The sequence below is a fragment of the Lytechinus variegatus genome, chromosome 6 (assembly GCF_018143015.1).
Source record: "Lytechinus variegatus isolate NC3 chromosome 6, Lvar_3.0, whole genome shotgun sequence".
NCBI classification, from domain to species: Eukaryota; Metazoa; Echinodermata; class Echinoidea; order Temnopleuroida; family Toxopneustidae; genus Lytechinus; species Lytechinus variegatus.
The window spans coordinates 11,587,062-11,659,150 of NC_054745.1; the positions used below are offsets into that span (position 1 = coordinate 11,587,062).

General features: G+C 37.4%; 2 long non-coding RNA genes and 1 pseudogene across 2 annotated transcripts; all 3 read left to right on the forward strand.

Annotated features, from left to right (window-relative positions):
- Window positions 1-15,109: 15,109 nt before the first annotated feature.
- Window positions 15,110-37,064, forward strand: LOC121417002 (annotated as a pseudogene).
- LOC121417004 lies at window positions 20,916-23,735 on the forward strand. The gene is made up of 3 exons (XR_005970293.1): window positions 20,916-21,176; window positions 22,815-22,918; window positions 23,646-23,735. It is a non-coding gene; the product is annotated as an uncharacterized LOC121417004 (long non-coding RNA).
- Window positions 23,733-25,454, forward strand: LOC121417003. Its single transcript, XR_005970292.1, has 3 exons — window positions 23,733-23,777; window positions 24,661-24,782; window positions 25,296-25,454. It is a non-coding gene; the product is annotated as an uncharacterized LOC121417003 (long non-coding RNA).
- Window positions 37,065-72,089: the final 35,025 nt, after the last annotated feature.

A 72,089-nucleotide genomic window follows, 5' to 3' on the forward strand; every position in this document is an offset into this window, starting at 1 on the left:
TTCAGTTCCGAAAACTGTCCTCCCAGCGGGCCCTGCTATTATTATTACCCCGGCTTTTAGCTGGGCTGCCTAGGCGCTCAAAGCATTCAAGGAATTTCTTCCTACCGGGTAGCCATTCATCTTACCTGGGTTGAGTGCAGCACAGTGTGGATAAATTTCTTGCTGAAGGAAATTACGCCATGACTGGGATTCGAACCCACGACCCTCTGTTTCAAAGTCCGAAGACTAATCCACTGGGGCCGAGTGGTCCAGTGGTTAGAGCATTGGACTCAAAATCACAAGGTTGTGAGTTCGAATCCCAACTCTGCCATTGTTTCCACTTTAATAAAAAGGCCCGAGAGTAATATCTTTCGTCTATAACGTCAGCCATTATGACTGATTAACCTAGACGTAAAATGTTTCATAGGTAATTAGTTATATACCAGCTTGGCGTTTACCAGCAAAATGCTGTCCTGCCGAGTTCCTACGGGAGTTACCACAAACAGCAACAGTAACTGGGCCACAACGCTCCACGGAGGTCAAGGAAAAGGCGATTTGTTTCGAAATCAGATCATGGACCAGTCGAAATGTATATGTGGCGCCTTAAAACCACACGTCAACTTGGTATACACGAACGCAGAAAACGAGCTTGCCTGAAGTTACTTAAGTTCACAGCATGACCATCGCCATGTTAACATGATTGCCTCAATAACTAAGAAGTTACAGGCAATTCAAACGCACAATGTAATCGCACCTACTGAGGTCAAACCTGAAACCAATGAATGTACTCAATAGCAATCAAGCAAGTTTGTCTAATCCCATATCATTTTCATTATTCTTTCTTAATAATAATAATAATCTGCTTTTAAATAGCGCTTAATCCATCGGAACGACGTGTCTAAGCGCTTTACAGATATATTATTACCCCGGTCATCGGATTCAATCAGTCATTCCCGCACACAATGTGTGCACATCCTCCACTCCCTGGGGAGTATTCCAGTCAGTCGCCTGTGAGGCGCACACAGTACTGGACTAGCTACAATGACTTTCCCATCCTACCCGTTACCCATTTAGCACCTGGGTCGAGAGTGGCAAAGTGTGGATTAACGCCTTGCCAAAGGACGCCAGACCGCGGTTGGATTCGAACACACGACCCTCTGTTTACAAGACGAGAGTCACCCAACTACACCACGGCTCCTCTTTCTTTGGCTATTTTTTTACTTTGGATTCAGGAACCGATTGATTTGAGGGACTGCAGCCCTTTTTTTGTGATTAAACCCATCTGTTAATTATTGAGACGCGCTTCGTAATGATTATTGAAGCTCACCTCTAGCTCTGTCAAACTTTGTTCCTTTGGAATACGTCGGCCTTATGCCAAAAGGGCCTTAACTGCTTTTGGCCATTCCGAGATAATGGCGTTTATAAAGGTTTTGGCCTCTCTAATAATCAAAAGTTTGTGGTCGTTTTTTTGCTTTTGAAGCCAATTTCGATAAACGTGTTAAGTTATTAAGTTTTACATGAAATGTGTTAAATTTATTATAAAATATTCAGAACCCCTAAAATCGGGTTAAGGCCCTTTTGGCATAGTGCACTTATGACGTTTGACAAGTTTCTCTTGAAAGCCCGCAAAGCACGGTCTGCCGTGCGAGCTCTTCAGAAATTCATGTTGTTATACGAACAACATTTCTGCAATATTGGAGGAGCGCCCCCTTGCTACTGTAAGTACCTTCATCTTCATATATTTGTATTTATTGTTTTAAAAAATAGTGAGAATGAATTGATTTATTGTCCTACAATTATTTCCAAACAATTGACATAGCAAAATAAATTAAATTTTAATTTCAAATTGAAAATTCTGATAATCTTTGATTGAAATCCCATTCTACTAGTACAAAATTGAAAACCAATTAATTCATTTTTAAAATCGATTATTATATTTATAGATTAAATAGATTTTTAAAAAATAATGACAAATAGACAAGTCAGTGACTTTCAAAGTTTAGCGGGAAAAAATGTGAAAAGAGTTATATGCATGTCGTCATGAATATTCATTAGATGGACTGATGATGTCATATCAAGGATATACCTTCTTTGTCCTATCAACACTTTCATTTTCTCGTATGTTATTACAAAAAAAATGTTTTATTTTTTTCATCCATGTTTGACTGATAATTTTATTTCTTTACTCTTTCGATGTGTTGATTGGTGAGTATTAAATACAGATTAGAACATTCTTTAAAGGACAAGTCCATCCCAACAAAAACTTGATTTGAATAAACAGAGAAAAATTCAGCAAGCATAACACTGAAAATTTTATCAAAATCGGGTGTAAAATAAGAAAGTTATGGCATTTTAAATTTTCGCTTATTTTCAACAAAATAGTTACATGAACGAGCCAGTTACATCCAAATGAGAGAGTTGATGACATCACTCACTATCACTCACTATTTCTTTTGTATTTATTATATGAAATATGAAATATTGGTATTTCTCGTCATTGTCATGTGAAATGAAGTTTCATTCCTCCTTGATCACGTGGAATTCCATTATTTTAACATTTTGTGCTTCAGACAAGGAGGTCCTAATCGTCAAATTCGTAAAAATTGAAATATTGTATAACTCAAACAATAAAAAACAAGAGAAATACTGAATGAGTGACATCATCGACTCTCTCATTTGGATGTAACTGGCTCGTTCATATAACTATTTTGTTGAAAACAAGCGAAACTTTAAAATGCCATAACTTTCTTGTTTTACATCCGATTTTGATGAAATTTTTAGCATTGTGCTTGTCTGATTTTTCTTTATTGATTCAAATCAACATTTTTCTGATGTGGACTTGACCTTAAAGCTTTTATCGAGTGTTTTGTAACACCATTTTTGTTGTCTTTAAGTTCAGTGTCAGCTTGTTAGCGGTTAACTGCTTTGGATGTGGAGGTGCCGTGGCCGAGTGGTCTAAGGTGTTTGGCTATACATGGAAAGTCCGGGGTTCGATCCCTGGCCGCGGCAGCTATGCCCGTGAGCAAGCCGCATTTGATAAAATCTTTCTTCTTTAAATATCAAACGTAAAACTGCTACACAAAACAATCAATAAATTGTACGTTATCATCGGGAGTGATTTATATCAATGATTTGAAAAATAATCCCATTTATTGAAATCGTAATTTGAACCACGATGTAAATCAACGTGATTTAAATAATCCAGCCCTGATCATTCCGCTCATTAAGATTGCGTTAATTGGTCAAATCATCACTTCGTCTATGACAATTTCGTCTCATAACCAGTTGTTCTCCATCTTAATTTCATTCATTTCGCCCAATTAACACTTATTCCAATATAAAAAATGGTATGTGGACTGAATGGATATTGGATCAACTGCTTGCTAGACTAAATGGTCAGTGGATGAAATGACAATAAGCCTGTTTACGGTTGTAAACTGCGCACGAGCAGAAAAAAGTCATTTGAGATAAACCATGAAGGTGGCTTTCAAATTCACTGAAATAGGCATTTGTGATTCGATGAATATTCATATTCCTTTCAAAATATTCATTTTATCACAGAGTGATGAATAGAGCCTTCATAATCATTGGCATTTCACAGTAGCATAAACAATAGACAAATGTGCCAAAGGCAGACAATAAAACAGACTTCTAAACTTTATCCCTGATGTACTAGTCGCCTGGTCTATACAATGCCTTTTGTCCTTAGAATTTGAATACTCTACCGGTAAAGCTTACGCAACATCTACATTTTCAAATGGTAGTGCTTATCCTAATGAAAAATCACAAAGGTCATTTGAGAAAAGTTGAAAAGCTTCCGTGAACGGGCCTATTATACCATGTGGATAGTGGACGAATTTATGGTAGACCAAATGATAGTAGACGGGGAGTCGGGTAGACGAATTGGCAATTGAAGAACTGAAATGAAAAGATCCTTCACCCTTCATCATTATCATCCCATTAGGCTCAATAAACACGAAATGCACGTTCGATCAGCATTCATACTCTTCAAAAACTTGTTGATTAATGATCAAATTTTTCACGCTACAATTTGAGAGTACTTTATTATATTGATATAATCTGCAAGTCTTAAATAAGACAGTTAAAAAAAATAAATATAAAAATTTTAAATAATAGTGAAATAAAAACTTCATCTTTGAAAGATATTATGTTTTTAAATGTTATAAATTCTATCTTTTTAAAGTTGAAAATTTGAAAGAACTACCGGTTTTTAGGTCTGTATCATTTTTTTAGAAAGCAGTGCCTCTTTCGAATATTAGTCGATTACTACACACAATGTAATCGATTATTCATTTTTAATTTATTAAATCTTTGTTTTTCTCTCTTGTTATTTAGATCATGGGCCTATTCAATATGTTTTGGAGACAAGATGCAATGCTCCAGATAATCATTATTTTTTTATTTTCTTTTATTTTAATATTTTTTTTCATTCTCAATGACCTTTTTACAATTGTATAAATTCGGTGATACTAATAGTGATTGTACAATTTGCTTGTAAGATTTATATATTTATTGTATATTAAATATGAGAGAAGAGAATAAAAACATGTTATAAACAAAAAAAATTGATCATTAAACCGTGTGTGTTGGCTCAGTTGGTAGAGCGTCCGTCTCACAACCGGGAGGTCGGGGTTCAAACCCCGGCCACGTCAGACCAAAAGACGTTAAAAGATGGGATTTGCTGCTACCCTGTTTGGCCATGTTGGCGTTCAACAATTAAAGGGATAGAGCCTCGTCGATCTGGCGCTACACAGCGACTGCCGGACCCACGATCAATTGGGCGAAACAAATTTTCGGAGAATATCATTTCTGGTGTCTATTTCGATCAATAAAATATGGAGTTATTTAAGATATTTAAGAAATGTCTCTTTTATATGGAACTATTATGTTAACAAATGAGTGATAAGTAGATTAAAGCTAAATGAAAGCAGTCGCATTAAATCGTTATTTCATGAGACCGTCTGCACTACCCCAGTTATATCGGGAGGAGAGACCGGCGGGTCATAGTCACGCCTCCCAGGTAGGGGACGCCAAACAATTAATGATAATAATAATAATAATAACGATAACAATTATGATGATAATAATAACAACAATAATAATAATAACAGTAATAATAATAATAATCATATAACCAAGGTTGATTGTGTCCATATCATCCTAGAAATGCCAGATCTTGGGAGCGTTTCATGAAATGACTTGTCGGACGTTTTATCAGACAAGTCCCATTTTAACCGACAGTTACTATGGTAACAGTGCCTCTAAATCAATCAGATTCAAGGAAAGTTGTCAGATCTGACAGCTCCTCAGACAAAAATATTGATGATATGCTTCCCTGGTGTCGTAACATAAATCGCTAATTTCGATGGACCAATCAAGATGAATGTTTCATGTGCATTTGGTTCAAAGTGCCGACAAGGAACCAATCAGAAGTGTTCTTTCATATTTGCTACTCATCGCTTAGCATTGTGTTATGGGCCTACAAATATAAACTGAACTTTGTGAAATCCTGAAATATAAGCTGAGATCGCCAACACAGATCAGCACATGTGGGACAGTTTATCATTATTGCTTTGGAAGAAAGACCTGACAATTTGTTAAATGTCATGTTTATTTTTGTTATTCCTCATCAATTACGTAGTTTCTTTCACTGAATCCTCCGGAACAAATTCTGTTCACAAAGACACTTGGTTGGTCATTTTATTGGATTCTGTTTGATCTCATTTTGAAATCGTTACCACAACTGGGGCCCGTTGCAGAAAGACAGAGTTATCAATAGACAGAGTGGCGACACGCGCACTGAAAACATGATACGCGCGGTCAAAGGTCAGCCATGGGGGGCTGATTAGTTCCCCCTGCGCACATGCAATTATTTGGCAATCATCACTATTTTTATTCCCGTTTTTATTATTCCTTTAATTGGTTTTCGGCAAACTAGCCTAGGTCCGGAAGAAATAATAATCGAGTCTAAAAGTAATTTCTCCTCTTTGATTTAGAGCTTGATGATGGATCCCCTTTAACATTTTGGTTTAATTGTCTGGCAATATTTATTAAAGCTCAATTCCGTTTTTTTTATCGAAAATTAATTTGAAGAATTATACAAGTTTGATCCACTCAATTTATAAATAAAAAAATGGACAACAAAAAATAGGCAACAATATGGGAATACAACAAATTAACAAGGTGATGCCGAAGACATAATGGAGTGGAAAACTTGAGGGAGGGGGGCAGGGCAGTTTTCTACTTCTGAAACACTACACTGAAATTTGTAATCACAACGCCGGTATCGTACCGGGATAATAAACAAGAAGCAAAATATAAGTAATCACACAAAATATATAGGAAAAACATATATTTTGACGATATATGTTTTTTATTTAAAGTTAGAATTTAATATAGTTCCCTGAAAAATGTGGGCTATATAATTATTTGCGCTGATTTAGGGGTCGGGCCCATACAGGTGGCAACTCCTAGCTACAATATTTTCACTGACTGTCAATCAATTAGAAATAGGAGCATTGTACTCATATCGAATTTCATGTCTTAAAATGAACTCGAATATTTTCAACAGTATGAATATTAGAATTTATTCAAGATGTCAAAGGCTTTGTAATCGGATCGGCCGGCAAACTTGTCCTTTTTTATGTCACTTAAAAATTAACCATTTATCTTTCTGTTACGTATAACGAAAAGGGGAGTCTTATACCTTGGTCACATTTGTTTCTACGGCGGCCGTACTGCGAGTCGAAAACAGTCGTTTTATTCATTTTTATTCAAACCACCTACTAGCTGGTACCAAAATAAAATGTTAAAACGGCTGTTTTCGACTCGCCGTACGGCCGCCGTAGAACAAATGTGACCAAGGTATGAGTGATGAATTATTTCTTAATTTATTGTTGTTTTCTTTAGTATTACCATTATTATGACTATCATCATTGCCATCGTTATATAACTATTATTATCAGGGCGGCGAACATCATACTTTCTCTTTTCTTTTTTAACTAAAATAGTTGGGGCGGTTTTTGCCACCCCCCCCCCTCCTGGCGATGCCCTTGATAAGCACATCTTTTTAATAGGGGGCAAAGGATCTAAGCGTTATATAAACTTTTTATCAAACGAAAAATAGGGGGTATAATGAGAGTGCCAATACCCATACAATCGTACAAATTCCCTTCGATTTTCTCTTCTTTGTTTGAACTATTTAAAAAAAAAATGTAGAGGGTGATCGCCTTTCAACCCGTTGCGCCTGATCATCATTGTCATAGTATCTTGTACATATGAAATGTGATTTATAGTTATTTCCATCTTAACTTTCATCAGCGGCAATGTCATTATTCTAAGTGAAATCATGTAGGCTTTTTCTGAAATGATCATCTATTTAAATGCTGATTATTTTCCTCTTATTTTCGGAACTTTTCGACCTTCTTCTTAGTAAAAACAATTTCGCTTGATTTTAAATTTGCGGATTGACAATAATTGCCATATCAAAAAAATATTTACCTCAATTTCCTCTCATTGGTTTAATCTGACAATTCTCCTGGCAAATGGTGGAAATTGTCAATAATCTTTTAGTTGTAAATATACATGTTTATCAGTACTACCCCTCATTGGCGGCGGAAGCCAATAAATTTAGGGGGTGTCCACCTGAAATTTTGGGATGGACACATGTAAAAAATAGGACAAGCGCCCCAAAAAATTTTGAGAAGCAAAAAAAAAAAAAAAAAAAAAAAAAGAAAAAAAAAAAAAAAGGTCATCAACCTAAATTTTAGGGGGGGACAACACACGTGTCAAGGGGGTCCACGTGAATTTAGGGGGGGACGCAGGAAAAAATTGACAAGCAAAAAAAAAAAAAAAAAAAAAAAAAAAAGGTTATCAAAACAAAATTTAGGGGGGGACCCCACCTAAAATTTAGGGGGGACACGTCCCCCCCGCTTCCGCCGCCTATGCTACCCCTCCCTTTATCACTCTCTTTGCCTCTCTCATCTCTGGGTCTCTCCCTCTCTCTCTCTCTTTCATTCTCCGATGTATACCTTCTAAACTTTTATAAAGACGCTTGTAATGCATGTTTAAGATGGAGAGCCTATAGCTATAGCAAGATCAAGGACAAATAGGATTATTGAAAATGAGGGAGAAAACAACTAGACTGCTTAACCCATCATAGGCGGATCTCATTGGCGGAGCAACAAAAAAGGGAGAGAAGAAAAAAAAGGAAAAGGGAAAAGAGAGGAAGGAGGGGGGAGGCGAGTGAATAAAATAATGTGAGGGGAAGAGTTGAAAAATACCCCAAAAAGTATCTTTCATATCACAATATATTGCATGTTTGATGTCTGTGATACATATCTTGTTCAATATGCTGATACGGAGCTTAAAATATCAAATTTTTAAAATTAATATAATACAAAACATATTTCAGCTCGGACATCGAGCTTTCATTATTTTCTTTGATTTAAAAATTGATTTCTGGGAAATCAATGAAAAATTGAAGTCATCTCTTTGATACTTACTCCAAAAATGTATGTAAAACAGCAACAAGAGCTTAAATCATACTGTATAGTTTAATTGATTTACATAAAATTGCATAATTGGTAGAAAAAACTTTACAAACGATTTAAAACGTTTTAAAACAATTTTTTTTATAAAAACCGTTTTTTATTACAACCCTTGATGAATTGTTAATAAGATATTTACTCATGCATCCTATTCATAATTACAAGTGCTTTAAATGTCAAGTTTTCAAGCCTTGACATCAACAAATTTCGCACTCTCATTGGGCTTATTAATTAATAAATAAAACGATAAAATTTTCGAGAATTCTTGATAATTCAATAAATTTTTTATAATGGAATATTGGCACATTTCACTTGGCGTTTAGGAAGAGGAATAGAAAGATGACCATTTTCATATGATGATAAAAATGTCCTTAGAATGTCCCAGTCCTAGGTTAAAATAATTCAAGAAATATTAGCTCTCGCTTCACTTTCGCATCATCTGTTACATGCATTCCATATCCACTTTACAATTTTCATTTTCAGTGCTTGTAATAGAGCTTCAATGAACATTTTTCAGATCAGAATATCAAAATTTTTAATGTAGGAAGATACCTAATTACCCATCTTCATGGTTTACAAAACATGAATAGAGAGTCCCGTTTTTAGGTCTACATGTAAGTCTCAATTTTTTTTCCGCTCGCATTGTTTAATTATTCTGTTCATGACTACAAAATTAGAATTTTCTTTTTTAGGTCGGAATGTCAAAAATTTTCAGCACGCGCTTCTCGCTTGCATTATTTGATTGATCTAATATGTATCGTCGTCATGGCTAACTGCAAACAGTCCTTAACAGGTCCCTTTTCAATCAGGCCAGAACGAATATTAAAAAAATTACTATTTATTCATGAATTATTTAGCTACATACGCATTTTGTTCAGGATCACAAATTACTAAAATTGTTCATTTTTCAGGAAAATCTATATGAAATTTTTGAAAATTTTAGATCGAGCTTCGTGCTCGCAATAGTTTGAATAGGGCCTTTATATATTCATGTTGTTTTGTAAGAATGAAGTGACTGTTAGGTCTAACCCTTCAAAGAAACAAACAAAATTAAACTTTGAGCAGTCGATTGGGGAAAATGTTGGTGAAAAAAATCTGCCCCACCCCCTTCCCCCACTTGGCAAAAGCTGGATCCTATCCTGATAACCTGATACTTTTTTAAAAGAGAAAACAATAATAAGATATCATAAGTGATTTCCATGTAAGAAATATATTTCTCTATGCACGATAAGATGGATTCAAACAATACTTTGTTTTTAATCTTGCGTTATGTCACTCAATCCTTCACATCCGATAAAGCTCATAAAAACTTTTAAATTGCGCATGCATATCCTACTAGTATATATACATCGAGAATGACAATAAGAATGAAATAAATCTCAATCGGAAAATCATATCTTGGTAAAAAGAATAACGGTGAACATTTTTTTTCCCATTACATTATCACATGCATTAGATTAAAAAAAAAACAGGCTGTGGAATCAATTTTAATTAAACTAGATTTTTTGATAATGAATTTCAAATTTGAATAACAGACACTTCTTCTTCCTCTGCTTTTATTGGAGATCAGCTTCAATATGCAGTATGTCGTAATCCATCCATCCATCAAGTACATTGCATTTGAAGGTTAAATTACATAATCAATTCATTGAGAACAGGAAAGAGATACGTTTCATATGAATATTATATAAAAATAGCATATATGGAAATGCATTTTGATATAAGATAAAAAAAGATGGGTATACATGGAAATATAAATGTACATCCTACATGTAACACAAGGATAATGAGGGAATTTTATTGAAAATGTAATACAATAGTCCCAATGACATGATGCATTTATAAACAAAAAAGAGGAAATACCCTAACAATACATTTATGAAAATAAAAAACCAATCATACATAAAAATTATATCAATATATGTTGTTCATTCTTTCCAAATTGCACAATTATAAGGGGGAATGAAAATATATTTTACTTTCAATCTTGCATTATTCCCTGATTGTGATAACTTTCATTCCCTGATAAATTATTTTTAAAACATTATCAGCTGAGATGTTTATTAGATTATGACTTACCAGAAACCACCTTTGAAATTAGTAAACTCTGTTCAGCTAGTTGTTTCCAAAGTTGATGCTTAAAACTTGTAGTCACTGAGGTCATTACCTTAATTGCATGATCTTTGAAAACACATGCAATTATGATAACAAAATTAGTGATCAAGTACAGTTATCAGCAGATAATCCATAATGAAGATATGAGGTGCTAAATGTGGCTTCACATTAGACCTGTGCCATTTCCATCATCAATCCACGCAAGCATTGTTGTCACAGTCATATTAAGGTCAAAGCACATGTTAACACATTTTGAATACTACACTGACATACACTAGGAGTGAATACAATTACAGTACTGTCAGGAGATCCTGAACTTGTAGCTAGATGAACGATCTCCATGAACCAAACACAGCTGGGTTAAATACAGCAATAAATATGCAGTCCCTGATAAATATATTTGTACATGTAGATCTAGCACCATCACTGCTATTGAGGACATAGACCAAAGCACTTTGTGTCATCATTCCTTCTGTTTGTATTAACTAGAATCTAGATTGATTCACCTGCTGTCTTGAGAGGTAGATCGAAGCTCTTTTATTGGATTTTAACCTCTAAATATCGAATAGTTAGAATCAATCTTGGCCTAGACTAGGTCTACATCTACTGTAGATATTCACCAACATTAGACCCTAGTCCAGATCGAGTAAGTAGACTTGAGTACTGTCTGCAGTTCAGTTGTTAGATTACAATTTTAATATAACAACTGCACTACATGCAGTGCTCAAGTCTTATTACTAACCTGACTACTTAGGCCTAACGTTAGAGACTTAGATCTATGTTTTTTATTTAAAAAATCTAATTCTAAAATTGTTAACACATTTGCCTTATAATATAAAATATAACAAAAACAGAGTCTACAGTATAATATAGGGATACTTTCCTCTCTGATGAGATATTTCCATCTATATATTAGTAGATTTAAGATTAAGACCAGCAACTTAGAACTAGACCTAGGCTAGACTAAAGTCCAAAGTTAAAAAGTGCCTCCACCCATTGGTGGCGCCATCCCTGCAATTAACCGCCTAAGGCCTATAGGGTGGGCTAAGGTTTCCGCCGCCGAAAGCTCCGGCGGCGCAGCTCCTTATCTTTGGCTAGGGTCTTATGAAGGGTAGTCCCATATGCTAAATTTTATGAACTGTTTTTGGTAGAAATTAAATGGATTTCCCCCCAAATAACATGAAATAAGTTGTTAAAAGATCATTCAACCTTGACAGTCACAGTAAAACACTATTTTCAACACGTTGAGGTAATTTGTGCAAAACATGATTACACAAAACTTGAAAAAATGCAATTTTTCTCTCTTACCAAACACTTTTTTCGACATTATTTTGGAAGCCGATTTATGCAAAATAACACCAGATGTATCTACAAAAAGGCAACTTTATATGTTAAAATACTCACATTGGCGTCTAGAAAATATATCCACGAGAAGAAAGTGTCGAGGTATTTAATCACTAAATGTGAGAAAATTTGTAGTTTATTGATATTTCCGGGGGTATGCACCCAGCAGAAGACCACAAGCGCAGAAAATATGCCAGAGGGAACTAATTGGGGCTCCATGAAATATCGGACCAATCAGAGCACACTTCCGGTTTCGCCACTCTGTCTATTGATAACTCTGCAGAAAGAGTTGCAATCAATCGCAACTCTAAAAATCACGCGCAACTTGATTTTCAACCAATCAACAGCGCGCATTTGGGACTTGCGATTGATTTTTTGACTTGCGTTTAAACACAACTCTTTCTGCAACGGGCCCCTGGCATTTGTTTTTTTATCATTCAATAAAGAAAGAAGTGTTTCACTTAATTTCTTTCAAAACACGTGTATACGTTAGTAATAATCCACTTTATTTCGGGCTTTTTGTTAGCACATTGAAAAGGACATTAAAAACACAAGCTCACAAAATATAGAAATACATAAAAAGTCACAAACATTAAGATAGGCTTTCATAATGATTTATTTTTAGGGGAATATTCATTAGTAATGCTATCATTATTGACTTCTTATATTATTTAGCCCCTTTTTTAATAATCAGAGTTATGATGTTAATCAATATTTTATGACTGTCAACATTTTAACCGTTAAAAATACATAGACAATATTTGGAGTATCGACATTGTTTGAAAAATGCAAGGATTCATGTTCAATTTCAGATTTTCATGATCTTTATTTTTTTATTTGCATTTTGTTTCCGTAGTATTGAAGTTCAAGTCCAACCAGAGAAAAATTGTTGACTTGAATAAATGGAGAAAATCTAACTAGCATAATGCTGAAAGTTCCATCAAAATCGGATGTGAAATAAGAAAGTTATGACATATTAAAATTTTTTGCTTATTTTTCACAAACCAATTATATGCACAACTCAGTGGCAGACAAATGAGACAGTCGGTGATGTCCCTCACTCACTATTTTTGTTTTTTATTGTTTGAATTTTACAATATTCCATTTTTACATATGTGACTATAAGGGCCAATTTGACTGAATCATTACTAAAATAATGGTAATTCCACATATTTAAGGATGAATTAACCTTTGTTTCACTTGACAATGAGGAGAAAAGTAGAATATTTCATATTTCATATAATGAAATATAAAAGAAATGGTGAGTGGATGAATATTCATCAGTCTCTTCATTTGCACACGACCGGATGTGCATATAACTATTTTGTGAAATTAAGCGGAACTTCATGTCATATTTTTTTAAATTTTACATTTGATTTTGATTAAACTTTCAGTATTATGCTCGTTGGATTTTTCTTTAAATAATCAATTCAGTTCGTTTCAAAATGCTATTTTATCCCAGGGGCCAGTTTTAAACCGTAGATTTAAAGTAAGAATTCGCCTCAAGACATTTTACAGCACTGCCATACAGACTTGGGATGGGGTTGAGGCCATGACCCCCCTCCCTCTCAAAAAAATTAAGATAGAGAAAAAAGGGAGAAAATGACAGAAAAGCAGTAGAAAATGGTGACATATGATTTTAGTTTCTCAATATTTTTTCAAAATAAAAAGATCATAATATATTTCGAGCGAGTGAAACTTTTCCAGATACGCCATGTCGGACACCCTCGTTTTTTTTCACTCATTACGATCCCTGCCTTCAATATATCTGTAACAAACAAATAATCACTATTTTTTCCAGGGAGACAATTATTGTAAAACAAAATATATGAAACAAATTAGACCAGTATTTCCGGCTACTTATATTTTTTTGTAATTTTCAGGGCTTCAATTATTGTTTTAAATTGCAACTACTTGAAGTGACAATGCGGGGGTCGTGGCAGATTTTTAATGAGAGTAGAGGTTAATTTCATGTATCCGACAAGACAAAACAATTATACAAATTAAGTAGACGCAGGGGAACGGGGTTTCGGATTCCGGTGACCCGGGTTCGATTCCCAAGTGGTGCGCTAGTGCCCTTTGGTAAGGCATTTATCCTCATTACCACGTCCCTCGGAGAGGACCTTAAGCCGTCGGTCCCCTGGTTGCTTGCTCACAGGCATTCGTGCTTTCTTATCAGTCAGGTAAAAAAACCTCGGTATGAAACTTTGCGAGCGAGCCCCAATCCCCCCCCCCAAAGGCACCTTTGTTATGTACTTATTTAAAACTAACCACCAATGAATGAAGGGATGGGATGGAAGCGGGCTCATTTGACCAAACCCAAAAGTGTCATTATTTGTGAAGGAACGCAGCGACCGAGAGAAAAAAAAACATCATTGGTCGATCAACTGACATACGATACCCTCTATATTTAAAGTGGGTCGACGATTGAAGGAAATGACATTTTCATTTGTGAAACAGCAAATTATACATTCACGTCATCGAACGTACGCCAACGATCGGGGTATAGGTATTGTATTTCTTTTGGGTAATTCCCACAATGCATTGCTCGTTTGTTTACAAAAAGCGGAAATGCGCGTTTGAGTATGCGCTAGAGCGCTAGAGTAAAAGGACGCGCCTTTATGACGTCATATCCAGTATTTACAAACATTGCTTTCATTGTTATGTCATAATAAATGAAAGGTGCAAGGGTGATTATATTGAATTTTTGAAGTTTTTAACTTTGTATTTTTATGAATCTTTCTTTCTATCTATCCCCTTTTCTATCTTTCTTCTTTCTTTCTTTCTTTGTTCCTTTTTTCATTATTTTCCCTTTATTAATTTCAATATTTATTTATCAATATCTATCTTTATTTTCCTTTATAATTCTTCCTTTCGTTCTTTCCTTTTTGTAGAACCGTACACTGCGATCGACAATAAAATGTATGACAATAGCTAGGGTAGAAAATGACACCCAAGCAAAAAAAAAAAAAAAAAAAAAACATAGTTGTGGAAATCAATCTTTAAACATTAATTGTGATTCAAACAAGTTAATTGAAGTGTCAGAGCTGAGTTCACCCGCGTCCCAGTTCCAAAGTTCATATTCACCCTGCTTCTCTGCTGTCAAGCCTTTAAATTGATTTAAAATAAACAGATAAACAAATCTCATGTGGATCAGTACAAGTAAACAAATACTGTCTCTTTCCGAAATTGACACGGATAACAAAACTGCGCACCGGCCTTCTCTCTTAGCAAAATTTAACTTCTTTATTGTTCTATTTCTATCGGAAGCCTATATAATCTAGCGCCAACTCTGGCCCTCTCAATTCTCCCTTATGTACGCGTTCTCCTTCGGCTGTTTACGAAGTCATGATATTTGCAAGCGGTAATAAGGGGTAATAATACCCGATTCTTGCCTATAATCTCACCTTTTTGGTAAGTAAATCTAACCTCTATGGTTTCTAAACATTTCATGTCTTACATTACTTTATTTTGATAAAATATGAATCGTTATAATGGATGATTTTTGGTAATGTATCTCGTCCAATTTGACGAGGTCGTGCTCGACGCATCGCTGTATTTTGGATGTACGGTTAACATGGGTTGTTTTTACATAGGCCGTGTGTGGAAGGGTGGGCCTTTGTTATAACGTTAATGTGACATTACGGTGCCTGGTAGCGGCATATTGAAAATACACGTTTGTTTCTCGCTTGTGGATGTGGTGTGTGCATGTACTGTGTGCGTAAAGTTTTGACTCTGAGCAGAAAAGAGTGGATGTACGTCTATGTGTATATAGACAGGAATAACTGTCGTTTCTGGGGATTTATTCAACAATTTCTGACATTTTACTATCATTCCCATTGGTGAGTGAAGCCAATGATGTAGTTCAGCGGAACAACCAAAATACAGAGACTGAAGCTTTTGGTCTAATGTGTATAGAGCTTAGCTTTTAAAAAAGTTTTTTGTGGAATGATATAGGCCCTATGACCCAATCTGAAATATAAGGAGAAATATGTTATCCATACATGCAAAAAGAAGCTAGGAATACCAGACCGGGCCCCAGACTCAGAGGCCCGTATTCTGAAGTCAGGTTTAACTTGAACTCAGGTTTAAAGTTGTGGTTTAACTATGGAAAGCCAGTTGTTACATGAATCTATAACAGTAGAGGTTCAATGTATCAGCTCATTGACTCCCAAAACATTATTAATTAATTAACTGCCTGGAAAGGATAAGTATGACAGTTGTCTTCACCATTAAAGCCTGTGTATAGCTTTGGTAAAGGGTCAATAATGTGATTGATAATCGAATATCATCTATTATCACCCGTATCAGACATCTGAGCTGGTCATTTACAAAACCGTATTGCCCTACATTTTCTGAAAAGGGAAGGGTAGGTATATTGTTTGTATTTTTCTCAGTCTCAGTGCGCGTATTTCAGAGCTACCAAGTCTCACGCATTGTGCGTGAGACTCACGCATTCAGGGTCCGTCTCACGATCTCACGCATAGCACCCATTTTTCTCACGCATCGGGACCCGACAGAAAATAAAGGAGAAAAAGTAGCATTATTCGCCAGATTATACGACTGGCTGACCGCCTTCGCGTCTAGCCAGGCACGCGAGACGAATCGAGAGTGCAGTCAGCGCACAGCTAGTACGTGATACGATGAATCGCGTGCGTGCATCGCATAGTTTTGAAGCCCATTTCTCATGTGCGCGCGCCTTTTCGCAACGTACGAGTGTAAGTACTGGCCGCGTGCGCACAGAGACGTCGAGTCATGAAAATCTCACGCATAACATTTTTTTGAACTTGGCATCTCTGGTATTTAGTTTGCATGCAGAGACGAAGCAAAATATAAAGTTGTATTTTCCCTGGTCTCACATCCGGGAATTTGTAGATGCGTATAAAGAGATACGCTTCATAAGGATCCGCCCACCAACAATATACGTCATAATAAAGACCACGCTGAATCCGAGCGCTTGCAAGTACGTCATAATGGTAAAGTGCAGAGCCTAGACCGATATTAACATGACACAACAGAACTCTATTTTTAAAAGAAATATCCCCATTATCATGATTTTTGCTCTAGATATCTGATTTGGATGATAATAAAAATATTGACTGGCTCTTCTTTCGGGGAACATCAAATATATTGCCCTTAAAAGACCCATATTGCCCTCGTCTAAAGACTCGGGCCAATATGATTCATTTGCTGGCAATATATCTGATGTTCCCCTCAAGGCCAGTCAATATTATATAAATATGACAGTCTTACTGAAGCGTAGAGACCGTTAGATATTTTTCCAACTGCACTTCTCTGAGAAAATTTCAAATCTTGGATATATAGCGCCCTCTCTCGGCGATGCTTGTTTTAAATTTTAAAAAATGGGCATTCAAGCACTTATCTTATAAATTTAGTGATTAGATATCCAAAAGTTACAGACAAAGAACATATCTTGAAAGTTTCAGCCCATTCCATGATTTGGAATAGGATTTAATTGAAAGACAAAAGCACACAGATATTTTAATTTGATCGGGTGACCCGATCAAGTTAAATTTCCATGTAAAATCGCAAAATTTATAAAACACATTTTCATTTCATATCCTCCACATCATAACTGTTATAGGGCATATCCATTCATATTAGCTAGCAATGAATTGGAATAGTGATAGGTGCATTTTGGTGGATTTACCAAAACTATACACAAGCTTTAAAGAATTAGTAAAGAGCACAGTAAACATGAGAATCATTCAATGTAAACCAAATTTTGAAACATTTGGCTTTCCATAATTTTAGCACAGAGTTTATAGACCATGGTCTAAGACTAAGTTAAACCTGACTTCAGAATATGGCGCGGCCATAGTATCAAATTTGACAGAAGAGATAGAACATGTCTTGCCCTTGGGGCGGGGGCAGAATACATTCCCCGGATACATTCTGGAATTGGAAAAATTTGAAAAAAAGTGTAGGAATATTGTAATATTTTGATTATTTGCATTGACTATATCGATAGAAGATAAAGACTTAATTTATAATTTTTTCATAACAAGCGGCTACAAGCCTATGAATTAAAATTATCACATCATTAGGTATGGAAATGAAGGACTGCAAATTTTTTGGTCTTAATAAGTTTTATAGTCCCTATACTTCTGGTAATTGACAATTATCTAGAGGGTTTGAACTTGTAGATCTTTAATCTTTACATCACTACGTGCGTTGAGAAATGGAGGCTTAAAATCTTCCTCTCCCCCCCCCCCCTGAAAACTTTTCCAACAGATCTTTATTTTCCCCAAATTAACTTGAGGTGTTCATTAAACTCCTACCCCTTCAGTTCCACAACTTTTTAACTAAATTGGTGTTTGTCCTGATTTTGCAGGAGTCTTGCACTTTTGCTATCGATTAGTGACTAATTATTGGGACTCCAATCACTCAAATGATCCAACAACTTGCTGGTTTGCGAAGCAATTAGGGCGAGCGTAGCTCCAGTAGACCTAGTCTGCTATGCAGACTCCTTGTATCAGATGTGCTGCACACACTGCAGATTTGGGTCTCCAGTTGTAGACTACCTGTCGGCTTTTTGACCAGGGGTGTGAGAATTCAGATTTTTATATGATTTCAGATTTTTTGTTTTGATTTTCAGCTTAATTTCAGCTAAATTGGCTTTCCTCTGTACAAAAAGTATGGGAGCTCTTTCTATTTCAGACTTTTCAACACTCTCCAGCTTTTTTTAGATCTTTTTATTTGTGACCACTCACACCCGTGTGTATAACTCACATTGAAAAAAAATTGACACTTCCAAATATTAACAATTTAGGGTGGAACGTTTGAAGAGATTTACCCCCAAAAATTGACACAATGTTTTTTGGTCCAACTCAATATCCAACCTGTGGGTAACAGAGCTACCAAGTCTCATGCATTATGCGTGAGACTCAAGCATTTTGGACTCTTGTTCATCCCCTCAAATCTCTGTCACACGCAACTATCAAAGCCTATCCCCATGTACATTGTTCACAATGTCTGTGATCTCAGTCAGATTCTCAGAAAATCTCACGCATAGCTGGTCTTTGAACTTGCATCTCTGGGGTAACCGCTGATCCTCGAATACTGGCTTATGAACTACAAAGAATCTAGATGAGATTAGATTTATTGAATCATTGATCATTTGACCCACTAATGCCTCTCCTGACATATTATGGTTGTTATCTCAGTTCAGGGAAGTGTTTCATCAATATTTTCATCCGACAAGTTGTCAGATCTGACATCTTTCCATGATTTTGATTGGCTGAGAGGCACTGTTCCTATGGTAATTGTCGGAAAAAATGGGACTTGTCGAATAAAACGTCTGACAAGTCCTTTCAAGAAACGCCCCCCTCTTTAGTAAATTTGAGATGCTTATTTCAACAATTTTGAAATTAATCGTCGAATGTTTTCCAAAATGATGTAAGACTGAGACTAATTGTGCCCGTGTGTAATATCCAGAGGTAGCAGAACGGTTTACAAGTGGAGGGGAGGGGGGGGGGCAGACCAAAAAGTGGGGGTGCTGACCATGCCAAAAATCCCTATCAGATGGTCATTTCTATGCAAATTGTATACACTTTTTGAAGAAAGTGGGTGGCCTGTAATCTTATTTATTTTATGCCTATTTTACCATTGCCTTTTGATATGCAAATGTGAAACAAAATGAATGGATTTGAATTATTGTAGCTTTTTATTGACGATTAATGTTTGCCCTTTTTTCTTTGCCACTAGATCTTCATTAGGCAACCATCATGGATGGCAACATGGATGTTCTTCCATTCAGTTTGTCATGTGACCACTGTGAGTTCCGTACCAAGAGTATGTCCATCATGAGGGATCACGCTCAGAGACATCCATCTGAACAGCACCACCAACGCCCAGTAGATGACATAGGTAAAAATATGGGTGTGTTCAGAAATTCGTCTGAACAGCATAACCAACGCCAAGTAGATGACCTAGCTAAAAATATGGGTGTGTTCAGAAATTCATCTGAACAGCATAACCAACGCCCAGTAGATGACAGAGGTTATGCTTTGTCTCCTCCGGGTCACGGTCCGCCAGTGATCACAAGTCATGCATTCTATCACCAATTTGCAATTCATACAAGGTCTGCTCCTAATTGCATCAACAGGTTAAAGTGATTTGCTGTAGTTAAAATTGATCTATCACTTGTAAGCTTGCACCTGAAATTTGCTATTGATTGTAATTTTTCTCTCGCAACACCCTCTTAGAGTTGTGCTTGAAATCCCAATTGCGTGCATTATAAGAAGCATCATCGCATATTGCGGCATTACTGGTTGATTAATCAATAAGACTGAGCATAACAAATCTTGTACGCATCAGTATTTCAGCATGACTGTAAATCGTACTTTATTCTTTGTGAAATACCCATCCAAGGGCCCGTTGCAGAAAGAGCTGCAATCAATCGCAACTCCAAAAATCATGCGCAACTTGATTTTCAACCAATCAACAGCACGCATTTGATTTTTTGGCTTGCGTTTAAATGCAACTCTTTCTGCAACGGGCCCCTGCTGGTCACATATCTCATTCTCATAATAAATGAAGAACAGTATAAGGGATCAACTTCAAACATGACCTTTATATATTTTAAATGGAAGTAAATGTGTCCTTATCGGCTGGGGGTTGTAAGGTCAGAGGTTGCAGAGGTCATTTTTAAAAAAATCAATATTTTATGAATATGATTGAATTGAAATCTGAAAATAGAAATACTCCAAAAAAATTTTTTGCCCAATAGATTGTGGGCCCGGCAGCCACTGTGCAGCACAAGATCAATGTAGCTCTATCCCTTGAATTGTTGAATGTCAAACAGGGTAGCAGCAGCTCCTATCTTTTAATTTCTTTCTGTTTCTGTTTCTGTTTCTGTTTATGGTAACTCCCATAGGAACTCATCAGGGCCCCGTTGCATAAAACTTTTGCCAGACTTATTTTTGCCATAGTTTTTCTATGGCAAAAACCTTAGTTTTTTGCCAGAGTTTCAAATTCGGTCAAAATTTCATGGCAAAAAAACTCTGGCAAACTTTTGCCAGAGTTTTTTAATTTGCCAGAGTTTTTTAAGACTGAATAAACTTGGACGAGGATGAACGCCGATATCAGCCGATATTGCGATCGGTATCTGCAGCTGCTGAAAAAATCTTGGAGACTCCACAAAACGTAAGCTTGATACTTTTTTTATGAAATGTGTTCATATTTGCTATTTTTATCATTATAAATCGATGAATTATTTGCAAAAATATCTGGGTATTGTTTTTAATCCGTGCTCGCACCGTGAAAGTGAGATTCACGATTTTTTTTACACGTTTGAATCGTCCCATTTTTGTGTCGCAAGCAGCTGCGGGGTCAGCGTCTCGGCCATGTATATTGCCGCCGGAGCTTAGGCATAGTGATGTGACCGCGATGGTCGCACTTGGTGCGCAAACAGCTGAAATCACCAAATGCATCGACACGTTTGGAAAGCTTATTTATCGATTTATCGTATTTCTCTTGCTATGATCACATATTCTACATTATGATTGGTATCAGTACATGAAAATTTCATGTTGTTTAAATCAATTTTTCATGTTAGAATTGAATGCAAAGTTGCCAACTTTGGACTCTGTCTCTGGAGTTTGGTCCACCGTCACTGTCGGTCGGCACTGAGTCAAACAAGTTGAATTGAAGTTGGTTAGATTCTAGGCCTAACAACAACAGTTAGATCAAAGTTTCAGATCTAACTTTAGGCCCAGAATCCACATTCTAGATCTAAATTAACTTTTTCTTAAAGAAGTTGAGACTTCAGCTTAGTCAGTAATAATATCTTGAGTTGAGGGCTCCACCGCGAAGCCCCTGAGGCTGAGTCTGAGTAACTTTAAAATTTAAAAAAGATGCATAGCCGTAAAGCTAGAGCTAGATTGATTGTTGGCGCATAGACTCTCTGTTACCAGGCGCAGATCCAGAGCCTGTGTCTTAATGCAGGGCGCGAATTGGCACTATGCACTAGGGCCTACAGCGCTACGATCCAAAAATTTTGACAACTCTGAATGGAGGTCTTAATGTCTCCCTTAAAAAAATTGAAATAAAATAGGGGGCACTTGTACCATTTGACCCTCTTCCCCTGGATCTGCTATGACCCCACTTGAATCGACACCATGATCATGAACAGTACTTAGCGTAATGTGCCAAGAATTTTGAGGGGGCCTGACACTGACAATGGCATCGGGGGCAATTTTTTTTTGGAAAAATTGAGCGATCCAAAATTTTTACCTTTGTTTTTTTTAGTAAGAAATCAAAATTTGTGTTGGATTAAAACAATATCATATTTCACTCCTTTGCCTTTCGTTTTTATCCCCTTTATTTTGTTTTTTAACATTTTTAGAGGGTCCATAGTCTAACCCATGGCCATGGGGGGCCAGTCCCTTCCCCCCCAAAAAAAAAAAAATTGTACGCCAGCAGAGAACATGAATCTGTACAGTGGCTAGAGATTAAAAATTGGTCTCAATTTAAAGCTTGTTATAATCCAACACTCTTTGCAATTTATTTAAATTAATTGAAATACATGATCATATTACCATTAAAGTAAGAATCTTGAAAATCCTTTATAAAAAAATTCTTGCAGAGAAACAAATTATATATATATATATAATGTAATTTTGGGGCCGAATGGAGACTATGGGATGTTGTATTTGTTAGTATATATTCATTTGATAATTAATACTGAAAGTAATCTCAATGCAAATATTTGTATGGCTTTATCTAGTCTTAATTTGTGACTTTCTAATAGGATTATTTATTTTCTCATTCAATATCTAACAGCTTAAATTGTTGAGGTATATACACAGGAGCAACTCACGTGCATGTGTGACCTTTTTGAGAAGAAACCACGCAAGACTGTTGGTTAGCAATCACCATGTAAAAGGGTAAGATATACAGCTTAATTTCAAATTAGTCAAAATTCTAAATGCTACCATTTAAGTATTTATAGACAGGCTTATCTTTTATGTTGATAATCTTGATGCAAAGTTTCTAAAAGTGAAGAAGGAGTCAGTACTGCCTGATAATGTCGAACATTTAAGTAGTTATAAAGTGCAATTTTTTAAACAGGTTTTGTCTTGAAAGAAAAGAAAAAAAATATTGTTTTTCAGGCATATTTGGAATGAGTAAGAATCCTCCTGTTGATTATTCAATTTATACAACCCCTCCAAAAAAAAATACGATATTGTACCTAATCTCACCTGGCTATGCTAGTGATTGTGTAGACCTGAATCAATAATAGTTAAGTTCATTTAATTACCTCTTGCTATCTTTGAAAATTATTATTTATTTATTTTTTTTTTGATATGTCCATTGAAAATGATGAAATCTTATTTTCTTACAATTACAAGTTTGGATTTTCATGGAATAAAACTGAAATAGTACAACACATCTATCTTATAAAATTCCCAAATTGAACTCTAGTTACATAAATAGATTGCAATTTTAGTTTTTTATATAACTTACAAAGTAGAAAAATAATATTAATGATGTGCCATGAAATGAGATTTTTGTCAAATAAATTTAGACATTCGTGACATTAAGTGCAGAGTGTCTTTTCAATTATTATATAGCATATTTTATGATTTGTTTGTGTTTGCATTTTAAATAAAGGTTTGCAGAAACCAGACAGAGGGCCTGGGTGGAGATGCTATTGGCTGCCTAGGTCGGACTGCCTCCAACCTGAGGTGGTCTTGGAGTGATCTAACAGAATGAATGGTTACGCTAGGAATCAGACAAAGACTGGTGTGTATTTTTATTTATAAGAGTTAAGAATGTGTTTTATATGCATCAAGAAAAAAATAAAGATCACTATCTCTTAAATTTTATTTTGTTGTAATTTTCATGCAACTAATCCAAAATATCTAGAATTTTTTACCTCCACCCATCGGAGGTGGGGCCGAGGGCAGGTTTTGGGGTGTTCTGGCCATCATTTCTTAACTTATTCTGATAAGTAAAGAACAGTTTGATTTCAAACTTTGTCCAAGTATGCATGTAGGATTGATGATACTTTGATTATTTTGAGGGTATCAAGGTCAAAGGTGACATGCCTTGTTCACTGAATATACATCGTTCCTGTGATAAATGAAGAACCCTTTGATGGTTCAACTTCAACTTGGCAAATATACATTTGGGAGTAACAATGATCAGGTTATATTTTGGGGTCACTAGGTCAAATGTAAAAAATTCACCAGAGATCTTTGGAAAATTTGTGCGTTTAATATTTTTATTTTTTGATGTGGCAATAGTGGATGCATAAATTTTGAAACTTACAAATGTACCCCCATGATTCTTAATGGGTTAAGGATGGATTGGGTGTCACTGCTAAATTCTAAATAATTAACAAAGTGTTCTTCTCCCCCCCCCCCCCTCAAACAAAATCGTTGGAAGTACCATGTATATATGCAAATCATAACCTTTTATTTTTTTGGTTGTCAACATTTTCTGGACAAAAGTGCCCCTCCTTTTGGAAATTTCTGGATCTGTGCCTGGGGTGAGGCGAGTCAAAATCACCCTTCATAGTTTATTAATGATGTTCACTCCACTTTTAAGATCCTTCTGCCTTGATCCCTGTTTGCAATTATAACATTTATAATTTTGGCATTACTGTACTTTGTTAAATCTTTAGGAGGTGAACAGTTTGGTAAAGTGAAGTCAAAATGGAAATCGTGCTGGCAGTCATGAGGAACAAGGCCAAGCATTGGGTCCATCCATGGCCAGGAGACAGAGACTGAGACATCTGAGCAACTGGTTAGTTTTACCGTAAAGATTTATTACACTGATGCATAACAAAATTTAAAATAAATATATCAAAGGATCTATTATTTATTTTCGCTTTTTTCTATATTCTTTCATTCATTTTCTTGAGAAATGAGCATAATTTTGATTGAAATTTGTATAAGATGGATCTCCCTATAAAAAATAGGTAAACTGGTTTACAATGAAAAATTCACATTATTTAAAACCCAGAATATTAATCATCTGTAACCCATAGAATTCTTTTCATTCATTTTGAATTAATTAAATCTGTTTGTCAAAGGGGACAGTTGTTTTTTTCCTCATGAAAATTTCCGCAAGGTATAAGTAGCTTCAACTACTATTTATTGCCAGCTTGAGAGATTTCGTTCGTTCAGGTAAATGATTTAAAGTTTTTAAAATGAAATAAGAAATGTTGAATCATAGTAAGTCAATTAAAAAAACCAATGCGGAATGGTTGAAGATGTCATTAAAGTTAAGTCAAAGATTCTTTTTCTTGATGTGCAGCTTTCACATAAGGCAGCCTGCTTCTGGACATGGGGAAGCCAGAGAAAGAGAAGGAGGTTGAGGGGGAGCCTCAAGCTGTTCCCGAGGCACCATTGACATCCAGGGTAGATGGGATCTACCGGTAGTTGATTGTGTAGGACACCAAGATGAAACCCAGCGTAAGAGAAGAAAGAGAAGGTGATCTTCCTGTTTTGACCAGCACACCGAGTACCAGGAGCATGGATCTGCTGCAAGTTCAACAGGAGACTCAGAATGCAGCAAGCTATGCTGCAAATATTTTAAATAAAAAATCATCAATGATGATTTTAAAATTATCCTTAATTGTTTGCAGCAGTTTGTTAATGGAAATCAGAAGTAATGTTGAATAATTCAACTTCCTTTTTTTTTGTTTGTATTTTACTACTGATGTCCATTAACATCTACAATAAATATTACCCGTGTTCTAAGTAAATCTTGCTGAATTTTAAAGAAGGCATCAAATACTTATTGGTGCATATACTCCACCTTTTTTTATGATGTTCCCTTGTTTTCCTGCTGAAAAGCTCAATGCAGCTTTAACTTAAGCAAAATATGAACAAAAATCTTTATTAATCTATATTACAGAGATTGGGCAAGATTGTTTCATTGACAGTTACTAATTAAAATAATTAATTTCATGTTATTTATGATAGTTTCTCAAACAATTTCCATTGAAAATGAAATAAATGAAATGTATGAGAAATTTTAAGAACAATATTCATCAAAAAGAATCGTTTGCTGCTGCTATTGTTTTTTTAAGAAGCAAATTTTACATTTTAAAATAAACCAGGCTATGTTGGCTTTTATGAATTCATCTTTTCTGTCAACTCTAAAAATAGTAGCTTCAATGCCACATACAATTTATATTCTTCTGGAATTAATATTTAAATTATTTTATTAGATGTTTTCATCATCTGTAGAATTTTTAGTAAAACTTGAACTGCAGAAACACTTCAAAAGAAGAAATGAGTAGACTGAAAACCTGTTGAATATTCTTTTTAGAAAATGAAGTAAAATCACCTTGAACTTTGGAAATTTCCAAAAGCATATGTTTGAGCAAGTAATATGAAAATGAGTTTTGCTTAGGTCACATTACGGCGAGTAGAAATAAGCCGTTTTATGTATTATTATACGAATCACCTACATGAAGCTGGTACAAGGATGAATAAAATGGCTGATTTCGACTAGCCGTAAGGCCACCGGCCGGCAAATGTGACCTAGGCATAAATTGCTGATGTCATTGCCTCATAATTTTATACAAAATAATGGCAAAGACTACATCCTTTAGGATTGAGAAAGTTAAACTTGAACTTTATTCTCATCTCAGTAGATAGAAGATAATGTTATTCATTCAATACTTGAATAAGATTTGAACAAGTGCCTTGCAATGCAACATAAAAATTAAGGTTCTGAAATCTTAAAGGGAATCCCTGTGCAAGAACAGTTTTAAAGTTTATTTATACATGTTCATCTTGCAAGTCTGTTATATTTTCTGTCAGCATTGTTTGTGGATCCCACACTGGTGTCATAAGCCATGGTTCTTATATATATATCCTGCATTGCCCAACAGGATGCCTTGCAATTCGCCATCTGCAAAAGGTTATCCAATGGCACTGTTCTGTTGATTTAAAAGGAAAGGGACCTTGTCAACATTCAATCACATCTTTCAATATGCATACAATGGTATGGGATACTGTTAGCATTGAAATTAAAATATGAATTGATAAGAATTATTTTCAATTAAATTCAAACTATTATTATTGTTCATAATGAGTTCTTTGAACTGTCACTCTGATTGTTCTTAATAAGTGATTGCAAATAAAATTATTTCAAATGTATAATTCTATGAGAAATGAATTGTTTAAAGGAGGATGAATTGCGAGAGAAGTGATAAAAAAGAAATAAAGTATTGAGAAAGAGACATCTGAGTTGTGTGACTGTAATTTAATTGAGAGAAGAAAACAATCCTTAATAAGTGATAAGTGTTCCTTATTCTCAATTGCTAATTAGATTATTTTAAACATATGATAATTGAGAATTGTTTAAAAAAGGAGAAAGGTAGAGAGAAGAGGAAGAAAAGGAATTATTAAGAGAGAGACGTCTGAGTTGTGTAATATTTTAATTGACAGTAGAACAAAAATTTAACCTTCCGGTTGGCCTCTGACTAAAAAAATAAAATTCACCATCCCTGTTTGCCCATAAAGGAAAATATTTTTTATTTTTGCATAAAAATGTAACCAAGAAAAACATCCAGTCTTAATTCCCCCCCCCCCTGTATATTGCCCCACCTTCAACACTATTCAACACTATGGTCTGACTGAAGTATAATGGGGCATAAAAAGTAACAAGCATGGTGCTGTTAATGATTTATGTATTTATATTCTATGTTTTTTTAAATTACTAATTTTTATATTTTGGAAAGATTTTTAACATTGCCAAGAAAACACCAACAACAAAAAAGTACCTTTTGAAATACAGGCAATGTGATACAAAATGTTTTCCTCCACTTTATTTAAAAATATGTTTTGAATAATGGCATTGAGGGGGGGGGAAGTGTGATTGAATTGAATTTAATTATTTGTACCTTGTAAATACATTGTGTAGGCCTAGGCTGTTTACCCCCCCCCCCCTCTTCCAGAATACTCCGCTCTTGCTATCTCTCTCTTCCCTGTCATTGCATGTAAGTTGTTGGACAGTTTGGTCCCATCATATCATTAATTTAGTTTTATTCCCGGGGTTTTATAAAGCAACCACAAATCTAGAAAAAAAGAAAAAACATAGCTCTCAGTTCCCGTTCATTTTTCTTAAGGAACTTTCGATGATGGCTATTTTTTTTTACTTTACTACATTTTATTCCCAGCATTCTATTATACACATGTAGACACAAGTGTGAAATTAAAAGGAATCCACACAAATTTCGGGTCACTGTATATATAGTGTAAGTTTTGATATCAGTCGGATATTTCATTTTCCCTTTTGTTTACGTGCTCGATCGTCGTCTGTCATGGACTGGAGCGAGCCGAGCGAGCGACGGGGAAGAAAAAGATAAGTTAGGTCTGTTTTTAGTGAAAGATAGACCTCCTCCAGCATGCCCCTCCTTCTCAATCATCACCCAGTTTTTATGACCTGTTAAAGAAAAATGAGACTGGCAAAGGTGAGAAATTAAGATGTCCAGTGAGCGCGTCCTTATCTTACTTTGAAGTTCCAACTTATTTTTTCAAGTGTGGGACTAGGCCGTATCGACTGCTATTCAAGTTTTCCTCGTAAAATTGAACTTGCAGTACAAGTCTGTTCAATTGTTAAAATAAAGTTAGCTCATACTTCTGAGTATTTCAGTTGATTTAGGGTAGTATTTCTGGGTATGTCTTATGGAACTTGTAAATATTTGGATTTGTAAAGGTGGTTAAATGGTAAAAAACAGCAAAAATAGAGGCGGCTTAGAAGGTACTCCAACAACACATCGTCGCATATCGCATGGAGGTTGATCCAGCGGCCAGCTCGCCAGCCGGAGGCTTTGGCGATAAAGGTCACGGTAGCAAAGAAAAGAGCAGACTGCCCAAGTTCAAGTTCAACTTTAAAGCCTTATGTTTTGAATAATTTAAAGGGTTAAGTTCAACTGCATCGATCTATTCACAGCATAACTTTTCAAAAAACACTGTAATCATATAGATTTACTTAAAGTTAAACTAGAACTAGATTCTATCTAAGATTTTTATTTATTGTCCTGTCACCATGGTCACAGGGTTGATATATCTTAAAAAATTAAACCACCAACTATTCCCCCACTTCACTTAAAATCTAGACCTTCCTAGGCCCTATTTTTACTAAATTAAATGAAATTTTCTGTAATTACCTTATTGCGTAGCCTATATAAGGCTTATGTCAACGTTCTAATTATTCTTGAAGCCGTAGACAGGTGAATACTGTACATGGTACTTGGGACAGATCCTGAGCAGCTGCCTTGAAATAGTTTTGCCGGAGTTTTTAGGACTTTGCCGGAGTTTTTAGGACTTTGCCGTTGGTACAGGAGCTACGGCAAAAACCCACTTGATTTGCCGGAGTTTTTTAAAAGTTTTGCCGTAAAAAAACTCCGGCAAAGTTTTATGCAATGGAAAACTCCGGCAAATTTTTTTTTGCCGTAGTTTCTGATTTTTTGCCGTAAAAAAACTCCGGCAAAAGTTTTATGCAACGGGGCCCAGGACAGCATTTTCTGCTGGTAAACGTCAAGCTGGTATATAACCAATTACCTAGGAAACATTTTACATCTAGGTTAATCAGTCATAGTGGCTGACCTTATATAGACGACAGATATTACTCTCGGGCCTTTTTATCAAAGTAGAGACAATGGCAGAGTAGGGATTCAAACTCACAACCTTGCGATTATGAGTCCAATGCTCTAACCACTGGACCACACGACCCTTTTTGTTCTGACGCAGCCAGGCCTTGAATTCCCGACCTCCCGGTTGTGAGACGTATGCTGTACCAACTGGGCCAACACACTGGTTGGCTCGTTATGGCTATTTCTTGTGCTTATGAACTGTTTGAATTGAGGGTCAACTTCAATCTTGGCCCAATTGAACAAGCGTTCATATGGGGTGACACGACGTTTGCTCAGGCTGAGACATTTGCTCTGGTCTTAATATCTCAGGGGGGCATAGCATAGGGTTAGAGTTCATCTTGTAGTAGAGGTTTTGGTTGAGAGTGATGTAAAGAAAAGGATTTGAGTTTATTTAGTTTTGGAGGTCAAGTTTTAAGTTTGGCTTAACATGCAGATTTTCCATCTGAGCAATTGTCGCCAGAGCAGATGTCGTGGGACCGCATATGGGAACAGAGATGATCAGGGGCCCGTTGCAGAAAGAGTTGCAATCGATCACAACTCTAAATATCATGCGCAACTTGATTTTCAACCAATCAACAACGCGCATTTGGGACTTGCGATTGATTTTTTGACTTGCGTTTAAACGCAACTCTTTCTGCAATGGACCCCTGAGCAGATAATGGGGTCACTAGGACAGAAGTCATTGTATGCATCTAAATTTAATTTATTGTTACTCATGATACATGTATATTGAGAATTGTTTGATGAAGCAGCTTGTCAATGTGTGCATATGATATGATTCCCATTTTTTCAAACAGGTGCATGCATGGAAATGAATATCATTCATTCAGAGATTTTTCTGTTCTTTTCATCTGTCTATGTAGGAATGAGCAACCATGTTGCAAGTGATGACCATGCTGCCCTCCAAGCTCTTGTTGACTCCGCCCTTAACGATGCCTCTCGACTCCTCCTCTCATCTCCTGAAAACACCCACCACCACCATCATCACCACCTTCAAGACCCAAGCAGCACTTCCAACCAGAACTCTGTAGAGGAAGCCTGCAGGACAGGTGGTCATGTTGATGCTCCAGGAATAGGACACCAGGACAGAAAAACAGAGCGGGTGGTCACACCAAGGGCCAGTGCTCTGGCTGCAGAGGACCTTCTTGGGATATATGCTGCGGGAATTGATCTCAGCGTTGTGGGGCAAGGGGTTGGGGATGGCCAGTTTGAAGTAGGATGCAGTCAAGAATCACAGGCTGTGATGTCCACAGCAATACAAGACAGTGCAGACATAAGTACCAGGATTGGTGTTGATCAGGATTGTGCTGGCTCAAGGATTCATCCAAGAACAGAGGAAAGTCGATATATGGATACTGGTGGTGAAAGTGAACAACAATTTAGGAAATCTGATGATAATTATACTACAGCTAATGGTCCTAATAATTACAGGAGATGCGATTTGGTCCAGGAAAAAGAAAGGATCAGTTGTGCTGTTGATGCAACCACAAAGACTTATACATCTCAAAGTAGAGATACAAATCATTTCGAGAAGCCAAGAAAAACGAAGATGTTGAGAGGGAAGAAAAGCAACCGACCAGTTTTTCGTTTTGTTATCCATCCGTCAGCATTCAGTAAGACTCAACCAGCAGCGGACGAGATGCCACAATCTTCATCAAAAGAAGGATTTACCCATAATGAGGTCGATCCTAGAGAAGTATATGTTCATGAATCCTCAACAATGGACAATGTCTTAAAAAATGATTTAGACAAAGCAGATGGAGCAACAAAAGCGGTAAGAACTCAAGAACAGAGGTCAGATGCTGAATCTGAGAATGAAGGAATCACCAATTCAGGTTCTGGATTTGGAAGACGTAGAAGGCGAAAGTTAGTCCCTCCTTTAAAAATTGTTGTGCCACAGAGTAAGGAGAGCCCATCATCAAAACAAAGCAGACAAAAAGTTTGTAGGTTTCGTGGGAGGACTAAGGTTGATTTGGAGAAGTCAAAGTACACATGCCAAGAGTGTAATATGCTGTTTAAGCTCATGAAAGATTTGAAAGTTCATGTTAAACTTGTTCATACAAAGAGTGGGAAGGATTCAAAGTTAAAGAGAGCCCACCCGAAAAAGAATAAACTGAAACTTTCAGGTGAAACTGTTGATAAGGGAAAGCCCCTTCCTCGAAGAAGTTTGAGAAAAAATGTCTTGGATTCTTGTGAATCACAACAAAAAGTGAGCCTATCCAAACCAAGAAGAAGACTTTTGAAAAGAGGGGATGATCAAAGGAAAAATGTTTCTAGATGTAAGAGAAAACCTACTTGGAATAAACTGCCTTCAGAGGATGAATTGGAAGAGCAGAAAGAAAATGAGGATGAAAAAACTGTGGATGAGGATTGGGTACCGGAGGCAGCAGAGATGAGCTCTAGTGATGGTGAAGGAATTGATAGCGGGAGAGAGGTGGATGATGGGGGAGGTGATGATGATGTGTTTGATGTTTCTCAGATCACTTCCAAAGACTGTTCTGCAATAGAGCTCCATAAACCAAATGAGCACATGACTAGCTTGCCAAACTCAAAGGGATTCCGCTGCAACTATTGCAGCTACACTTGCCAAAGTCGAAAAACTCTTGCTTCTCATATTGATCATTTGCATAGTGACAGGTCAACACAGAAAACCAAAGAGCCTAAAACCAAAGGGAAGAAGAAGGACTTGGACACCAGTCGGGTGTACCGTTGTAGTATCTGTAACTTCAGTTGTCATTCTAGCCATCTCTTGAACAGCCACATGAAGAGTACACATAACTTTGAAAAGATGTCCGGAGAATTTACCTGTGGCGTGTGTGGCAAGGTCATCGTTGGTCGCTTCTCTCACTTTCGCCGCCACCTCCGTTGTCATTCAGAAGAGCGCCCCTACAAGTGCGACCAGTGCCCTTTGGCCTTCCGTGATGCCAATAGCCTGAACTGCCACCTGCCAATCCACAAGGAAGAACGGGATTACCTCTGTGAGGATTGTGGTATGGCCTTCAAGCGTCCCATCAACCTGAGGATGCACCGTAAGGTCCACAGCGACAAGATGTTCAGCTGCGATGAATGTGATTACAAGTGCCGCAGACGTAACACTCTGCAGAATCATAAGAAGCGGAAGCACCTCAAGCAGAAGACAGTCTTGTGTCAGCACTGTGGACATCGCTTCTTCTCCAAGACGGAGTGTAAGAACCATGTCTTGAAGAAGCATACTCAGCGGCCAACGCCTTTCGCCTGTCCCATCTGTCCTGCAGTATTCATGTTCCAGTACCGGTTCAAAGCCCACCTGAAGACACACCCGGAGATCAAACCTTACAAGTGTCACTACTGTGGCTTTGAAACCAGACTCAATACCTACCTCATGGATCATATGAGACAACATACAGGTAAAATAATACTTCATTTATTCATTCCAATCATAACAATGTAAAGGTGTTGTGGCTCAGGTGATAAGTCACTTAACATTGGACCACAACGTCCATGGTTCACATCTCAAACATTTTCACTTTATCCTTTTTCAAGGTGTTTCTCAACATTTTCCACTCTACCCAGAAAGGAATTCTTTGTGTGCTTGAGCTTCAGGGTAGTCCTGCTAAAGCAGGGGTTTAATTTAGCGCTCCTAAAATGTTATTCTTCCATCTCTGTTCTGATCTAAAAAAATGGTATGAGATCATTACTTCATTGATCAAATGCCCCGATATGCAATATTGCACCCTATTTATGGTGTCGATATTATAGTGATTGTGTATGACTACATGTAATACCACTATTTCTGTCACTTCTGCTACTTTCCCTCTATTTTCTTGTCGTTATTCCATCATAAAGGCATTTCCAGAGCAATTATTGCATTTTAATAACATTTTGATTGGGATGTTTTCGTTGAATTTTTATTGTATTTCCACTCTGACAGGAGAAAAACCAAAGAAATGTAACCTCTGTGACTATGAGACTTCTACCAACAGCAACCTCTACAAGCATAAAAAGCGTCACCACGGCCCCCGGGGCCCAGAGGGTCAGCTCCAGATCTCGCAAGCCACGTTCAAACAAAAACGATCCCAAGGATGGGAACCTGATGGCGGTGAGCGAAGAGCAGAAGCAGAGAACGGAGAAGAGCGTTGTTGAGGATATCGTGAATGCTGTGGAGTTCGGCCAGATGGCCTCGCAGGTTAACCTGACAGCAGGGGGCCAGGTGGCAGCGGCAATGTATAACATGGCAACCATGTGCAGTACTCAGGAATTTAAGCAGGAGCAACTGATGCAAGGTGAATACTGTTCTTTGAGCTCCTTCTTGTCTGTTGACTCCTTCAGTCCCTGCAAGGAGTTTATCCTAGGGCACTAATAGTTTTAAAATGAGCATGCTTGTTCAGTATAAAATCATTAGACTCAAGAATACTATTCTCTGAAATTCTATTCATCATGTTTATTGATCAAACCATTTGATGTCTTGAGAAAGTTAGGACACTTCCAGATGGAGTCTTGGGTACTAGTAATATGAAAATAAAAATGCCCAGTTTGACAGACAGTTATGGGTATAATGCAGAAAGATTCCATTTAGTATGAAATTAATAGCTTTAAATTTTTTCTCTTGCATATTTAATTACGTGCCAAATTGATTCTAAGTTTAGCTCAATCTTAGGGCATGGTAACTTTTTGACCAAGTGAGCACTTGCCCCACCCACATTTTTTTTACAACCAAGGAAAACAGAGAGAAAAGGAAAGAGAGAATGGGGAATATGATATTATTTTCTGAATATGTTGCACAACATGCCATATCTGCCCCTTGAATTAATGATGATAGTGATTTTGATTAAATCATTAATTTCTTTTTGTCATTTGCCATGTGCAAATTTGACATGCAGTGAGGATGAATGCTATGTCAGGGTTTATTAATCAGGGATGTAATCAAGGCTGGTAGTTGTGAGCCACAAGGCTACTGGGGAAAACCCCAAAGTCTCGGCCTTGGTCAGCAAAATGTCATTTTCAGGTTGGCTTGGACTCTATCCCTGTTGTTGAAATGTGTTGCTTACTGGATCAAGGGTGGGGTACATACATGTAGATCTGTTTGTAAAGTTACACACAAATTTATGCATGACTCAAGCAATATTGCTTAATCAGCTACACACATGGGTGGAAATCTCAGGGGGGGACAGTGACACACAGTGCTGGACCGTGACCCGGAGGAGACAAAGCATTGGAGGGGCACCGTATTGTTTGTGAACAGTGCTGTGCCCCTCCAATGCTTTGTCTCCTCCGGGTCACGGTCCGCCACTGGTGACACAATATCAAATGCCCCCCTACTATTTTTGGTCTTTTATGATGGAAAGAAATACATCATTCAATATCGAAGTAAAATTTTGGAAGAGATGACCTTTTTGGGGTGCTAACCTTTTTTTTTTTGCTTGCTTGTCAAATTTATTTTGGTTGAAATGACTTGACATTTGGGATGATAACCTCTTTTTCTTTTTTTTTTTTTTTGGCTTGCTTGCTTCACAAATTTTCCATCCCCTGGTCCCCCTACCTTTGGGGAGAGATTTCTGCCCTTGGTTACACAGGGATAAATCATTTAGCATAAGAAGGATCACTAGTCATTTGAAAAGTCATCCGTCCATTCTATTTTCTATGGGAGAAAAATCTGTATTCACAGGAAATTTTGTTGTTCTCAACATTATTATGATCCTCTCTGTTTCCTTTCGTAGTATCCACTCCTGATGTTCATCAAGGTCCTTCAATCCTTCCAGACGAGGTCATCAGTTCCGTCTCAGACCCCAGCCACGACGTAGAGCGTCTCTCTATCACCACCCTCGACAAAGCAGCGACTTCTTCGGTCACGGCCATGATGGAGGCACTGGCCGACGCCCGTAACATGCGCCCCCCTCAGCTCCACCAGCCCAACCACCAGACCCTCATATCACACCCCAGCGCCTACCCCATCCACCTCACGAGGGTCACCACGCCCCAACCGAGCACTCTTCCCGCTTCCACAAGTGCCACAACGATATTCCCACGGTCCGTCGCTACCAACATGACAATGCATTACGTGCACCCAAACATTGGGCCAATCGGAGGAGGGGGTGGGTACCACCACCTGTCGACCCTAGCAGGGGAAGCGGCCAATCGATCGCCCATCACATCACACAGCCAGCCGCCGCCCCATAATGTCACAGTCCCACCCCCTCTGATTGGTGTAGGGCAGGGCCAGACCACTCCCCAACCTCTCACTCATTTCTCAAACATTATGCACTATTAACTTACTATGTCAGAGTTGCCTATCTCTCCCTCATTCAAATCATATTCAAAGTCCAAGTTGCTTGAACAAAAATAGATTAAAATAAAGACATGAGGAGAGACAACTCAAACATGCATAACACTGAAAAGGTCATCAATATTGATGTAAAATTAGAACTTTATGATGCAAATTTGTTAGTTTTATTTATAAAAAAAACAGTGATATACACATCATAGGTTGTACACAAATGAGGGAGCTGATTATGATACTCATACACTTTATCTTTTAGCATCAATAGTACCACAAAGTTCCCCCCCCCCCACCAATTTCCCAATTGCATCTTTAAGATGCCTTAAATTGTAGCCATACCAGTATATACCTCAAGGTACTTTGACTTGGTGGTTTTAAAAGTTGTTTCCAGGGGCCCGTACCAAGGAGAGTTTTGTTTGAATGCTAATTAAAAACAATTGAATTTAAGTCCCAAATTCATGCTATTGATTGGTCGAAATTGATAATTAAGCTTTGATATTGAAGTTGCTCATGATCACAGCTCTTTCTGCAGGGGGCCCTATTGCTATAGCTGTACCCCACCTCCCCCTCCCCTTAGTCTGCAGGCACAGACCCTGATTGAAACATCAACAAATAGGTGTTGAGACAAGACTCGCACAAATATAACTTGTTTCACTTTCAATTTTCTGTCTAAAAGGAGAGGCTTTAGACTGCATATTTAGATCTCTTTCCTCTAGCAAAAGGATTTGTGCAAACTACACCCAGTGGAAAATCAATTTTACTTTTTTTAAAATGATTGTTTGGCATCATTCAGGATCTAAATCTTTTTTTCTCATGCATTTAATGCTGTAATCATTATTGCAAACCTTTTAGTTCAAGCAGGAATCACCTGTGATTTTTAAGCTTATCGGTCACTTAAAGGGGAATGAAACCTTTCGAATAAGAGGGAGTGTGTGGAAACAGACAAATCAAAGAAGAACAACAAAGAAAGTTTGAGAAAAATCAGACAAATAATGAAAAAGTTATGAGCATTTGAATATTGTAATCACTAATGTTATGGAGATACCCCCATTGGGAATGGGACAAAGATGTGTTATGTCAAATGTGAACAACTTTCCCTTTGATGGACTATAAAATGCCCCCAAAATGTCTCTTTTTCCTCTTTCTCATGGTGATACAAACTCTTTATCCATGATATATTATTTGAAATCCTTTTATTTATACAAACAGACACTTTGGTGGGCATTTCATTGGTTTCTGTATGAACTCATTTTGATATCGTTATCACAACTGACATTTATCTTTAACCTAACATGCTATTGGAATCTCCTTGCCATAACTAGATATATTACATTATTAATATCATTTGCCATAAATTGCCTTAGTCTTATCATGAAACTATTTTTTTTTTTTCATTTTACTCTCATAAATATTTATAGCATTTGGACTTTTTGATTTTCCAGCGCACCTGATCTTTGCCAAAATCTGCTGTAGATTAGATAAAACTTGATTGCTTCATTTTTTACAGTAGAGAAATTGTTAAAGATATGTGTCATGCTATGCGAAAGCTGAATCCATATTACAATAATTATTATGAGGCATTTTTTATGATTATGAAACATTGTTGCATTGCCAGTACTAGTTTTATAGTGTATTAATAGCTCATTTTTAGCAATTTTTTTTAATTGTTGAAGAGTAACAATATGTTGGAAGGTTGAAATGATGCATTGTGGTTGCACAAAACAGATGGATACTATTTCTTAAAAAAAACACAGAAAAGTTTCATTAAAGGTCAAGTCCACTTCAGAAAAATGTTGATTTAAATCAATAAAAAAATCAGGCAAGCCTAATGCTTAAAAAATTCATCAAAATTGGATTTAACATAAGAAAGTTATGACATCTTACAGTTTCACTTATTTTTCACAAAATAGTTATATGCACAATTTAGTTATGTGTAAATAAGAGAATCAATGGCGTCCCTCTCTCACTAATTCTTTTGTTTTTATTGTTTAAATTATAAATACAATATTTTAATTTTTACAGATTTGACAGGACCAACTTGACTCAACCATAAAATGTTAAACAATTAATAATTCCACATGTTCAGGGAGAAATAGAAATTTGTTTCAGAGGGCAATGAGGAGAAAATAAGAATATTTCATATAATAAAATACGAAAGAAATAGTGAGTGAGTGATGTCATCAGTTCCCTCATTTGCATACCGACCGAGATGTGCATAACTGTTTTGTGAAATGAAGCGAAACTCATAACTTTCTTACTTTGCATCCGATTTTAATGAAATTTTCAGTGTTATGCTTGTAGTATTTTTTTTCACATCAACTTTTAAAAGCAGATGGATATGTATTGAAGCCCGAAAGTTTCGCATCCTATGCTTATGACACCATGCTATTTCATTAATATATGTACCATTCTGTTTCACAAAGGGTGAAGCGTGACCTAAAGTAATACTTCATACTTAAAGGTTTTTTTTTTGGGGGGGGGGTCGCGCATGGTATCTACTCATTTATGTAAGTGCCCCCGACCCCCGGGATGAAGCACCAGGCAGATGGTTATTTTTGTAATACGTGGTGCTTGCCCCAGTAGGTGTCTACATGTCCGTACTATTGCCAGACTGTGTTTATATGCATTCGTTTTTCCTATGCATACCAAGTTTATTTTTATTTTCCTTTTTTTCTGCAGGGTTACGGAGTTCTATTCAAACCATATCAGAAAAATGTGCATTTTGTATTCAAATCATAGTGTAGGCTTTACAATCTATGGATGACAATATGAATTGATTTTATTGTAACTTTATGACCTTGTTTTCATTTAAGAATGAAATGTTGGAAGTTGGTGATTGAAGAGTATTTAAGAAAAGAAAAAAAAGTTGTTTAAATTGCAGTTTCTTACATTCTTTTGGTCGTGATTTTTTACCTGATTGTTAAGAAAGCATGAATGCTTGTGAACAAGCAACCAGAGGACTGATGGCTTAAGGTCCTCTCCAAGGATTTTAAGAAAAGATAAGAACAGACTACAAGAACTGAAATAAATAGGAAATGTTTTATACATGTATATGAACACTGGTAATCATGGTAATGAACATGATAAATAATATATGCTGGGAATATATGGTGACAATGATGATTTTGATGATGAATATGATTTTATTTTATTTGTCTTCTTTACCCCTGGTAGACTGTTCAGTGGTTTAGTCACTGTTGTCAACCAGGGCCCTGCACAATACATATATACATAAAACAATCAAAAGAACACATTATATACAACACATATGAAGTCGATATTGTTACAATACAATGCAATGACAATATAGCGATTGATTGGAGTAATTGAAAAAGAACCAGTATTGGAAATAAGCAGGAAATCAAGGATAGAATTATAGGTATGCATTTTCATTATGAGTTACTTGACGATGATGATGGTGAGGATGCCTATGGCGATGATGATGATGATGATGGTGGTGATGAAGGTGATGAAGGTGATGATGATGATGGTGTTGATGGTGATGATGATGGTGATGGTGATGATGGTGAAGATATGGTGTTGATGGTGATGATGATGGTGATGATTATGGTGATGATGAAGGTGTTGGTGATGATGATGGTGATGATGATGGTGATGATGGAGGTAATCATGATCATACTGGAATGATAATGAAGAGGAGGATGAATGTGATGACAAAGGATAGTGATCAAGCGATGTAATAAATGATTTTTTTCAACAGCATACACAACCTGTATCAAATGAAAGAGAAAGGGAATAAAGCAAGAGAATATAACAATTTCAAGAAATGCCAAAAAAGAAGGGGACGAAATGAGTTGGGTAAAGAAGGAAAATGAGGGAATCCGAGGATGTGTTTCTAATTTTATGTCCTCAGAAGTCATTATGCAACATTGCCCTCTACGTTAATAGACGGTCAGCATGTGTATCACAGGCCTATAAAGTTATCCATACATGTACTATATTTAAAAAATATGATAAGTCATCTCATTTTATAAACATTAAATTCGTATCTGATAAAAAGGCATAATCAACCTATTCAATATTTTACCTTTGTATAGCATGGGTATTTTTTTTTTCTTTCGAATAGACCTGTCAGTCCATGATTCATTATGACAAAAGTTCTTGGAATGTAGCATTCCATCTTCCCTTATGATGGTGCATCAGTCTAAAGAATAGGTCCATGGAGGAACCAACAGAACTTTAAAAAAAGGAGGGGGGTAAAAGAAAAATCAGTTCCTCGCTATCTAGGTATTCAGAATACTAGAAAGAAACAAAAATCTCTAGTACAAGAGATTGTAATCATAACCAATAACATAATAGGCTCTACATGGATAACTGATAATGTTCTTTTATGTTTCTAAATAAGATTTTCAAAATGAGAAGTGTGGGATGATGTGTGATGATGATGATGATGATGATGATGATGATGTTGATGATGTTGATGATGGTGATGTTGGTGATGATGATGATGATGATGATGATGATGATGATGGTGATGATGGTGATGATGATGGTGATGATGGTGATGATGATGATGGTGGTGATGATGATGATGGTGATGATGACGATGATGGTGGTGATGATGGTGATGATGGTGGTGATGATGATGATGATGATGGTGATGATGATGATGATGATGATGGTGATGATGGTGATGATGATGATGATGATGATGATGATGGTGGTGATGATGGTGATGATGATGGTGATGATGATGGTGATGATGGTGATGATGATGATGATAGTGATGATGATGGTGGTGATGATGATGGTGATGATGATGGTGGTGACGGTGGTGATGATTAGGATGATGATGACGATGATGGTGGTGATGGATGAGAACGTTGTTTTATTTTGAAAATCTTATTAATACCATGGTCACATTTGCTCTACGGCGGCCGTACGGCGAGTCGAAAACAGCCGTTTCAACATTTTTTTGTACCAACTATATAAGTGGTTTGAAATAAAGTTAATAAAACGGCTGTTGTCGACTCGCCGTACGGCCGCCGTAGATCAAATGTGAACCAAGGTATAAGAAACAAATGAGCAAGGTGATGATAATAAACTGACATGCATACTAGGAGATGGACTGAATTATACACATTTGAGATTTCAAAACCGTACATATTAAGCTTCTACACTGAAGATTGATAAATAAAAAATGATTAGCGTTGTTGTAAATAATGTTTTTAGCAATGTGGAATCTTTTGTGTCTGTTCACAAATGGAAAGAGGGTGGAGGAAGTAGGAGGGGGAGAAGAAGAAGAAGGAGGAGGAGAAGAAGCAGAGGGAGGAGAAGGAGAAGAAGGACAAGAAGAAGAAGACTGAAGGAGAAGAAGAAGAAGAGGAAAAAGAAGAAGAAAGAGGAGGAAGAGAAGAAGAAGACAATAAAGGAGAAGAAATTGTAAGTCCACACGCGCTTCGCGTTTTCATAGGCTATTCAGCTCCATAATGAATCTTGTTCATGACTAAACATTGCCTAGAAATAGAATGAATTGATGTTACGTGTAAACGTTACCAAAGAATAAATATTAATGAATGATTTTTTTTAAAATTAACTCGTGTTCTGCGCTCGCATTATTCACTTAATGAGATGTTTATCCTGCAAAGTGTCTTTGCAAAAGTTTGTCATTTCAGGATAGTATATCAAATGAATCATAATTATTGTGATCTTTGACGATTTCTTTTGAATCATGAACAGAAATTCATATCACACTCATGCTTTCATTATTTATTAACCGAGATTCTGATAGTGCGAACAGCCCTTAAAATGCTCCGTTTTATAGACCCAAGTAAAAAAGGGAAAGAAAAGAAAGAACGAGAAAACCGGCTTATGTTCGCACCATTTTATTACTGAGATTCTCTTTAGAGTGTGAGTATAGGAAATCAATAATCTCCTGCAATAGGCTATAGTTGACTGCCTTGCAACTTTTTTCCCCCAAAATTTACCTCCCTATGTATACTTCACCCACCACGAAATGCCATAAAATTGAAGTTTAAAGGACAAGTCCATTGCAACAAAAAATTAATTTGAATAAAAAGAGAAAAATCCAACAAGCATAACACTGAAAATTCAGCAAAATCGGATGTAAAATAAAAAAGCTATGACATTTTAAAGTTTTGCTTAATTTCACAAAACAGTTACATGCACGTCCTGGTTGGTATGCAAATGACGAGACTGATGACGTCATCCAGTCACTATTTCCTTTGTATTTTATAATATGAAATATTCTAATTTTCTCCTCATTGTCAAGTGAAACAGTGATTAATTCCTCCTTGAACATGTGGAATTAGCATTGTTTAATACTGTATGGTTCAGTCAAGTCGGTCCCTATGGTCAAAACTGTAAAAAATGAAATATTGTATAATTCAAACAATAAAAACAAATAGTGAGTGATGGACATCATCGACTGACTCATTTGCACGTCACTGAGTTGTGCATATCACTGTTTTGTGAAAAATAAGCGAAACTTAAAATGTCAGTTTCAGTGTTATGCTAGTTTGATTTTTCTCTACCTATTCAAATCAACATTTTTCTGGGGTGGACTTGACATTCAAACTCTAAACCTGTCGCGTTTGGTCATTCTTTAGGATATTTTTCTTTTATTTAGAAAAAGTCTCTGTCGCTATAAACTCACTGATAGAGGCTAAACTTATTGAAAACAAATACACGTAATTTAGAGGTTACACGGGCCTAATTATACAACTGGCAGGCAAAAGATATTCATTCGATCCAACCCATTCTCAGTTTTTTTAGATTCGATATACCTGGTTGATATAAATGAATATGACTGACAATCTAACACTGATTCTAGGGATCGAGGATACCTACTGAACTTCCTTTTTCCAAATTGGAAAGATTATATATCCCCACTTTTGAACTATGCTTAATAATTCTTTTATAGATGAAAAATTCTCAAGCATTTTGAAAATGTAATCGCTCTGTCTCTACGCTCCCTCGCAAGCTATTAGCAATATTTTTTTTTTTATAGGAGGGGGACTAGCTGTTTGGTGTGTATATAGCTATCCACAATATACGCCATTTTCATTGTATTGAAAAAAAAACCAACGTTGAAAAATTTTCAAGCCCCCGGAAACCCTCTCAAAACGTTTGGTCTCATAGAATCGCGCCTGTTACAGGTCTGAATATTAAAACAAAACTGAATCGCCATGCATTTATCATCAGTGAGTGAAATACGTGTCTTTTTCATGAAATCCAAGAAATATGTACTTAAAATGTCCCCTTCATATTTAAAAAAAATTATGCGCTCTTATGAGATACCGAATCCTGCTGATGATTTCAAACTGTGTCTAAAACATTCCGGGTTTTTAGGTCAATTATTAAAAACACATCCGTTCGCGCTTCACGTTGACAATAATATACATGCAACTGGCTCACCTTGTAAAATTAATGCTAAATGGTAATCGACGAAAATGTTAAAAAATAATAAGCCCCCCTCCCCGCCCCCGCCGATAGGCGATGCCCACCTCAATAAATGACATTCATCGTGGGATAGACCGCCGGTATACCCCATTCATAATCGTCGATAGATTAATAGATTTGAATCATTAAAACAAAATAAAAACTGATACATTTTGTTCATTGCACGGGGAAAGTCAATGCCTGTTCAAAGATTGTGAAAAATTACAAATTGAACATGAAAATGAAAGTTAGAACAATAACAATATATTGTCCGTCGTGAAAAAATTACCCCTCAATTCGAAAAAGTACTGACTCCCATCACTTTACTTTGAAAAGAAGTCTGACGAATAGAGCGGTCTGCTATTATTTCGTATGGTGTTCAATTTTTTAGAAGTCATTCTCTTGGCAAACAGTTGTACATCTGTAGTTTTATTTCGAAACGTTCCTTTTTCTTGCGCAATTTTCGACAGTTATTGTCGAACATCCAAGTCGTATGTGGTCATGCGCCCTCTGTGCCGAAATATAATTAGTGTCAAGACTCCACCCTTCTTCGGGATGGATGACGAATCAAAGTGCTCCAAATTTCTTCGAAGCCCTCCCACTCAACCGTAACCTCATGAATTATTCATGAGATAAGTTGCTCCCCATCCATCTCGCGGATGACGAAATCCCGCTGCATGGCGACACTGCAAGCGATCGCGAATCCCCACCGCACCGCCAGAATTTATCCGTTGGTTTCGAGGTACTCGTCCAACGTTGTATATTCTCGTATGCTATGCATGCTTTCCCGGGTACAAGTACTTGCGGCTCCTTATCAACCTATATTTCTGATAATATACTAAGGAAATACCACATCTGCACTCTGTTACACATTGTGGATACTTTGTACATTGACTTCGGGTCACGGACCTCATTTTGTGAGCACACAGATTTACATTTTCTTACAGAAAAGTTGATTTGAACGCCCACTTTAATCGGCAGGAGCTTCCGAGCGACATCCACGCCAGCGCTGTGGGCGAGCTGGTGGTGAAAAACCGTACATCTACACTACCGCTGCAAGTGAAGAACTTGCGCAGACGACACTGCCTTGATTGGCGCGTGGAGCGAGCTGGTAGAATTTTCGAAAATTGAAAAATATTGTGATGAGCTGATCTGGGAATTCTAGACACACTTCGCTTGGACCAAGGAGCTTCCACTGGACCCAATTTTTCTGGGTATTTGAGGAAAACTATGTCTCAATTTTCCAGGACTAAATTCAGCTGGCCAAGTCCAATGGCGTTACCCAAGGCTAAATCTGGAATCATATTTTTTGTGAACGCTTTGCTTTTACTTTGGAGTGTCACCCTGGCTAAAACTCTACAGCCGATTGCTTGGGACAAAAACAACTCTAAGTAAGTTCATTTTATTTTATTTGCAGTTCGTAGTGACTGTTTTATCTATCTTGTCCAACGCCTATTAACTTTAGTTTGTGAAATTCTATCCCTGCATTACCTACTCAGTCTGAAAGTTGAGTGGCTTCACTCTTTGTGTGTGTTTTTAGAACACTTGTAAAAGACATTTTTGACTTGTTTGAAAAGTTTTACGGTGTTATCATTAATGCCCACAAAAACCAATAAGTGTTATGGAACAGTTTAAATTAATGTTCGCTGTCATTTTTTTTAAATATTTATGAAATCATGAGTAAACATTCGTTTTGACTGTTGATGTGTCTTTTATTCGAAATCTGTTCTCCGAATTACACTTTTACGGCAATCGGAAGTGCCAATGCTTTGTATTGCTTCCACCATTAATATGTTGATCTTCTCTTTACGACCACATGGACATAATCGCGGTTTTAACGACTCCAAAGTTTTTGCGAGTCAGATCGCTCTATTCATCTCTTTTTGACAGCTATATTACTCATCTTGATGCCATAGTTTAGATCTTCCTTTGTGATTTTAACTAATCTGCACTTACTATTCAAGTTAGTCGGCCCAAAACCTCTTTAAAAAAGCCCCTATTATAACGAGTTCATTACTGTTTTTGTTCCGGCCCGCAACGCTTCAACTTGCACTGGGTCGAAACTCCACACAGCTGCGTTGCCCACAAGCCGCTAAAATTGCCAACGAGTTATTCGCTTCGTTGACCCCGGCGAACCCCGACGGCTGTATCCCGGCTAATGCGATTCGATTTTCTTCATCACTCTTTCTTGCTCTCCCTCACTTTCTCTCCTCTCAATAACCAATTCCAAAGGCTGTTTTGTTCGATAAAATAGGCGATAGAGTAGCGCATTATACAGGTTCTATCGGGAATGGATACCTTACTAATAGAGTTGGGGAAACAATGGTATTTGTTATGGTAGTGGGTGATTATAAGGATTAATGAACTCCTTTCTTTCCGTGGAGAGTCTGATCCGAGTCCGTTGTATTCGACTGAATTTTAATGAGCTCCCGAGATAACTATTCTCAAACTCTCAATTGGGTCTTTGTATTTCTTCTTACGAAATGCCTTTTGTGATAATCATCTTGAATTTCTAAGACATTTTAATCTGTATTTTGATATATTTCTGATATAGGGCCATTATTCACTAGACATTGTTTAGTTTGTTACATCATATTCTTGCAATGTTTTCCAGTTATTTTTTATAATTGATTTTTGTACAATCTAGATTAGATAAACTATGACTATTGTGTAATTTGATAATTGTTGCAGACTTGCAGTTTGAATTTTTTGTTGTATTTTTGTCAGACTGATGAAGTTTATGATTTATCCCACATCATGTACCTAATATTGCATGATACTTGTGCAAATGAAGACCAAAATTTTAATAAGTTAGTTAGTAGGCCTATTGTTGATTAAAAATGAAAAAGTTAACATATTTTTTCCTTCAAAATCCATTTAGTTCTTTCTGCTCAGTTTTGACATGAATTTTCATAATGAAGTGAAAACTGAAATCGTTTATAATCAATGAAAAATTCTATTTTGGTAAAATAGTTTGACATTCTTCATATATCATAAAGTTATGTTTATTTATGAATATTTGATACTTTAAAAAAAAATATTTTTACCCATTTTGATTAAAAGAAATTTCTTGAGTTCCCTCCATTTATACTTTCATTGACAATTTGGGGTCTATCAAATGCTATTTGAAATCCCTCAGAAGTTGTCCAATATCATTCAATCAGGATTTGTGGTTTGCTTCTGGAAGAGAATCACTAGTTTGATGGTTTGCACAAAGTAAAACCTGTATTTTTGTAAGTCATTTGTCATGGAATTTGTTGATTTCTGACCTTTGTGACCTCATAATAGAGATTGTACTTGGATCCCATTGTGGGTGGCTGGCCCTCATTCCATAGTTTAAAAAAAATATGCAATGTTTTGAAGTTGGAAAGGGTGTTTATAAATACTTGTCAGGGGGACATTAATTTTAATATTATGGTGGATTGTTGTTATATTTTTGGACAGAGCTGGGTGTACGTGAACTGTGATCATGACCTTGAGTGTGAGAAGAGGTTTTATGGAAGAGAAGAAGAAGAAGGGAGAATGAAGTGAAAGAGAAGGGGGTGGAAGGGGAAAGTGAGGTGCACTCTAAAAACAAATCAGTCAAAAATGACTGGGTAATAGGGTCAGCTGGGAGCAACTGTTATTCTAGTCATATTTGACTATTTTCTAGTCATATTTTACTAGAAATGAGTTGTTTCTGACTAGAATATACATGTATGTCAGAAATGTGAATATCAGTGATTGCCATATCAGTTGCTCCCAGCTTACTACTGGTCTAGTCAATTTGACTGATTTGTTTTAAGAGTGCATGGTGAAGATGAACAGAAGGTGGAAAAACAGGAGGAGAAGGGGGAATGGAAGAGAATGAGGAGGAAATGGAAAGGAGAAAGAGAAAGGAGAAAGAGAAGGAGGATGGAGAGAAAGAGAAGTGGAAGGGAATGAAAGAGAAGGGGATGGAGGGGGAAAGTGAGGTAGTGAAGGTGGAGAAATAACAGTATTGAAAGAAGGAGAAGGAGAAGAGGATATGAAAGGAGAAAGATGAGGATGATACATGTAGGAAGAATTAGGTGAATGATTTGGAGAAAAAGAAGGGGAGAAGATGATAGAGATGGAGAAGAATAGAAGATGAGGAATACAAAATAGGAAAAGGCAGGAAGGAGGAAAAAAGAAAAGAAAGAGGGATGAAGAGGAGACAGTCTATGAGAGGAGGAAAAGAAACAGGAATGAAGGAATCAAGGATTTGAATTTAAAAGAAGTAGGCCTAAAAATCTATAGAATATGGCAAATATAAATTGCAATTTCTGTGGTATTAATTTGAGAATGATATAAGAGAAATTGTTAGGGTGGTTAAATATGAAGGGAAAGAAGTAAAACAGCTAAACGAAAATTCAAGTTCAGAAAACTATTTTAGAACTAAACCAGGACTACATGTAATCTGATGACTTGCTGGTTTTATACATGACCACACTTATACACCTGTAAATCCTATTTCTCAATGAACTTTCATGAGAAAGTGTAATTGAATTTGAAATCTGGAAATATACACTGTCATTATAGCTTCCCCAAACTTGTATAGTGAAAATTGAATTTCGATCAACAACTTTTTTTTCAGCTTCATCCCGAAATCCAAGGTGAATGCAATCGAAGTATTCAACCAATAGGCCTAATTTGTGAATTCTCTGAAGTAGAACTGCAGATTTTCTCTGTTTGCAAGAAGAAGGTCTTTTATTCAATTGAATCTATCAACATGGAAGAAATATTGTGTTGTGTCAAATGGCATGTAACCATGGGAATTCCTGTATACTGTAGATTTGTTACATGCTGTTTGTTATGGATTTCAATGTTAGTTCGCTCGTTCACATCAATTTTAAGGACTGGTAATCAAAATCTAGTATCAGTATTTTCTGGTGTATGCTAATTAGAAAATCAGTCAGTGTATGCGATTAGGCCTATATATTTTTTAAAGTCTTGATAAAGGTCCTACTTGTTGGGACTGTTTTTTTTAAAAAGGAAACGGAGAGAAGATTTATACCCCTTTCATAAACCCCATTAAAATGAATTAGGCGGCTAATAGCAGCATAATTTGGTCGTAAAATTGGAGGAGGACAAGAGTTATCCGCATTACTCTGATGCTGCTATTATCCGCATAATAGCGGCATCGGGATAAGATTTTGAGTTTATGAACGCATTTCCAAATAATGCGGATAATTGCCATGGTGCGGTCACAAGGTCACCCTTTTCCAACACAACCGCATCGGAGGGGCGTGTCCAGTTGTCATGGCGATTATCCGCCTTTTTCAGGACGGGTGCTCGTAAAAATAATGCGGCTTATTTTCGGAGTTTATGAACGCAATTTTTATTGAATTATCCGCATTACTCTTAGGCGGCTAATTGGAGGATAGGTTTATGAAAAGGGTATTATTTTTCTTTTTGTCATCACGACGTTTTTTTCTTAAATCATTGCCCACAGCATAGTAATGGCATCAGTCAATACAGTGAAACCTGTCTATAGTATAGTGACCACCCATGGGAATTGCTTTTAGTGGTCACTATAGGCAGGTGGCCACTATAGACTGGTGGCCACTAACACAGGTTTGACGATACTGTATGTACAAAAGGTTACACTTTTCTTCAATTTATGTTACATCATGACCAACTGAGAACAATGGCATTTTATTTTCATTTAATGCTACTTCAGTTCATTGTATAAATATGAGTACTGAATGTATGATAATACATTCTACAGTAATTGCATCCAACTGGCTACAAATCCTACAGAAAACACCTGACATGTATAGGCCTATCTATCGTAGGTGTAAATAATATTATGGCAGACAAGTGTTAGTCCCACATGTACGATACAATGAGACCCGATCCTTGTAGACCCATAATCCACATCCGAAGAAACCTGTAGAGAATCAACCATGGTCTCCGCTAATGGGCCACCCGCTGGGCCAAGTTCAACTCCAGACAGCGACAGGACCCGACTCTAGACATGTAATAGGTCCATGCTCTAGACTATGCTACCAGCTTGCCCTAGCGGTCGCTGGGTCTCTAACCTACAGCCAAATAAAAACCCAGCGATAGGCGACGCTGCTGCGAACATTTGCCCGGCAGATGTCGTATTAATGTAATCCTCGCTCTCGACTTCTTGTTTGAGAAGGTGGTAGGAATTTAGAGGAGCTTTAGGTTTCTTCCTTAGTTTTCCTAGGGAAGATGAGCTATGTAGACGAATGTTTGGAAAGCAAGGTTTTGTTGTGGTGGGTGCTATCATTACAACCCAAAGGGAGTATTAGAAATGGCAGGCTTCTCCCATAGATGTACTGTAACAGCTAAATACATGATGAATAAAAAAAATGAAGGATATAAACAATGTTAGAAAATTTATCCTTAAAATAAAAGAAGTTTTTGCAGCAGAGTCTCAGAACAACTGTAATATTACCAGATTGCGTAATCTTACAGGAAATTGGTATTTTGGTGTATGGAGTCTTACAAATTTCCTTGTATAAAACACCCTTTCCCTTTTTAAACAGACCTTTTCTGTTAAATTGCAGAAAAAAATCCTGCTTTATGAATTTACAGAATGATTCTGTTATTGCTTTCTGCAAAATCTTCTTTTTTTCTTGTAAAATCACATTTTTTTTAACAGTGTACCACAGATTAATTTTGCTTTACAAATTTGAATAGCATTTTTGGTCATAAGAGAAAAGCTCTCAACTATTATGTACAGTCCTATGTAAAATATGCTATACAAAATACTTTCTGCATAGCATGAAAAAAAATGTGGAGCAAATTGCGATGCGATACCAGGAAAATTATTCCCTGTATATTCATATTTCTTTTAACATTCTAGTAACACAATTTTCATGTATATTGGTCTGAATACAAAATAATATTTTTTAAGCCAAAACATTTAATTCACCTCTGCAATTGAGTAATCTCTGTGCTATTTAAAAAAAAAAAGAAATTTAATGATTGAATGAATGCATGATATATTCAAACTTTTGTTATTTTGTATGCAGAAGAAGGGTAAAAATTGTATAACTTCTGATAATAATTATCAATGTCTTCAGTAACACATAATGGCCTAAATCTCATGATGATCATTCTTGAAAGTACCTGAAAAATTTCTCAAAAAACACACACTTTTTGTTGTCACTACATCAGAAAAAAAATAAAAATGTGATAAATTCTCCACTCACTTCTGATTCCTTATGATGATACATGTAGATAAACAAGTTTTATTAGAGCTCAAAAATCAAATTTGAAAATGTTTCAAAAAATGAATAATGAATTTCATCTTTACTGCATTTTATTTTACAACCTATATTGAGCCAGATGCAGTATTATCAGAGTGTATGTACACTGTAAAAAATGTGGTGTTAAAACTGACACCAATTGGTGTTAATAGAGGACCACACCCTGAAGTGTTAAAATAACACCCTAGAGATTGAACATAACACCAAAGAGTGTAAATGTAACAACCATAGGTGTTACACCTATAGGTGTTAAACTAACACCACCAATTTAACACCGGTGTAAAATAACTGGTGTGGTCCTCTATGTACACTGGTTAACACCACAGTTTTTGCTGTGTAGATTTTACCATGGAGTTGGGAGGAGATTGGACAGTTCTCTGTTTTAGTGTATTGGTGGAATTGGTAAAAACGGTGAATCAGTGCTTGGATTGTTCCCATAAATGTAAAATCCCCCATACATGTATTCCCAAGGTGAAATTGACATTGATTTGATGAATAGTTAATGGGGACAAAGGAAGAGACATGAGAAAAATTAGGTTAAGTAAGGTTATGGAGGGTGAGGGATGAGGGATGGGGGGGGGGGGGATAATGAATGAACATTCAGAGCAATCAAGCACTATTTCTCCCTACCTGTATGCCTTTCTTCCTGTACACAATGCAATGTGCATGTAAAACATTAATTTTTCTCGCAGGAAATTAGAACCAGTTTATTTGAATTTAAATAGACACAATCTACCACAGTCCCCATAACAATATTCAATTTACAACCCACAATTATTACATGTATTTCAATTGATGATAGCTTCATTATTGAATTTGGAATTAAATACTGATTTGACATTGTATCATGTATTCATGTATTGTAATTACCTCCAACATTAATGGTTTCAAAACCTTTTACCTACATTCTTCCAACAAAATAACCTCAAATCTTCACACCAGGGCCATATCTCATATCAGAGGACTTCCAACATTTTTACTACATTTCTTCACAAAGCTCTTTACATTTACTTGCATTTTATTCCTCCAAGCTTTTTGGAGAAAGTCCAGACTTCAGTAACTTGTCGGATTGTGGTGCTTGCTCAGAAATAAATTTTGGTTATTACTGCCTCACCTCCCCCTGTATTTGCTCTGTGTAGTTTTGAAATGAAAACAACATTCCATTGCCCTTCCAGGTTCACTATCATCATTTTCTTGAGCCAGATACTTTTACTTATCCTTACAAGTCTGAGGTTTTGTTAAAGGAGTATACTACTTTGTTGTCAAATTTGTATTTTGGTAATGTCTGTCTGTAAAAAACAGAGCTTACTGATGATTCCAAAAGAAGATGAAACAGCGATCTCGCTACCCAAATAATTTTAGATTTGTTGAAACTAAAATTATTAGAATTGCCCTTCTTTTGGTTGACAAACATCAATCTCAACATTTTCAAATTTTAGTAATGAAAACATGTGACTTTACATACACCTGGAGTCTGAAGTGTACTTACTATACATGGATTTAGTTTCTTCAATTTGCTTTACATAATTTATTTTGAATTACTGTATACGATTATTATTAATTTGTTAAGTTAGGCTACAGCTTAAAGGACAAGTCCACCCCAACAAAAACTTGATTTGAATAAAAGGAGAAAAATTCAACAAGCATAACGCTGAAAATTTCATCAAAATCGGATGTAAAACAAGAAAGTTATGGCATTTTAAAGTTTCGCTTATTTTCAATTGTGCTTGTCTAATTTTTTTCTCTTGATTCAAATCAAAATTTTTCTGAGGTGGACTTGACCTTTAAGAACATGCCCACCCTCAGCTCCAACATGCTTGAGCCTTTCTTCAGATTGCGAAATGTTGGAATTAATATTTTGATTGCTTCAATGTGAGAGAAAAAAGAAGGCAACAAGGAAGAAGGATGATTATTGGCATAGTACATGTATGTGCCTATTAGTTATAAGGAATTTTGTATGCAAACTGGAATGCAATAAAATCTTAATCTTTGGCTAAAAAAAAATGCAAACATCACATATCAAAAGAAACTCGCCAGAAAGGAGTTGGGAGGATCAGTGATGAGTAATTCCTAAGGCCTTGGAGAGCGATGGTAAAAGCCCTTTAAAGATCTATCTTGGGAATTACTCCTATTGGTTTCTATGTACTATAACACCCATTTACATACAACAAATCGTACCCACTTTCTGTAAGGTTTCTAAAGGGTTTTCTTCTTATCCCTCTACTTTCTGTTTGTTTACCTTCGGAAAATAGAAAGCTTTGTGTCAGCGTGGAATTATGTCAGGAAAATTGAGAGTGGATTGAATGATTTTAGAGCCAAGCATGAACTGTGATTCCCTTTCAAGATTGTCATTTGGCTGCGTATGACTCTGTATGACAATCATTGTGCATCACTACTTTGTACACGTACATACATGTAGTCAGTGGTGTACCCTAACTAGCATCCTATACATGCATTCTTATCACATATCTAATATGATGAGAAGAATTTGTGTCATAAGACATAAATTGTCTTTTTTTATTCCATGTTCATGATCATTATTTGTGAATATACATGTAGGGAGTGTGTATAAGATTCCAAGAATGTTTGTAGGGCTATGGTACATGACAGGGGGGGCGGGGCATTATGAATACTCGGTGCCTCTGTTCTTTTACCTTTTTGTGAGTGTGTGGGGGGGGGGGGTGAAATGAGGTTGGGGATTTCCCCTGGCAATGGCCTCTTGAAGATATACCTCTGGATCTTCTCAATAAACAAAAGTAGGCAAGTTGAAGACAAATATTGTGATTTGAAGTAAACATTGGTTGGTCTGATTTGGGGGAGATGGCTTGTGGAGCTGATGTAAATGGTCGGTCAGGATTTGTGGGAGATCAACTGTGGTTTACCAAGATTGGAAAATAGTTGATTTAAAGGTCTTGTCAGAGGAAATTCTGTGTTCTTGTCTAGTTTAGCATTGTCAAGGCCTCTAAATTATGTCTTTGCCAGAATTTTATGTTGTAGTTATCCAATGCAAGAAAAGAGATAAATCAAAATGGCTTGGTGAGATTTCATGCAACCAAGCTTCTACACTTACACTCCAAAAACACACTACCGGTAGTCAGTTTTGTGCAACTCTGATTTGTTTTTGCAAATCTTGACCTAATACTCAGAGATGACTGTTATGGTCCAGTTTGACTATAAAATAGTCAAATGCTTAAAAAATAACATTAGCACTCGCCTGACCCACTAATCTATATTCCAGTCTGTTGCTATGTCAGGGGTAGGGCTAATTCTCTGGCAGGACAACATGACCCGATCTTTCCCTCTCAAAGTTTATGCAATTTGTTATTCCAGCCATGCGAGTTCCTTTCAATTTTTGATGCAGCGATTCGTCGGAAAATGATTAGGTGGAGTAGAGGCTATGAATAAGTTAGCGTCTTGAACTTGAAGCCTTTGATCGATCAGGTTTTCAGCTTTATGGATCTGCTTCAAGAGTTATCCATCTGGGTTGGCATTCCTTCTATCACTTCTTCATTGTTGTTTGTACTTGTGAAAAGAGCCTTTGAGGTGTTCTTGATGATCAGTTTCTGAAGAACCCTGGAATTAGGATGAGAAGGTCCCTGGATCAAATCCCACCTTAGCTCAGCATTACTTTCCTTTGGGAAGGCATGCATTTGCCACTCTTCACCAAGGTTATGTGGGAATAGGTGTTCTTGATGATCAGGTTCTGAAGAACCCTGGACTTTGGATGAGAAGGTCCCTGGATCAAATCCCACCTTAGCTCAGCATCACTATCCTTTGGGAAGGCATGCATTTGCCACTCTTCACCAAGGTTATGTGGGACAGTGGGAATAGGTAATTCTTGATGATCAGGTTCTGAAGAACCCTGGGGTGGTATTCTGTAACTTTGTCATAACTTTTGTCATTTCTCTCCGAGATATGACACCGCTATGATTGTCACAAATCGGTATTCTGAACATTGTCTTTTCCCTGTCATATCTCTCAAAGTTCCCACCCATCTTTTCGGAAGCAAACCAATCAAAATCATCGATAGTTCCCAGTTGGAGCCCTTCTAGCCAATAGGAAAGCCCCGTGGCAAGTAGGGCGTATCCCCAAAACAGTTGCTGGCATCGCGCAACTACGTGTATATTGATGCGCTTAATTACAAAGAGAGACAGGGAGCTGTGAAGAATTTTAGAGGAGAAGTATAAAAGTAAGGAAAACAGAGAAAAAACGGAGGAATAAATATGTAGGGCCTAACTAATTGTAGCATGAAAAAATAATTTTGAAAATTGTCATGGAAGATGAGTGAAACTAATACCACAATCTAATCGAAATAATTTAATTGTTTGCTTGACATTCAGTCGGCAGGGTATCGGAATATTTGGTACTAAAAGATATGACAAAATTTATGACTGCTACCCCCCTGTCATAACTATTGTCATATCTTTTGCTTGTATAAAAGGATTACGCGCATTGAAAGCCGCGTATTTTTGCTGCGCGCTAAAGAGAAGAGACAAAATTTATGACAATTTTTGTGACAAAAGTTATGACATCCACCAGAATACCGATTTTGTCATATCTCTGAGATAAATAAAATATGGAGGAAAGACAATGTTCAGAATACCGCCCCTGGACTTTGGATGAGAAGGTCCCTGGATCAAATCCCATCTTGGCTCAGCACCACTATCCTTTGCATCCATTTGTTGCTCTTCACCCAGGCCTTGTGGAAATAGGTTTTCTTGATGATCAGAAGCCCAGTTTCACGAAAGCCCAATAGCTCCAACTCTGTTTCTGTTTCTGTTTGTGGTAACTCCTGTAGGAACTCGGAAAGACAGCATTTTTGCTGGTAAACGCCAAGCTGGTATATAACCAGTTACCTTGGAAAGATTTTATATCTAGCCTAATCAGTCATAGTGGCTGACATAATAGACGACATATATCACTCTTGGGCCTATTTATCAAAGTGGAAACAATGGCAGAGTTGAGATTTGAACTCACAACCTTGCGATTATGAGTCCGATGCTCTAACCACCGGACCACATGACCCGTTGCCATGGACAACCAAGATCGATAGAGGACTGACTAGACAAAGTTCGGATGCATGGCATTGGCACAATTGGAACCATTACTGTGAAATACTCTCCAGGGAGCGTAGAAGTACATTCATCCTAGTAGCCAGAATCTAACAACACTGACACTGACAGTGATAATAATAACACCAAAGCTACATATACATCATGTACTGCTACTTGGAAACTCTGTGTTAATCGTGTACGATAAATGTACACCATAAGCACTATTTGATAGCTCCATGTGTTCTGATTGTCTTTTGAATATCTCTTCATTATTAAGGTATTTACCCGGGGGTATTTATTCATGTGCTTTCCTATTCAAACAGAGATGATTAGAAAATGATCATGATTCATGCATAGATTTACATACATTATCCAAGTCACTCATATTGCCCGTCAGAATCCCTCCTGCCCCCCCTCCATATACACAGTCCCCCATCATTGCCCATGTTATTACTTGAACCAAGCCCGCAGACATGCATGTCGATGCATGCAGCTGCCTCGCTGAAATTGCATATTTCATAACTCTCTGCCCCTCAATTACAGAGGGGGGACTTTGAAGGTCCCGGTCGAACCGTTGAGCAATCAAGATCTCGCACCTCGTGATGGAGCGTTCTTGCTTCGGGGACCACGGTCACGTTGTTGGTGTCTCGGCGATGTTCACATCAGCATTTTTTTTCTCATGGCCGATTCGGAGAAAAAAAATCAATACATTATGATTACTTATTTTCTGTCAGCGTTTTTTCCTTAAATTTGCAAATTTGCAGTAAAAGAAAAATACAGTTATTTCTTAAATGTAATGTTCAGTGTATATGTTCAGACATTACTGGGATAGGTTGATGTATACGTGTTTGAATTTCTCGTATTATATCTTTGTCATTCTTTGAATACAAATATGAATAATATGTAATTAAAATGTTATTTTCCCGCATGGGCTGATGTTTGAACAGTTAGGTAAGGGGTCCCATGAGACCATGACTACTAAATTCCTCAATGTGTTACTAAACAATGTGGATTATAATAATACTCTAAATTTCTAAGAATAGAAAAATAAATTCAGATAATTGTAGTCAGTAAAGATCATACACCTTATTTATTATAGGAAAAGATTTTTTGCAGGAAGAAAAACTGTGTAATATTTTGTCAGTAACTATCAATCGTTTGCAAGATTAAGGTCTGATTTAAGAAATTTTTAGACTAGACTTTGTCATAAGGTGATTATCTACTCATCAAAGAAATCTGATCTTCCTCACAAAGCTATGGTGGAGTGAACCATGTCAACATGATCTATTAAACAACACCAAGCTCCCCCAAAACTCACAAGTTTCCATGGTAACGGTGTGAACCCATCCATTGTTTAACATACCAGTCAGAACCCGGCTATCGGCGTGCTTGATTAGTTGTCGAAGCGGCTTTTAAAAATTGAATTAGATGCTAATATTGCATGAAGGGGAAAAAGGGAGTCTATACATATCCCTGACCAATCCATCATGCCTGCGACGTTGTTTTGAGGGAATGGCCGACACGCACATGAAAAAAAGTTCGCTTGGCTTCAATTCCGAGTGCCGAGACGGGGGATATCTTTAATTAATTCGGTAAAGATGATGAGAAGGGCGGAAGTTGCCGGCGGGTTGCTGTGCAATAGGAAGGAGAAAGAATCGGGGGATATCTGGATGAAAAATAGCTTCCAGCTATGTTTTGATGAGCCATGAAATGCAGAGAGAAAAATCATCGGTAAATAAAAGTTCTCCTGTCCTTAAACTACCTGCACAGAACCTACCTGAAAATGTTCATCAATAACTTTAAAGTTTGAAAGTTATTGATAAAACTAGTCTAAAAGCCAACATGCGATGTTTTTGTTGCTTATTTATTTATTTCATTTCCAGGCAAGAAAACATGACAGCAATAGAAATATTACAAAAGAAATGTAAAATTGAGCACCAGCCAATGCCTGGGGATCACCTAAAAGAATTGAAAATTCTGTCGAGAGGTTCTCCACATTGGCTGGTGTCTGCATGGAATGACACAAAATAGCAATTAATTCAAAGTTCCAAGATTTTTTTTTTCATCAGGGAAACATTTACAGGAGGGCCCAGGCTGATTTCACCTGTGAAATACTAAAAAGAGCCATGAAAAAATGAAAAAGAGCCCCGAAAACCCCCATTCATTGGAATGTTCAAGTGTATCTATCATTGTAGAATAGGGGATTAGGTTGTAAAAAAAAGTAGCCCCCCTAAAAAAATAAATTCTTTGCCCGATCAACATAGTGTGTGTGTGTGTGGGAGGGGAGGAGGGGTGGGGGTACATTCTGTTCATCCAGTCTCCAGAGCCTTCCATTATTGCATGATTAATATGTTTCTTCTGTTTATTCAATTGCTCATGTAAAACCAACGTAGAATGCAAAGTTAATTTCAGCATGTATGACGATGTTATCATTCTGCGGCCATTCCAAACATGATTTATTTCACCGTTGCCATCTTATGCGTCATCCATTGGGTGCAGGAGGGGTAAACTGAAGCCTGTAAAGACATGGCTAGACACATCAAGGGTGAAGTTACACCCCCTCTTCATATGGCTGTTTTTCATACTATTTTTACTTTAATGATTAAACTTAATTATCTCCTCCTTGAATGTCCTTTCATAGTTCATATTTTCTTTAAATTTTAATAATCAAAACTGATCCTCTTACATGTATACATATTGCCCACATTTGTCCACATTGTGCTGCACTCGACCCAGGTGAGGTGAATGGGTACCCGGTAGGATTTTTCCTTGAACGCTTTAGCGCCTATTAATATGGCGGCTCAGCTACATGTACAGCCGGGGTAATAATATGATACCAAGTGTCAACGCGCAGTTGAGTAGTAACTGCGCTATATAAATGGACATGTTATTATTACATATGTGAATTTAATACGCATGTCGGTTATATGTTATGATTCCATTCATAGTTTGTGCACAAACACATATGCACTGGGATTGTACATACATTACCATAGACATAGCTAAGCACAGCACGGGGGAAGTTACCCCCCCCCCCCTTTATAAGTTCATATTAACCTAGTAAACTTGTGGTTATTTTTCGTAGTTCATACATAATTCTACTTCCCCTTCCTTGCATGTATACCCTTGTGAATTACATGTACAAGTGATATGTTACAATTGCATAATTTGTAACGCTACATATACATACATGCGACTGGATAATGCATACCTGAGGTGTACGGGATCCCTTACAATGACCTAGAATAGGCTAGGGGGAGAAAATCAATCGTAACCTCGCCTTTTGTCGTCTCTGAAAAGTTTTGTTGTGCGTCGAACCTGTAGGATCCAGTCTACTGTGTATTAAGTGCATAAATTGTGTGCACACACTTGTATTGTTCGTAGGGAGATTATAAAGTGGGAAAGAAAAGGGAATGAAAAGCGTGTAAAATGGAGAAGGGGGAAAGGGGAGAGGTGTGATTATGTAATTGATGAACTGGAGTGGAACTTACACATCTGTTACTGTTAGGTCAAGTGAATATGGACAAAAAAATAACTTTCGGTTGATTAAAACATGGACCTACATGTACCACTCTAGGTTTATGATTAAAAGTAAATGGTAATGAAAATATAAATACTGTTAGTTTTTGTTAAATCGTTATGTTATCGTTGTTTATATATTACAGAGTATATTTAGTAGACTCACGCGTTGTTCATTCTTTACTAACAAGTTAAGAAACATGTTTTTTTTTCTACCTAAACTAGAAGGGGCTGGACTTGACTAGCATCATACTATTTTCTGGTTCCTATTATCCTTGCTTTTCTATGTATTCATAACTGATAAACTTAAGCGTAATAAAAAAATAAAAGTCAATTTAAAGTATTGGATCTAAACATGTAATGAAGTGGTAGTAAATTGAAGTTTATGAAATGTATGGACTAGAGAGAGAGAGAGAAATAAAGAGAGAGCATTGTGACTGTATCTTAGGCAAAAAAGACAACTTCTTATTAAGGGCGGGGATTGAAGAAAAAAAAGCGAAGGAAACAACAAATGCAAGTGGGGTGAGGAAATGAAATTCTTACTCATCACAAGTTCAGTGGAACATTAAAGTTTTCATTTAAATTCAGGTGATGGAATATTAATTATCTATAGTTTGGAAGGCATAAAACCACATCGAAACAAGCCTGAAATATGAATTCCCTTCTTCTCCTTCTGATATGCCCTGAGATATGATATTTTCCTCCCCCAATATTCAAATAAACCTCACGCCAGTCATAAGCGACCTGACAGGAGAGATGAAAATAAACACGGATAGCATCAGCAAATATGATAAGAGGGGATAAACATGCATACATGAGTGTGTGCTAACATGTATGACTCATATGCCTCAAAGACAGGCTCCTAGGCTGTGCCTTGAGTTCCAGGGAGCGCACCTATATGACCCACGTTTATACCGGGTTTTCAAATTGATGCGAGACCGGTGCGGACGATAACACGCATCAGGCAAGCTGGATGTGCAGTCACATAGTGCCTGATAGCCTGCTGTCAACCCGTCTAAGATGTGATCTATGAGTTTATACTAGGGATGGTATGATCAAATTATTTTAAAAGCCTGCTATACACTCTACATCTATAGTACATGTATATCTCATCGACCCTGCCCCTACCCCACGAAAGGGGCGGGGGCTGTATATATATCTCATCGACCTGCCCCCTACTTCACGAAAGGGGCGGGGGCTGTATATCTCATCGACCTGCCCCCTACCCCACGAAAGGGGCGGGGGCCGTATATCTCATCGACCCTGCCCCCTACCCCACGAAAGGGGCGGGGGCCGTATATCTCATCGACCCTGCCCCCTACCCCACGAAAGGGGCGGGGGCTGTATATCTCATCGACCCTGCCCCCTACCCCACTAAAGGGGGGGGGGCTGACATGCATACTAATGATAATTATGTTATAAGTTACATGAATTGATTTCTGATTGTAAATGAATGGCTCATATGCCAGTATGCTGTTCCTGTGGGATATCACCAGTGAGAACTGTTCAGTGTAAACTATGTAAAAATTTCATCGCATTGGCTAATTGCGAATTAGTCAGTGGAAATGTAATTACATGTAATATACATGTACTAGATGCTTTGGAACTGTTACATGTACATCCAGCAAACTAGAAAACATATTCTGTTCCACTGTAAAAGTGTACACAGTTCATATGAATGAAGACTGAATGAGTTCAAATTGTGATCTGAAGAATTTTTCAAAACAAGAAACAGAATGGACTCTTTTAAAACCACTGGCATTGATCGAGCATCGATCGAACGTAATAATTCGTCATTTGGGGGTCTGAAAAGTGTCACAATTGACAACACAAACAATAACTCTTTAAAAGAATATTAACCAAAGTTTATCGATCTAATATGACATTCAGTCAAGCTAAATGCATCACCTTGGGAGAATTTCATGTAATAAGATAGCACCTTTTTCACTGAGTGTTTAGTTAGAAGTTACTGAAATGCTAGCATCTGATTGGCTCAGTGCTAAAAAGTCAGTGAAGTTCAATGGCTTGTGTTTCATGAAATTCTCCCCACTATACAGGTATATTTAGAATTGAGTGTGTTCACTGTCAACCCCCCCCCCCTGATTTTACAGAAAAAAAAGATTTTGCAGAAAGCAATTTAACAGAATCATTCTGTAAATTCATAAAACAGGAATTTTTTCTGCAATTTAACAGAACAGGTCTGTTCAAAAAGGGGCAAAGGGTGTTTTCTTTAAGGAAATTCGTAAGGTTACATATAGCAAATACCGATTTCCTGTAAGATTACGCAATCTGGTAAGATTACAGGTGTTCTCGAGACTCTGCTGCAGGAACTTCTTTTATTTTAAGGATGAATTTTCTAACAGTGTAGGCCTATTTTTCGAAAGAGTATTCTGGCCATGAAGCTCTTTACATATTGGAACCCTTCGATCTAAATGGCGAAGAGCAACTATGACCCCTGTTACATCTGAAAGTTTCCTACCCGAGACCCGACCGAGTCCACTTGCAACCTTGACTGGATTATTGATGGATTAGCTTCGCGAACGGACCGAGTCCGAAATGTGGTCTGTTTACATCACAGTGTTCATTCCCTCCCCTACACTGTTAAAAAATTTATCCTTAAACTAAAAGAAGTTCCTGCAGCAGAGTCTCGAGAACACCTGTAATCTTACCAGATTGCGTAATCTTACAGGAAATTGGTATTTGGTGTGTGTAATCTTACAAATTTCATTAAATAAAACACTCTTTTCCCCTTTTTCTAACAGACCTGTTCTGTTAAATTGCAGAAAAATTCCTGTTTCATGAATTTAAAGAATGATTCTGGTATTGCTTTCTGCAAAATCTTCTTTTATTTTTCTGTAAAATCAGGGTTTTTTTAACAGTGTATCGCCCTATCTGTACTGTTTCGAGCGGCATCCGATTGCTGACACCTTTAAAAGGCGCTCTCGATCTAGGCTCCGAATAATTCGCGCGTGCTAATTGAAGTTACCCGAGATTCTGAAAGAATGCTGATGATCCCAGCAGTCGTTGAAGATATGATCGACTTGAAAAGGATACGGTTAAAATGCTTCTTTTCACTCAAATCAAAGACTTTATCAATCACAATTCACATGTCGCATGCCGCAAAAACATTCGAAGAACGACGGGGCTGGGGAGGGGATAGCGCGCGCTATGACGTAATTTGACAGCTGGCGAACGGACCGAGATAGGTTCGAAAGCTTGTGTGCGTTTACATCTACGAATCGGTGGACCGGGGCCGGCCCGATACCTACCCGAGACTACCTCTGGATGTGGTCTCGGGTAGGTTCGCTAAAAGGTGGCCCGAGGTAGGTTTGGGATGTTTACATCTGATTTCTTTCCGACCCGAGGTAGGCCCCGGGCCGGCCCGAGGTAGGGAATCTCTCAGATGTAACAGGGGTCTTTGTCAGTGAAAACTAATGCCAAGGTGTTTTGTGAGACATACTCCATCAATTACTGGTCCCTGTGGGTTATGCAATTTTAAATTGATTTAAATCATGCAAAAGCATCGTCGATATGCAACTGCAGTTTTTATCGTCATCTACGTTTACTCCCTCACATCGTCCCATTTCGTAATCGGATTGAGTCCGCTGAGAAGCGTTTATTCCACCTCCTTGTGTATTTGTGGAATCTGTGCTGCCAAATATTAGGGTTTTCAGTTTCCACTATTTAAGGACCGGGCTCGCTTAAAAACCATGTCCGTACTATTTGCCTTGCTACTCAACTCCTTTGCTGCTGAAATGTGTTCACATTGATTTTCATGCTACGTTTTTCAGTGATTCGTGTTGTGCACAACCCCTTTCCCTAATGCCATTTCTACAGTTTGTAGTCTTCAATATCATGCTCATTGCTACACTGTACTTGTATATTACAGTCAGTCATGTAGCTCATATAAAGTGAGAGATAGATTGTTAAATAGGAAGAGCTTCTTACATTATTAGAGTTTGCACGATTTCTGTCATTTTCTTTTAATTTTCTCTCAAATAGTCAGTTTCATTTCAGACAGGAAAAAGAAAAGAATTCACTTCATATTTCATATTTTAAACATGCAATAAGAAAGCTATTTATTCACGAAATTTACCATGGAAACATGCTCTTGTGGAGGAAATGCTGATTGACGAAGAGCTTCGTTTATGGAGAGAAATTATTGCTTGGTTATGGAACAGAAGTACTTGAATGTTGAGAGGATTTGATCATTGTATTTCAGTTTTCTTGCGGTGAGGCGATGAGATGTCTTCAAATTTTGTGGAAAGTTTACGGCGTGTCCACTTCAGAGTCTGTGTAGGGACTCTAGCAGCGGCTTAACTCTTTAAGAACCAGAGAATTTCAGATCTATTGAATTTATGCGTATTATTTGCTGCTAATTGGCGACAGCGACATACAAGAGTTAATAGAAATTTCTCTTTCTTCTCTCTTTTGTGTTAGAAATGATGTGGTGAGAATGTCTGTGGATGAGTCTGTCTGCAGAAAGATGTACAGTGTATAAATCTAGAATAATGCTACTTATAGTGTCTCCAAATACGTAATGATGATGATGATGATGAATAATATAGCCATATGGACTTAAATAGCATCTTGTGCTGGTCGTGTGTTCGAATCGTAGCCATGGCGTATTTTCCTTCAGCAAGAAATTTATCCACACTGTGTGCTGCACTCGACCCAGGTGAGGTGAATGGGTACCCGGCAGGAGTGATTCCTTGCATGCACTGAGCGCCGGTGATGGTAGCTGGAGCTAAAGCCGGGGTAATAATAGCAGCGCTTTGTATCCTCTGGCAAAAAGCACTTTATAAATCCAGCTATTATTATTATTATTTTGGGGTGGATGACTTCATTTCAAAGTGTCCTCAGATCATGTATGAGATATACGAGACAAAATCAAAACACCCTCTCAAGAAATTAATCAGTAATGAATCATTTATCATTTGCATAGTGACTCCTAGAGTATTCATGGCATATCCAGAAATATTTAGGACGTGGGGAATATGGGATGTAGGAAGTCTATCAATGCCATTATTTTTTTCATTTTGTATGAACGTTGTGAGGCAATATTTGCTAAAATGTGGTCAGAGGTAGGGGTGGGGGAGGGGGGAGTCGAGGGATGTCAATGTCAAGTTATATTTATTTTGGGTGTCTACATATATGTGTACACTCTTGTTAAAAATAATTGGTCAAGAAAACTAACGTGCTAGTGAATTTGTGTCTGCCCCCCCCAAAAAAAATCAAAATTGATTTATTAGTTGCTACATAACAGAATCTAGGCTGATATGTACCATTTTGATGGACCAAGGAGGTTGGACACCTACCCACCAACATGTATGGCAGATAGGGTGGGGGAGGGAGATACCCCTCTTTTTTCAAATATACACTGCAAAAACTCTGGTGTTGATTTAACACCAGTCCAGAATATACATATGTCCACACCAGAGAAGTGTTAAACAGCACCAGTTTCGCCTTGGACTAACACTGGATGTTTATACAACACCAATTAGTATTAAAACAGCATCGATTTGATCCAAAACTGGTGTTGTTTCAATACTCCTCTGGTTTGGACATATATAGATTCCGGGCTGGTGTTAAATCAACACCGGAGTTTTTGCAGTGTTACCTGTATGTGGAAAATTGTTGAATCATTTGGCTAGACTGCAGTTAAATATCATAAGCTGATGACTAACTCAAGAGGATTACATGTATTTTGTTTGTTCTTAGTCCCACATGATCAAACACATGGATGTTGACATTTTGGATTAAGATTAAAAAAAAGATTGGAATGACAGTTTAATAAGGTGTTCAATTAACTGATTGATGTTGATTTGTTTGTGTTTTATTATTGAAAAGGGAGTAAAAGGAGGAATGGAATTCGAAAGGAAGGGGAAGGATGGATATTGAAGGATATTTAAATTGAGATGGGGAAGGAAGAAGGCATGTATGATTGGGAAGAAGGATTTTTTTTTGATTGGTGGGGATTTCTTTACCTGATTGCTAAGAAAGCATGAATGCTTGTAAGCAAGCAACCAGAGGACCGACGGCTTAAGGTCCTCTCCGAAGGACCTGGTAATGAGGATTAATGCCTTACCAAAGAGCACTGGCGCACCAAGTGGGAATCGAACCAGGGTCACCGGAATACAAATCCCCTGCTCTACCGACTGAGCTATCGCGCCTCCTTCATAATTTTGATGGGGAGAAGGAGAAGGAAAAGGATGAGGAGGAGGACATTGGTGATGAGAATAAGAAGGGGGAGAATAACAAGATGAGGAAAAGGAGATAGAGAAGTTGGAGAACACAAAGTAGAAAGGAAGCAAGGAAGAAATTAATGAGAAGGATGCGAAAAATAAGAAGTATAGAGAAAATATTTTGCAAGTAATGATGGATGAGAAATGAGCAAATTATTAATACACAGTTGAAAAATGGCATGTTGTTTAAGCAAGTCACTCTAACAACAAGTTATTTAATCTTTTTGTTATTGTGAAAACTTTTAAACAACTTGTTTAAAAAGTTTAAACAGTTGTTCAAAAAGTTTAGACAAAAAATAGTTGTTAGAGTGACAGGCTTAAACAACTTGCTTTAAATTTTAAACAGCATTTTTACAGTGTACCACACATTCAAAGTGAGATACAAATTTATCTGAATACATTCCTGCTCTACAATTTCCTTCTTTGTATTTTGCATTCTAGTAGATCAGTGTTAGATATAATAAGAGCTGTAGTCCAGCTTTGTCTTCTTGACAAGATCTGTACTGTATATAGTCAGATGTATAGATGACCATACAGAATACATACTGATAGCATATATTGCAAATCATGGAAAATTGAAGGGTGAAAATAACTAAATAAACAAAAGAAATCGTGCTTCATCTTGTTTGCTTGCCATTGAATTGCTTTATGAGCTTGTCTGTCTGCTCTGACAAATATCGGTATAGTTTGGTCATTGAAAAGAAGGACAATTCTGTATTAGCCACTTGTCGCCATTTCTTGCCAAACTCTTTTCTCTGCCTCAACCTCGCCGCCGTGGAGTTCAAAACCTTTCTTTCTCTCTACCCAACAAAATAATTGGCCCAGTTTCGCCATTGTTCACTTCTCATGAAAAAGGGCAGTTTATTCTACTTTCGGGCTATCGGATTGCATAAAAAACGGACTAGGATTTGGGATGGGGGACTCCTAAAAATGGTATCTGGAATAGCCTCGCTTGGCTTGCAAGAGGGAGGATATTAAAAAAAAAGTTTGGAGCGAGAGTGGATTTATTGACAAAAGGGGGCTTGCAACTTTTTTATTTCTTCGCTTTTTTCGCTTTTCAGACTGAAAATAGGGAAGGTTTAGCAACTGGGTCAAGACCCATTGGGAATTAAGAGTCTTGGCTTACACTGGGGTAACAATGGAGCTCAGGAGGGGTGAATGTGCTACTGATGGGGTGCAAATTCGCACCCCTTGGTAGAGAGTGTGCTGTGAACTTATTTGTGGAGGGTTACCCATGTTACTTTTTTTTGTAGCGGTAGAATGCACATGGAGGACTTGTATGTAGTAGACTGCATGGAAGTCTGTTAAGCTCATCTTGTCAAATGTGGAAAATGAAATATTTCGGGAAATGCACTGTGGAAGAGAGGAGGAAAGAGGGATGGATGATGAGAAGAGAATGAGATTGAGAGTGATAATGTTAGAAATATAAATAAGAGAGAGAAAGAGAGAGAGAAAGAGATGGAGAGGGGATGGAGGGGGGTGGGGGTATTGAAAATGAGAAAGAAATCAAATGGATAGCAGAGAAGATTGAGTGATTAGGCCTCCATCACTTTTGCATATTTCAAGAATTTCTTTGAATTCAAAATTCTTTCCTCCAGCATATCTTGTAAACCTGTAGGCCTGTATTGAGAGAATTTTAATGCCTGAAGGGCTTGATGTCATTCACTGCTCTGTATTCACTACATCACAGGGAGTCATCTTAAAAATGCAATTAACTACCATCGTTAATTACCCCAGGGATCACCTTGTAAATTACAAGATACTATTTGAGGTAGCTACTCCTACCTATGGTTACCATAATGCATACCAAGTCATCCACCAAGTTGGTTTAGGTTTCAGTTAATCTTTTACTGGGGAGAAATGGGTGTTTAGTTGGCCATAATTTGGGCTGTATAAATAGGAACAGGACTTGTAAAGAAGCTAGGTTTATTCCTTGAAGACTCTGGTTTTAATCTCTTAATTCTACATCAGCTGCAAGACCACTTCAATGTTGACCCACCCCCTCTTGTAAATGCTTTCAAATCTCTACGATGTTCAAATAGTAAAACAATCATTAGGTGGTTTCAGACCGCCTCGAAGTTCGCCAGTTCCAGGTATTCTCTGATCGGGAAATTTACCCCGATCAGAAAATACCAGGTATTTTGGTAATGTGAAAGCAAACTACGCGTAATCTCCCGAAAGAAAATACCCGCTAAATAGTAGGTACTTGGCGAAATTATGAGAACTTTCGTGGGGATTTTTCCAAGGTCGCAGGTATTTTGGCGATGTGAAAGCAAATTACGGGAACTTTTATCCCAGCGTGTCTTTGGGCGCGGCGGCGTGGGTGGCTGCTGGGCTAGAGATTTTGAATCTCCCGCCTTGCCTGCTTATCAGACCACACTGCGCATGCTCGTAACTTCGGGAACTTATCCCGAAGGATGTGTTTCGGGGCGGTGTGAATGCAGGAATAATTAACGGGTATTTTTTAGCCTTAAAAAGTTCTCGTAATTTAACAGGGATTCTTGTGATCGAGTTGTAGCCTGTTCATACAAAGAAGGATATATAATTATTTACTTTTGATGAAAGCTTACTAATCCCTTATGCTTGGAGTGCAGTCAAAATAGAGGGAAACCTGTCTACATGTACAATGTATAAGATCAAGGAGCTTTCAAGGTCTGTGGTATAAAAGATGGCTTAATTTAGACAAAAAAGTGGTCATTAGGCGGTTTCAAACCGCCTCGATCACAAGAATCCCTGTTAAATTACGAGAACTTCTTTAGGCTGAAAAATACCCGTTAATTATTCCTGCATTCACACCGCCCCGAAACACATCCTTCGGGATAAGTTCCCGAAGTTAAGAGCATGCGCAGTATGGTCTGATAAGCAGGCAAGGCGCGAGATTCAAAATCACTAGCCCAGCAGCCACCCACACCGCCGCGCCCAACGACACGCTGGGCTAAAAGTTCCCGTAATTTGCTTTCACACCGCCAAAATACCTGCGACCTTGGAAAAATCCCCACGAAAGTTCTCGTAATTTCGCCAAGTACCTACTATTTAGCGGGTATTTTCTTTCGGGGAGATTACGCGTAGTTTGCTTTCACATTACCAAAATACCTGGTATTTTCTGATCGGGGTAAATTTCCCGATCAGAGAATACCTGGAACTGGCGAACTTCGAGGCGGTCTGAAACCACCTTTTGTGGATGGTTTATGATATGATTGGACTTATTCTACACCCCTTATGAAGTTTTTTTTTGCTTGTAAAATTCCTGGGAAAATGGCCCCCTCTTGTGGAAAATCATGGATCCGCCCTGCGTCCCTGGTAAGGCCCATTCGAGGACATAGTTTCCCATTATATTTATAAGATGGATAATTTTCTTCTGAGCTCTCTCATCTCTCTCTTGCTCTATAGGGCTGTGTATAGGCTTGCATTTATAAATGTATTTCCATTATATCAAGTAATTGCTTTATTGCTGATAAAGGCATATGAGAAGTACATGACATGACTGGAGCTCGTTTATAAATGTAGATGCTATTTATAAGAGGGTTGTGCGAGCCCCTGCAATAATTCAGAAACATTTGTTCCTCAAATTACCCCCCATTCATTGAGACGGTTCACTCACACTGCTACAATAGTGAAAAAGTGGAATCGAATCAATGTGCAATTCAGTTGCTTATTTATGTATGTTGTAAAGGCTGACATTTAAAAGAGTATGTGTGTGAAGCATTTATATACGAGTGTGGAGGCAGTGAGAATGGACCCCAAGATTCAATGCCTCAAGCTCTATGCCCATTGAGAAACTTTACATCTACAATGTTTTGCATGCGCGACACATTCTGGAGTTAAAGCGATGTTAACACTGCCTTCCAAGCATTTGTACTTCTTGCATTTGGAAAAAATAAAACATACAAAGAAAAAACTTCTATCATAATGCATAACATTCTGGTTTCATCAAGCGGGCGCGTCGTGGTCTAGTGGTTCTGACTCTCGCCTTTCAAACAGGGTTGTGGGTTCGAATCCTAACCATGGCGTGTTTTCCTTCAGCAAGAAATTTATCTGCTATGTGCTGCACTCGACCCAGGTGAGGTGAATGGGTACCCGGCAGGATTAATTCCTTGCATGCACTGAGCGCCGGTGATGGCAGCTCGAGCTAAAGCCGGGGTAATAATAGCAGCGTTTTGTATCCTCAGGTGAAAGGCGCTTCATAAATACCGCTATTATTATTATTATCATCTAGCAGAAACAAGTTATTTGTATTACATCTACGTAGTATATTTGGAAAGGTTTACATTATTCATGAGTGCACTGCAGAAGAAAATGAAACAAACCATAGCTTTTGCCTGTAATCAGATCTAATCATTCAAATCCATGCATTGCATGTATTTTTCATAGCAGATAGATCCATGTTTGAATATTAAGACTCCAATAAATTCAGTTTTCGACGAACATTTTCTCGGTATGAACATGAACCGTAGAAATCCAATAACTCATCACCTTCTTATACAGGGGCCAAAAAAATGTTTGCATATACCTCCAATTTGCCTCCTCCCCCTTTTTTTTCTAAATTTAATTCATTTTGAAGTCCATGCCTTGGAGGCTGGTGGATTGTATGGACGGAGTTTATTTTTGGGATAAAAGTGTGAAAAATAGAGATGGAAGTGTGATGGTATAGAAGCTGAAGGTGGGGTAGATTGGTAAAGGAATTTCCTGCATAGTTATAATGTTGAGTGTGAGAGGAATCCTACGTCCTAGATTTATTTTAACAACCGTTCATTCAAATAAGATGGTTGATATTGCATTCATTTGCTGGAATCTTTTCAAAGTTAGGATCGTTATCTCTTCGGATGCTCATCCAGTGTTTGGTCATCAGACTCAGAATTTCAGACAGATTTTTTTTCTGTTTAAGATTTTATTGCAAGAAACTTTCCAAACATTCATATCCTCCCCCTTTGCATGCTAGAGCACGTAGAAGATTTATCCTATTGCAGATTTTTTTTGACCCATAGTCCTGTGCTATTCACTTCTGTGTCAGTAAGGCAAACGGTAATGACTGTTGCCAGTGGATTGTTTGTTTATAGAGATGTCTATGGTAGGTAGTAGAGTGGGAGGATGAGGCAATCATTTTGATGAGCATTCCATGTTGAATATATGTGATAGAGTTCAAGAGAGCGAGGAGGAGGATAAGATTGATTCGAGAAGATCATTGTCATGTCTTGTGTTTGTTGTGTGTGTGTGTCGAGGAGGGGGGAGGGGGTGTCAGCATACTTGTGATAGTTTTTGAGAAGGGGTAATGATGGGGGGGGGGGGTTGGAACAATTTTGAGATCCTGGAGAGGAGAGGAGGAAAAGGATAAGATTCATTTTAAAAGACGATTGTCATGTCTTTATATTTGCATGTTGGGGGTCACATTTGTGATATTTGTGATATGTGGAGCGTTGTGGGCGGACTTGTGGCCCAGTGGATTAGTCTTCGGACTTTGATTTGAAACAGAGGGTCATGAGTTCAAATCCCAGCCATGGCGTAATTTCCTTTGGCAAGAAATTTATCCACATCGTGCTGCACTCGACCCAGGAGGTGAGGTAAATGGGTACCTGGCAGGAATTTTATTCCTTGAAATGCCACCGTTCTGTAAAAGGCTGCGGGGCTAAAGCCAGGGTAATAATATCCAATTAAGCACATAGGGACGTATAAAACTTGAGAAGTTACTAAAGAAGTAATCACCACCACTCATTTTTGCATAGACAATATACATGTAGCTGGGAGTAGATGCAATGCTTCGGGGGGGGGGGGGGGGGGGGCTGGACTTGAAATGTTTCATTTTCAGGTGGTCAATGCAGTGCCCTTTAAAACTACATGTAAATATGGTAAAAGCCCCAACAAACCCACAAAAAGAATTTCAAGAATATTTCCATTGCAAGTGCAGTTCACATCAAGGACAAAAAAGAAGGTCAAATTTGTTCTTTCTCACATTCTCACTCTGAGAATGTCTGTTAAAATGGATGTACTTTTCCTTGTTATGTCAAGATCATATATATTATTTATTCCTTGAGGTGCCCCAGGCTGTGACTGGTATTAAACCTTCGACGAGCTTGCATAATTGATGCTAATTTCTTGAATATTTTTTTATTGAGCGGGAATATACTCCCATCAACGTAGCTTTGATGTCTAGCTCAGCTCGCATCACGATGCTTTGATAGAGTTACTTGCGATTGTAATCTTGGTTAAAGGTTCGAGTCAGAATTTGTGGAGAAATTGAAGAAAGGCAAATTGATATATTCAAATCCCTATCTAGAGCATTTCCTGACAGAAATACCTGGTAGTTAGTGATATTTTGCTCTGAGCCAGTCAGATGCAAGTATTACAGTAGCTTGATTAGGTGTGTGTGTGAAATGGGGGGGGGGATGCTATACCTATGTTATGATATCTTATGTGGTCCGTAATGGTTGAGATTACCCGTAGTTTGAGAAAGAGTGAGGGGGGGATATACCAATTTGGTGCATGTATCTGTTTGAGGTTACCCCTAGTTTTTGAAGGGGGGGGGCAACAAGATCCTCTGGTTGAGATTACCCGTAGTGTGAGAAAGGGTGGGGGGGGTGTACCCATTTGGTGCATGTATCTGTTTGAGGTTACCCCTAGTTTTTGGAAGAGGGGGGAGGGGTACACCCATGGTATGATGTCTTATTCGGTTCCTATCTACTGGAGGGTTATGAAGTTCACAGAG